We start from the raw sequence: 72,089 nt of genomic DNA on the forward strand, positions 1-72,089 counted from the left end.
GTGTTGAATTTTCATATTTCCTTATATTTTTTGTATTTAATGAATTATTATTTTTTTTCAGAAACAGTGTATATTTTAATATATTTAGTTTAGATGTATCTAAAAAAAATAAAAAAATTACATAAAATATTAACAAAATTCACTAAAAAAAATTTGAAGAACATAAAAATTCAATTTTACGAAAAGTAGTTCAATTTTCTGGAAGTAGTGAATAATTCTTTGTTGGGGACGAAAGACGCGAAAAGCTCAAATAAAGAGACGATGGTGAATTTACATCTTGCGAAGATTGACGAAACTTTGTAAGCAGTTTTTGCAATGGTAGCGCTCAATTTCAACTATATTTTTCCACAACTGAATCACTCCCTCACCTCATCCAGACCCGGGATCGGGAACTTTTTCAAGTTCCAGTTTCAGATTCAAAGATATGTTTGTGATTCAGATTCAGCCAAATCATATTCCCAATTAAGATTCAGATTCAGAGACTTCTCAGGTACTTCATGTTCTTTGGGAAATCTTTCATGTTTCCGACACTAGTCTAGAATTAATGTTTGCAAATTCCAGATACTACAAATTGAACTAGGAACTTGCTTGATATTATATTAGTTAGTATGATTGAATGTCCAAATACCTCATTTGGTGGATGTCGTAGTTGGAATGTCTGTATGGATACAACATTATGAAATGTGTCATTATAATTATATATCCCATCATCAACCAATGTTACACCTATAATCCACACAAAACTCATGACACAAGTAAAAGACTTCAAAATTAACATTCTCACAAATAGTTATAGCAGATATTGAACTCCAAATCATCGCAAACAATAGAGAACACGAAAAGAGGCCATGTAGAAGAAGGCTGGAGCCCCCAGTATCCCCCGCACACTAACATTATTACACACTCACAAATAAGGCCTGCATTTAATCTTTATTCTGCAAAAGAGAAACTGACACGACAGAGTCGGATAACAGAACAGCTGACTCAATCCACCTCCTATTAGTTAACCTCAAACCCATGAACAGCCCAAAACCTTCCTGCCAACAATGCTTCCGATGCCACAACCACTTCAATCCTAGCAGAAGCCTTCATCAGCACCTGCCATTACAAAAGCAATATATTATTGTATATTTGAAAATGAATCAAATTACCTCCAATGACAAAGAAAAAGAAAAGAAAACAAAAACCTATAAAGACGGAAAATTCAATCTCTGAATCATGGAGGACTCAATGCACTCTCAATCGTGGGAGCTGTCTCAATGCGCTCAGAATTCTAGACATTGGCAATTTCTGTCGTAGGGAAACCCCAAATTCATACCGTCCACATAGAAAGTAATCTTTAGACATTCATGCTTCTAAGGCCATTTTGAAGCAAAACCAATCAAATAGACCATCTTAGATTGCTCAGGTTTAAAAAAGTAAATGGTTTATGTTCTTCAAATATAACCAAGTTCAAAACAAATGATTCATCTTCTTCAAACCATTAGATAAACAAACCATTAGATAAGTTCTTTCAATTCAAGTAGTTCGGTTACATTTGAATGTGAAAATTTAGTTTTGGCAAGCTTTCTTAAAATAAAATATAAAAAAAAAAAAACAAAAAAAACACAAAAAACAATTAAAAGAAAATAAGTAACCATTTTTAATCAATAATTGTGATTGACAATGGAAATTGAAGTTCAAATTATGAATCATGCCAAACAGCTCAAGTCTAATCAATTTGTGACAAATCTTTGTCATGAGAGGTAGCCAATTCATCACACAAGTCCTGGTGCATGATTACACCCAATGTCTTAGGCGCCATTTGTTTTGCCATGAAATATCACGGTCAATACTATTCAAAGTACATATAAAGCCTCATTGCTTTCATACACGGACTGAACATCTTTGCTCTCTCTTGCTCTCTACATATATATATATATATATACACTTATACATATATTATGGTTGAACAATTGATTGAAATTAAGTTTTAGGGTTATTGTTTTTGTTGCATTCAATCATTATCTTATTTTATTCATTGAATGATGATATACAAACATAATTTGTATAAAAAATTTCTATACATAATGACATGTTACATTTATACCACTTAGTAAAAAACAAAATTTGCAGGGTGTCATTGCCACATCATTGGTGTTCAATTCTATATGAATATCATTTTTTTTTGTTCTTTTTATTTTTAAAGTTTCTCTATAATTGGTTCTCTATTAAGATTTTTTGTTGTAGAAAATATTTTAGTGTTAACCAAACATCAAAAAATAAAAATAAGCAAAATCATCTTACATGAAAAATATTTTACGGTGAAACAAATGGAGCCTTAATGTCGAAATATCGATCAAATTGAGATTAATTTGTTTAACAACTTTTGTGAATTGGAGAAAATATACAAATTCAAATTTAGATACTGAACAAATTTACGTGCATGTTAAATTCATCAAAGGTTAAAAAGTTAGGGTTGGTATAATTTATTATTTGGAGAAAAAAAATATTTTTTGCTTTGTACATTATTTGTTTATAAGCGGGTTACCCCTTGGGTATTTTATTTAATTTAGTATATCACAGCTATAAACCAACTAGTAATGCAGTGAGTAAAAGAACAATCATATACCTTAAAAAAATATTAAATAGAGACGTCTGGTATGTGCGCAATTTTATATCAATCCTCCCCCTTTCCCTTCTCACATCACCTTTCTAGTTTAGGGCTGCGATGCCAAATATCTATGCATTGGAGTTTGGTAAGGCTTTGAATACTCACCGAAAGTGATGTAATCTTCAGGCAATAGTTAATGTGCAACGATTGGAGAGATTCAAGGCCTCGTAGCCCTTCCTCTGGCAAAGACTCGAGCTTTGGACATTGTAAGATCTCCAATGACTTTAATGTGCCAAGGCTTGCAAGGTCTTCAGGCAACACTTTAAGCTCTTCACAATACTTAATCACTAGTGACTCGATGAGAGTAAGGTTTCTCAAAAACTCTTTTGGAAAACAATCCATCTCTTTATCATATCCAATAGTTAGGGAAGTGAGACTATTAAGATTTGATATTGAATTTAGTACCATGGTGCACTTGCCGCTGAACCACAATTCTTTAGGAGACGAAAGATGTGGCAAGCTCAATTTAGGACAATTACTAATGCATATCTTTTGAAGACGAGGGAACAACTCTCTTCCCTCCTCCCTTGACAAACCTTTAAAATTCAGACAATAGTAAACATCAAGTTCTACCAAAGAGGGGAATCCTCCACCGCTAGGATATTCGTTTTCAATATACTCCAGGACTTCATCCATTCCATGAATTTCAAGGATTTGTAGCAAAGGTAGTTGTCCAAATGGTGGAAGTTGTAAGCAGTTGTTGCACTTGTAGAGCTGGATATTAACTATATTTTTAAGATCTGAACCCCTCATCCAGAGCGGGAATCGAGTACCTTTGTACCCTCTTACGACCAACGCCTTTAGGTTTGGATGAGGTTGAAGGGCTTCAAGTACTAGTTCAGAATTTAACATTTCCTGTGATTCAGATTCATCATTTTCCTGCGATTTAGATTCAACATTTTCAGATGATTCAAATTCAACATTTTCTTGTGATTCAGATTCATCAATTTCCTGTGATTCAGATTCATCATTTTCAGATTCAGATTCAGCCAAACTATATTCCCAATTTAGTTCCATCCGACTAAGATTTTGCTTTCCACTAAATCAGCTTCTTTTGCATCCATCGGATTTCTCACTCTCTCAAGGTGCTCGATACAAAGTTCTCCTCCAAGGTTTAAGCATTTCAATTCAGCTAGGAGACTACAATCAGTGCTCTCACCCACAACAAATAAAGTTAATGTCTTCAGGTAAGTTAGCTGCCCAATTTTTGGGGGCATCTCAATTAATCGACACCAGTTCAGAAAAACATGTCGGAGACTTCTCAGGTACATCATGTTCTGGGGCAATCTCTCAAGTTTTTGACAGTTGTCTAAAATTAATGTTTGCAAACTCAAGAGACTACAAATAGAATCAGGAAGTTGCTTGATATGAGCATCGGAAAGGTTCAAATACCTCAGACGTTTTAAGTTTCCAATTGAAGATGGCAACTATGTCATTGGTCTCTGTTGAATGTATAGATGATGAGAAGAAGAAGAAGAAGAAGAAGAAGAAGAAGAAGAAGAACAACGAGAGAGAGAGAGCTGTTGTATATTCCTTAATTCAAAAGCATAGGGTTTCCCCTTTACACACAACTATTTACACTAATAAAAATAATACATAAAGACCAAACTACCCCTAACGCTTAACACTCCCCCTCAAGTTGGTGCAAATATGTCTCTCATGCCCAACTTGCAACAAATAGGGTGAAAGACTTTACTACTAAGACCCTTAGTAAAACCATCAGCCAGTTGATCTTCAGACTTCACAAAAGGCATACATATCACGTCCTTATTCAACTTCTCCTTAATGAAATGTCTGTCAATCTCAATATGCTTAGTCCGGTCATGTTAAACAGGATTGTGTGCAATATTAATAGCAGCCTTGTTGTTGCAATACAAAATCATGGGATCGCTCCAATCAAGCCCTATATCACTCAACAAAGATTGAAGTCACACTAGTTCACATGTTCCATGTGCCATAGCCTTGTATTCAGCTTCAGCTTCAGCACTAGATTTGGAAACTACCGCCTGCTTCTTATTACGCCATGTGACTAGATTTTCCCCCACAAAAGCACAGTAACCGGAGGTAAAGCGTCTGTCATCTATAGAGCCTATCCAATCTGCATCTGTGAACGCTTCCAACCTCAAGTGACCATGATTAGAGAACAAAATTTCTTTTCCAGGGGCAGATTTAAGGTACCTCAAAATGCGATAGACTGCATCCAAATGAGTTGCACGAGGATCATGCATAAACTGACTCACTATCCCAACTGCATAGACAATATCTGGACGAGTATGAGAGAGATATATCAGTCTTCCCACAAGTCTTTGGCAACTTTCCTTCTCCACAAGCTCACTAACCCCACTACAAAGACGATGATTAGTCTCAATCGGTGAATCAGCTGGTCTGCAACCTAACATGCCTGTTTCCTTAAGAAAATCTAGAATGCACTTCCTTTGAGATATGAAGATGCCTTTATCAGATCTGGTAACTTCAATCCTAAGAAATATCTCAATGGACCAAGATCTTTTATCTCAAACTCCTTGGCTAACTGCATCTTGAGATGGGTCACCTCCTCCTTATCATTACCTGTCACAACTATGTTATCAACATATACAATAAGCATTGTTGCCTTATGTACATTGCGTTTGATAAACAAGCTGTGATCTTCATTGCTTTGCTCATATCCAAATCCTAACATTGCCTTTAGGAATCTACCAAACCAGGCTCTAGGAGATTGTTTCAAACCGTACAAAGCCTTCTTCAATCTACGAACCTTTCCAACTGTAGACTAAGATGAGAAACCTGGAGTTATATCCATATATACCTCCTCCTCCAAATCCCCATGAAGAAAAGCATTCTTCACATCTAGTTGCTGTAGATGCCATCCCAAATTAGCAGCACACGACAGAATAGCTCAAATAGAATTCATCTCTGCTACTAGGGCAAAAATTTCTTGATAGTTTATTCCATATGTCTGGGTAAATCCCTTGGCCACTAGTCTCGCTTTATATCGTCCAATCGTCCCATCTGCATTGTACTTAATGGTGAACACCCACTTACATCCGACTGGTTTTTTCCCATTAGAAAGAGACAACAACTCCCATGTGTTATTTTTGCTCAAAGCTTGCATCTTTTCTACCATAACTACCTTCCACTTAGGATCATTGATGGCTTCTTTCCAACCCTGCGGAATACACACAGAAGAAAGAGACGAAACAAAAGCACGATATGGAGAAGATAACGAATCATATGACACGAATTTAGAAATGGGGTGTTGAGTACAAGCTCTAACCCCCTTTCTGAGAGCAATATGAAGACTCAAATCATCAGTAATAGGACTATCAACAACAGGTGAAGAAATAGGTTGAGGATCATTACCTGTAGAGTCAGTGGAAACTGGGTATGAAATTGGCATAGGAGATGATGATTGACTTGGTGGCACAAGAGAAGCCTGCTCTTTCTGATGCTGTGAATGAGTCTTAAGATCAGCTCTGTCCAAACGACCACCGATATCCGACTCCTCATCAACAGAACTGCTAGCCTCCCCCTCACCACAGATAACAGCCCGCTGATTAGGAAGGAAAAAAGACAACTCATGCTAATATGATGCTGTCTCATCCGCAATCTCATCGATACCACTCTCTCCCTGAGGAGATAGCGGATGACTAGAAAAAAAGGACTCAGATTTACGGAAAGTGACATCCATACTTACATATAGCTTATGAGTGTGAGGGTCATAGCATTTGTAGCTCTTCTGAGTAGTAGAATAACCAAGAAAGACACACCGGACAGCCTTAGGATCAAGCTTCCCACGAGTACAAGGTTGAAGATGAACAAAAAAGACGCTACCAAAAACTCAAGGCGGAAGGGAAGAAGTGGGATAAGTCACAGGAAGAAACTAAAGAGGAATCTGGAATTGGAAGACACTAGAGGACATACGGTTAATAAGGTAAGCCGCGGTCAAAACAACATCCCCCCAAAAAGACTTAGGAACGTTCATGGTAAACAAGAGAGAGCGAGCAACCTCAAGGAGGTGGCCATTCTTACGTTTAACAACTCTATTCTGTTCAGGAGTGCCAACACACTAGTCTGATAAAGAATGCCATGCTGCTCGAGGTATGCCCTGAAAACTCCATCAATATATTCAGTCTCATTATCACTCCTAAGAATTTTGATAGTAGCATTGAAGAGATTGGATACCATTTTATGAAAACTTTTGAAGCACAAGAAAACCTCATTTTTAGTACGAAGTAAATAAATCCAAGTCACACGGGAATAACAATCAATAAATGTGACAAACCATCGATAACCAAAGGTAGAAACCACAGGGGAAGGACCCCACACATCGGTATGAATAAGCATAAAAGGAAAAGTACTTTTATTAATTGAAGGATAACAAGTACGTTTATGCTTAGCGAGCTCACAAGCATCACAAACAAAGTTATTCCTAGGACAATCTCGAACTAATGAAGGAAAAAGTTTCTCTAAAATGCTAAAGGAAGGATGTCCTAAATGGCGATGCCACTGATGAAGAAAACGAAGGGAGGAGCCAGAAGTGCATTGAAGAGCCTGAGAGGACAAAGTTGATGCAAGAATGGCATCCAGAAAGTACAGTCCACTTTGTGCTCTACCACTGTCAATTATTTTCCCAGTAGCCAGTTCCTGAAAGACACAATGAGTCGGAAAAAAGGTTACAGAGCAGTGGTAAGGCTACTAACAGAAAGTAAGTTAGTTGAAAAATTAGGAACATGAAGAACAGAGGAAAGCGAAAGTAAAGAGGTGCAATGAACAGAACCCTTGCCGGAGATAGAAGATAAAGTGCCATCAGCCACTCTAACCTTATCTCGCCCAGAACCAAGTGAATAAGATTGGAAAAAACTAGAAGTACCCGTCATGTGATTGGTAGCACCAAAATCAATGATCCAAGGATCCGACGAAGAGTTACTAAGTGCACTAGCAGAAATACTTGTGTGGGCAAAGTTGGAAGAGGCAGAAGAGGAAGGAGCTAAGGCAGATAAAGAATCAAGTCGAGCCATCAAACGTCTAAGAGTGTGAAACTCATCCTGGGAAATAGAACCAACATCATCTGAGGCACTAGCAGTAGTCTCAGAAACATGTGCTTGAGGACGAACACCATGACCACAGCCACGACCACGTCCTCGAGTAGGTCGGCCATGCAACTTTTAACAGTGTTTTTTATCATGTTTATCTTTCCCACAATAATCACACTTCAACCAAACCCGATCAACCACTGGACCCTTATCACCACCTTGAGGTTGACAAGGCGGAGTATCACGTGACTTGGGGCCGACAACCATCGCTGACCGATCCTGAATAGGGGCATGCACCATAGCACTACGACGACTCTCCTTCTGCTGAACTAGTGCATAAGCCTCACGCAATGTAGGAAACGGAGAGCGACCCAACATCTGAATCCATATCTGATCATACTCCAAATTCAGGCCAGTAAGAAAGTCATACACCCGCTTCTTCTCCACAGCTTGCTGAAACATAGTGGCATCCGTGGAGCAAACTAGCTGGAAACTCTGGTAGAAATCTAGCTCCTGTCATAAACCACTCAACTTAGTATAGTAGACTGCCAGAGAGCGATCCTTTTGATCCAAACCCCTAATCTTCTTTCGCAATTCATAGGCCTGTGCATCATTCCCTTATTGAGAATACATTTGAGAGGCAACTATCTAGATTTTGTGAGCAGTATCCATCAAGAGAAAAGTCTGACTAATGGTAGGCTCCATAGAATTGATGAGCCAGGTCATAACTAAAGCATTCTCAGAAATCCATTGAGCAGATAAAGTACTATCCTCAGTAGGTTGCTGGGTACTACCCGTAATATAGCTAGTCAACCGCCAAGCGGCAATGGCAAGACTGCAGGAGCGGGACCAAATCAAGTAATTGGTACCATTAAGCTTGACTGGACTAATCTGGAGAGACGGACTATCACCAAGAGTCATATCACGACTCAGTCCACTCTCCTCCTTGCCTTACCCTCGCTGGCAGCCATGAGATGTGAGAAAGATGGTGCAGAAACACAAGCAGGATATCACACAAATCTAGAAAACACTGAACTAGCACAGTAACTCACCTTTTAAGGCTAAAACAGGGCAAGATTATCCCAGAACAAAGCAACCAGATCACCTATAAGCACAAAAATTGAAGCAGACCATCCAAAATGCAGGAAAAAGCCAAGGTAGGGCCAAAATACCTCAAACCAGGGACTGTAAACCCTTTAAAGGTTCTAGTCGGTTCCCATAGAAGTGAGAGAAAAGGACAAAACCAATCAAAAAGGATTCCAATAAGAACTTTTGAAAAATCACCCAATTTTGACAAAAAATCAAAAAAATTGGAAAAAGTAATCAAGAATGACCAAAACATCAAAAGGAGATTACAGGGTGGATAACCATTAAATTTCAAGCATATTGATATTTTTTTTTTTTTTTTTTTTTTTTTGCAATAGACGTACCTACCTACAAGAACAAGGAGAGAAGAATGAGAGGGATGATCTTCAAGGAGGAAGATATTGGTTTGATACCATGTTGAATGTATAGATGAAGAAGAAGAAGAAGAAGAAGAAGAAGAGGAAGAAGAAGGAGAGAGAGAGAGAGAGAGCTGCTGTATATTCCTTAATTCAAAAGCATAGGGTTTCCCCCTTACACACAGCTATTTATACTAATAAGAATAATATATAAAGACCAAACTACCCCTAACACTTAATAGTTTCCTCCTTGCATCAAAAGTTCGAAGTGAACCAAACTTCCTGAAATCCCACAAAATCTTATCATCTTTTTCAAAGAAAGTTGGTTGATATTTCAGTCGTGATGTCTGTAAGGATAGAACTTTCTGAAATGTGTTATTAAAACTATCTGCAGGCCCGACAACCAATCTTACATGGTGAACTGTTTTGTTGGATATATTAATTGAACTGTTAAACTCCATCATTGGACATTCATCCTTCATAACTGATTGGGCAAGATCATGCACAAGATCATGCATCTTGCTCCATATCTCGCCTTCATCTTTCTCCACGTCTCAGAAAAAAGAAATCCAACATAATTCACTCCAAATCTGATCACCAATATCTTCCGGCTCTTGTCCTCCTTTGCATGAAATATAGAAATTAGCCATCCAAAGATGGATTAAATCTTCCTTTTCAATGCTAGAACCCTTTGCGAAAATGGCACAATAAGCAAAACACTGTCTTGATTCTAATGCAAGATTAAAGTAACTTAATCTTAAGACAGGTAAGATGGAATTTTTGTCCTGGGGTAAGTTCCAAATTTCACTTTCCAAAACATAAAGCCACTCATTTTCCTCACTTTTGAAGCGCATTAACCCTCTGAGGGACTTTGCAGCTAAAGGCACACCGCCACACTTCTTCACTATCTCCTTCCCGATGGACACAAGGTTTGGAAATTCTTCATTTCCACGTGCAAATGCTCGTTGCTTGAACAACAACCAACAATCTCTGTCGGATAAAAATAACAAGTGATATGGTAGGATAGTTCCCATGATTGATGCAACCTTTTCAAGATGAGTAGTGATGATAACAGAAGTGCCTTTTGATCCACATGCTAGTGAATACTTGAGTGCATCCCACTTCTCTGAATCTTCATCCCGCACATCATCTAATACAATCAGGTATCCTTTTCCTTTCAGCATGTCATGACACCTTCTCTGCAGTGAGTCTAGGTCTACAGCCTTGCATCTTTTTCCATTTGCAGATTCTATTGTTGCTTTGATCATCCTTTTCACATCGAAATCTTGAGAAACATAAACCCAAATTTTAGGATCGAAGTGGTGTTTGACCCTCTCATCATTGAAGGCCATTTGCGCAAGGGCTGCCTTTCCAAGCCCTCCTATACCGAGTATAGGATACACAAACATCGTCACTAATGCATACATCCTTGACTAGAAAGTTGACAATCTTCTATTTATCTTTCGTCTCTTTCATAGAGTTGTGGTTGAGTATAGAGGAGCTGGTTTCACGGCTTACATCATATTCAACTTGCTTCTCGTTCAAGTGAGATTTACTACGATTAGCAGCAATCGTATCAAACATGTCTGTAATTTCTTTTATTTTATTCCCTACATTGTAACAAAACAGAATATTGGGCGAGGCATAAGTAGTTGGCAAATAACAGAGTACCTTCCTCTTGAGAGAAGTAGAGGGGGATCCTTGGCCTTCAGATTCGCATCAGAGTGCTTCAGTTGCACACTCATCCAAGATGTCGTCTGCCTCATAGGCTGCATCGTTGAGTTCTTTCAACCAAGTCTGTATGGCTTTGTCTTGCAGTTGTTTTTGCTCTGCATCTTCGAGGACAGCATGGATGGTGGAGAGAGTGCTTGAAAGCTTTTTCTTCTCCTTGTCAACACCCCAAAGCAAGGCCACTTTATTTTGGAGCAAGGAGTTCAGATTTTCAGTCACAGGGGGAAGAAGAAACGGGACAGCCATGGTGACTTGCTAGCTAGCTATCTGTATTCAAAGGTAAGCTCTCAAAATTGCAAATGCTTTTTTGCCAAACTGAATGAGAAATGATATAAAAAATAAAGGTTTCCATAATCCCTACACTAGAATTAACTGTGCAAGAAGACAACTGACATAACACTTTGTTAAACTGCCGTAGACTTTAGAAAAATAACTTAATTCATTTCATATCATTTCATTACCTGCCTAGTTAGGACCTTACCATACTCATATATCATATACTACATCATATTACAAGTCTTCCTTATTGATAACCAATTCACAATGACCCAGTCCATTTGGATTGAAAAGGTGCTATTTGGCTGGTGAGGTTGGTTACGGGTCTCGTTTTGATAATTTGAAACGTTCATTTTGTAAAATATTTCGTGTATATTATCTACACAAAAAATTAGATCGATTTGATAATCATAACTTATTCAATTTATTGTGTTTATCATTAAAAAAAAATAAATGATCTATTTTTTAAAACACACTTATCGGGCTTTTGTTTAGAAGATAAATGCAATAAATTGAATATATATGCTATAATTATCGGATCAACTTAATTTTTTTTATAAATAATATACATGAAATGTGTGACACCCCAAATTTTGGGAACATCGATAATATAATACAACAATACACCGGAGTTTAACTAGCGGATGCACAACATTATACAAATAATTAAGCACGAAATATAAATAATTACACAAAAAGGAAATAATAATAATAGTTACAGATAAAATTCTTCAAGTCATTAAATACAGATTAGTTTCTTGATACAAAAGATTATCCAAAATACAGGAAATAAAAAATCTAATCTCTAGGGCAGGCATGGTTCCTCAAAACTTTTAGGGATTTTGTTCTTGTTATAAAACTCGCCTTCACCTGGCATAAAACGCCATGAGTTTGGAATGCCCAGTAAACATGCACACCTCGTCCATTTTTCCATTCTAAATACACAAGTAAAATAATGGCATGATCATAACATACAACAAAAATAATAATTAAGCTAAGCTTATAATTAAATTTTGGTTCTCAAGAATAACAGTCAATTAAGTTAGTTCTAGGCAACTCTCCGCGAAATGCCATTCCTACCCAACCACTGACACTGGCCATGGGCAATTCTGACTCCCCCTTGGTTAATATATTACCAATACGTCGCTTACCGCATAACCACCAGTGCGTCACTTAACACACAATTGCCAATGATGCCCATGCACCTAGGTTACATACCCAAGTGATGACGTCACGGTCTATCCTAAGGGAACGGGCTTCCAGGGATACTCTCCCTGTGTGAGACCCTCACTGTCACCCTTATGCTTTCTAATTCCGTTAAAACAACCGGAATATCTCCCGTGCCATGTTAGGGTTCGAGAACACACTTGTGCAAGACTTTATAAAAATAGAACACATTCCACTATATTTTACTTTTGCATCCATCATTCATTATCCCATAAAATTTACTATAATGATCGCAACCCATTACCACCCCATTTGATTTCCCATTTATTAAGTGCATTATGTTCTCGGTTATAGTAAAGCATGGTCAAGATAATTACGAATCCAAACTAAACATAAAGTAATTTATGCATGGTAAAATAAATTCATAATTTATCGTAGTTTACATATCAAAACTTAAACATTCAAGGAACATAGTATATAAGGGTTACAAGCCAATTAAGAGCACATTAACACAAATTTTCAGAATTTCATATTTGATCTAGTTGGAAAATAGTTATGGAAAAAATACTTTTATTGGTCTTAAGTACTTGGCCTCATGTGAGTTAGTAGATAAATGACTCTAGTTTCAAACTCAATTTACAAAAGTAGGATAGATATTTGAGATTTTAAGATAATTCAGAATTATCAAGATTTATCCAGATTCGTTGAGTGTTACACAAATCGATTTTTCTCTCAAACGTCTAACTTGAGTTGAAACAAATCTTAGTTGGAATATAACACCAAGATTAAGATTTTGACATAAAAGTGGACTCAAGACTATTTTTCTGGAATTTTCTAAAACTAAAAAATTGTGTAGGTTATAAAAATATATCCTTAGGTCCTACAAAAATTATCACATACTCTAGACATACCAAATATTACCCCATAAAAACAGATTTTGAGTTTATAGAGTTTTGATAGGAAAATAAATTCAAGAAAGGGAAAAGAATTACTGCTGGAAATTTAAGAAAGAAAGAGGAACACACCATTTCTTGATTAATATACATTTATACAAGAGTGTAGGCCTAGACTACAACATATATATACAAATAGCATATATTAAGAGGGGAAAAGCAAGTAGTAAAAGAACTTGAGAGAAGAGGTGATGTAGGTTTACCTTTGTTGTACAAGATTCAACACAATTATTCTTTTTCTTCTTCTCTCCTCTCCCTCTTTTTTTTTTCCCAAGATCACTCTCTCTCACTTCTCTAGTGCATGGCTGAAAAATGTGTAAAATGAGGGGGAGAAGTATGCATATATCTAGAGAAAGGATTGGAAGGTTTCTTAGGGACTAAGTTCCATAAGTACAATTTGTCAAAGTTGTCCATCAAAGCCTTTCATCCATCACATGGCCAAGTACTTGGGCTCCAAGAAATATATATATATATATATATAGGAGAAATTTGTATTTATAAACATAAAATAATAGGCACAAGTACATTAATTAATAAAATATTACAGTTAAGGTTTGGCATGAAATAAAATAGAAGTATATAGGGATCAAGTCTAAATTTAGGAAACCTTGATATTTATTATTAATATACTAATATTAGAAAATAGTTAAAATAATGACTTCGGATCCCGTTAAATTAAAGTGCCAAAGGCGAGAAACTGAGCGAAAACGGTATTATCGGGAATTAAGATTTTAAAGTAATTAATCTATAATTACAGGGTCGAATAATTAATACTAGGGTTTTAAGGGTGATTATTAATCTACCGGGATTGGTTAGGGTTTACTCGCATTAATCTGCGATGCTTCCTGATTCTAGGGTTTAAAACGCAATTAAGTGAAAATTCAAGGGCGTTATTAAAAGAAACTCAAGATTAGGGATTTAAAGGTAATTAAAAAAATTAGTCTCTACAAAATGACCGATAAAATAAAGGGATATTTAGTCTGACATCTCTCTCCAACTTTTAGTAATGGGAGAGGTCCACAATATTTTTTTTTTGTAACCTAAGGTTCCTCACCCACACCCATATATCACACCACTCTCTCATTCTCTCCTCTATCTTCGTTTTCTCTCCAAATCTGGGGCCGTCAACGAAGCAGCACCATAGGGGCGGCGGCGCGTGGTGGATGTCCTCATCATTGCCTCCACTCCGCCCTCTCTTTTCTCTCCATCGTCTTTTGTGTAGGTAGAGGGCCATGAAAAAGGAATACTCAGTTAAAGTTAGAGGAAAGGTTGTTGAGGCGAGACATGTGTCGGTGAACGGTAGCGAATGGCAAAGAGCGAATCGAAAACACCACCACCACTACTTACTCCAATTGATTTCAGTTTCTTCAAGGTAAAAATATGAGCTCTGTTCACTGATTCAATGGTGTGTTTGTTGATTTAAGATTTGAAAATGTATAACAATTTGAAGAATTTATGTTGATGTATTGGCATTAGCATTTCTTTGTTCGAGTAGGTAGAAGGAGCTTCTAAGATTGAAGAAACTTTACCTTAACAACCACAAGGTAACTTGAACCCTAACCCAGCAAAAGCACCCCCCTCTTTTCTATACTTTTTTTTTTTTGGTAAATATGTTCAATTTTCTCTGGTTTGGTCAAAACATAGAGACAGAGAAAATTGTGAGTAAATCAGAGAAATTTCAAACTAGAGAAAATTGGTCAAAACACAGAGAAATTTGTGAGCAAAATTTCAACCCAGAGAAAATTGACCAACACACAAAAATTTATGAGCAAACTACAGAAATTTCAATCCAAAGAAATTTCAAAACACAGAGAAAATCAGCAAATCAAAAAAAATTCAAAACACAGATAAAGTTGTCTGAAATTTCTCTGTGTTTTGAAGTTTCTTTGGATCAAAATTTCTCTAGAAAAATGTTGAGAGACCTCAATTACTATGAAAATATTACATGTTTATCCTATAAAATCTTAATATCAGGGCCCTTAAAAAATTTTTCCCTAAAATAAATCGTTTAAATTATCAAAATGAGACACATAGTGAGCTTTATAAGTCCAGACGATACTCTCCAATCCAAGACCTGTATTGAGGGGAGATCCAATTGACGAAGTACAAACAGCGACCACATGGATGAGTGGTAGGGTAGTGGCTAATTGAGGGTTTCGAGGAAACTGCATGGGCTCCTTCATCTGCATTTTCCACTACATGCCCTTAGTTGACCTAAATAAAATGTTAAATTCGAAGATATAAAAATGAGATATATGAAAGAAAGAAGGGTAAATTATAGTAATCTTCTCTCTCTCTCTTCTTCTTCTTCTTTTTTTTTTTTTCCCTGAAATTACGCTGACCTCACCTATAACTAACGATACTAATGAGAGGATTAGTTTCATAATTTTAAGTTAAAGATATTTTTGTTGATAACCATTAAATATGGGATTATTATTTTGGTAATATCTCATATGGTATTTGGTTATGACTCATTTTTTTTATTATGACATTTGTAGTAATTAACATCACAAATGTTATAACATGTATATGGTATAAATAAAATGGTATGTGTTCTTGAATAACTAATTATTATGACAAAAGTGATGATGAAATAAATAAAAAAATTAATTATATAACCATGAGATAAGTTATTTGTAAATGGGTTTTAGTCCAAAGTCTAAAGAATCCAACCATTCGTAACTTGACATATTGGGTTTCACTCCATAGGTTAAAGAATCCAACGATGCTTGACCATAATTCAAAGATTAAATGATTGGCCCAACTATTGATGTATTCTGTTAGGTTGTGTTTAGATCCAAAAATAATTTGGTGAAATGCAAATGAAATATAGTTAGTTATATTTCACTTACATTTTTCTTTTATCAATTTCTATCCAAATATATGATCCAAACACAAGTATAATGCTTAAGTTCAAATCGTCAACCGATCATAAAGTAAAACCTGGCACGGTGGGCATCACTCCACGCAAATGGTTAAAGAATCCAATTAGGAGCATATTTAATAAATAAGAATTATTATTATTGTTAAAAATTATTCCCATTCCATTCATTAAATGTATATCAAATCAAGGCAAAATTTTTTTCATTAAATTGAGAATTTATCAAATCCTGAATTCATCAAATACTTCATCAAACTAGAATATAATGAAAATTAAAAAATAATGCATGGAGATGATTTTTTTGTTTCCCATCAAATTTGATGGAAAGAGAAATCTGAGATAAGAGAGAATTTTTTTAAAAAAATTTTGATTAAAGGATTGAACAGTTCTTATCAAATCAATTTTTTTACTCGAATTTATAATTAAATTAGATGAAAATAATTAATAAAGGATTTTAAATGCTCTTATAAGTGGAAGTGACATTAAATTAAAAGAACTAGTAGAAAAATGTCACGGGCATTGCTTTAACTTTTCTTCCTTTAGTTAATTGATATGAACAGATAGTTGGAATCGTTAGAGCATCTTTAATTGTTAGAGCATCTCTCTCTCTCTCTCTCTCTCTAGGTTTAGCCTAATGCCTAAAACTGTCACTTTTCTATATATTCCTTGGTAACAACTACTCTTCTTGTGTACCAATTTTCAATTTATGCGATTGGTTTACGCATTGAATCTGTGTTCAATCTTCTCATTCTACTTATAGAAGTTCACTTCCAATGGGTCAATGCACATGGATTAATTGGTCTTCTGACCTTTCACACTTTTCTATATTGTTACTTACGACTACTTAAGTTGAGTGTTCTTTCACAATTTATTGTATGCTTACAGCAATCACTGTCTAATAAGAGAGGGAAAGAAAAATTCTGTTTGTTATTTGATTTCTAAAGGCTTGGGTCAATTAATTGGCGATGTTTATTGATGTTGATTTTCCATGGTGCATTGGAAGCTATCTGAATATTTTTAATGAGATGTCAAACTTTCATGATTGATTTTATAGCAAAAAATGCTAGATTTATTAGAGTATATTTTTATTATTTAATGAAAACTTATGTATCTCTGCAGACTACTGGAAAATGAAAGGATGCGGGATGAATTGGAGAAAGCTGTAAATATCATATGGAACTATCGGCTACCATCACCAAGAGTAAGTAAAGCCATTTACTTATTTTTTATTATCCTCATCCCACCTTTTAACATTTATTTTATTTTCAACTACCAAACAGTGTGTTGCAATAGATGCTGTTGTTGAGCTTGATTTGGTCTATGCTCTACAAGTGTCCGTCTTCCCAGAGCTTATCTTCACTAAAGCTGGAAAGATCTTATACCGTGAGAAAGGTAAATTTTCTAGTAAATGAATTATATTCTTGACACAGCCTCAACCTTGAATCATAATAATTGTATTATAATTGATTTTTCCTGGTATTCAGCGATTCAAACAGCAGATGAGTTGTCAAAAATAATGGCATTCTTTTATTACGGAGCAGCCAAACCGCGTAGCTTGAATACCATTGGAAAGAGTGAAGAACCATGTAATAACCTGACCCTCGTATCTATTTCTGGTATATTTTCAGTTCCTTATTCTGAGCATTTAAATGCTTACTGTGAAATTTTATGTGAAATTGAGTTTCATTAAGTGAATCCTATGATTATGGATGTATATCTGTACAATAAGAAAAATATCTGTCACAATTACGGTGTTTGGATCAGAAATTAAGAGCCTTAGAGGCTTGATAATCTGAAATTGATTTTACATTTGAGATCAGCATAATTTTTAAGTCATAATATGATTTTCTGTGAAATTTCAATTTGGAATGATTAAACTGATTAATTTTCGTCCTTATTCACCTTTAATATATATATGTCCATATTCTCTAATCCTTTGACTTAGAGAGCCATTATATCCCCTGAGAAGAAAATTAGAGAAGAGAAGGGTTTGAAAGGGAGAAAAGAAGTTCAACAGGGAAGGAAATTTGGGAAATTGAGAAGTTATCTGGAGATTAAGGTTCAAGGTGAGTTTAACCCACCTAGTTCTATTCCTTTTCTTGCTTTAGAGTAGGAATCCCTTGGTGTTGTGTGACTTAGAGTTGTAATGGAAGTTGTGTGTGTGTGTGTTGAAGAATTAACATGATAATTTTACCATTTATTTATTTTGCTTCAACTTAAGTTATCTAGTGGGAAGATACATCCTATTCCCTTGATTACCAAGCTTGGATTTGTATGTATGAGTGTGTGAGTGTACAAATGGAATATTATGTAATTGAAGTTGTTATAAGCTTTAGGAATTAAAGATTCGAATCATAGTTAGATTGTTGTGTGTTTGTGAATCTTGTACATGCTTTTTGAACCATATTCTAACAATTAAAGAACCTATTTTGAGCCTTGAAAAAGTGTACCAAAAATTGGGTTTTGCTGAATTTTCGAATTGCAATCTGCCCAGAATCGCCGCACGTGCGGGGATCACTGCCGCACGTGCGGGAAGCCTTGCCGCACATGCGGCCCAAGCTGGAAAAAAATGTTCTGCTCCGTTTCGCGTGCTTAACCCTCTGGTATTTTTGAAACTTATGTTTGATGTTCCTAGGATGCCTGTAAATTCGTTTGAAGTAAAATGAAGCAGGAAATAGTGAAAGAAAGAAAAAGAACTAATGTATAACTTGTGTACATGTGTAGGTCATAACCCGGGAGGGTCAAGCGCTCCGCTATAGCACTGTGAGTAGTAGTACGGAGATCGTGCATTCACTTACCGTTAATGATTCTTATTCTTAACACTTTGTTCCTTGCAAGTAATTATATTAACATTTATGCTGATTGGAAATCGGTGCGAATGTATGGGAACGTTGAAAGACTTGTGTACATCGGTATGACTCTGAAACTAATCTGCATTCCGGTTATGGTTAATGGTTGTCGATAATGTGCCATAATCTGTAAATTATCTATGACTTCGCATGAGGAGTTCATACGAATTATTAACGTTGAATTAGTTTAAAGATAAATTTAACTGGGTTCATTATGATAAAAAGTGACTTGTATTATACAAAAACAGGAGTGATGTGTTTTAAGAGAATTGTTGTACTGTGTTCTGTATTCGGGAGTTAATACTGTGGAATTGGTTAACAGGAAGAAATGGTAAATGTAAACCTCGCTTACTGGGAACATGATATTCTGAATGGCCTATCAAAGGCTACTATAGTTCATTTGGCTCAACACATGTTTTATGGCATAAATATCTACCCAGAGTGGATCATCAGAATGAATAATTGGATAAGATCACGGGTTGTTTTATACGTTAATAACTGTTAAGAATTATGATAAACATCGGATTGACTTACGAATGACTCAACCTGAAGATAGAATTAAATATCAATGACATTGTCATGTAACTCACATTATGAGGTAAACTGTTCCGTCTCTGTTTAGTGTACCGTAATGACATGATATGACAAGAAGTACTCTATTTTCTGATATATTACGTTTTGAATCAACGAATGATTGGTCATATATGTAAAAGTATTCATGGCATCCTTAGCACAAGGCCCTTACCCGGGGGTAATAATACCGTGGCCTTATGGCCCTTGCCCGGGGGTAATAATACCGTGGTTCAAGTATGTTACAAGTTCCTAATACCGGAGGTTCTTTTATGGAACTAACAAGTATGCTCTATATTGATTTATTAGCGTTATAGGATGTACCATGTATAATCAAACATGAATTTTGATTTCTATTTGTGATTCAAGCATAATTAAAAATATGTATGAATATGTTTCTGTTTGTCCGTTCCGTTTACGCTATGTTATGATATGATATGGATTGACCGGTCTTTAAGACCTAATGATTTCTGGTATGGAACGAAGTGCTGTACGGAACTAAGTGCTGCAATGCGAGCCACCTCTAGAATCCGTAGGAGTCACCTCTTGAGTCCATGCATATGTGAACTGGGCTTAAAGCTGATGTGAAAGTTATGAGGCCTATGGCCGTTCTGTGAAAGTTATGAGGCCTATGGCCGTTCTGTGAAAGTTATGAAGCTTACAGCCATTCTGTATGATCTGTTAGTATGAAACAAAGTGCTGCACCTCTAGAATCCGTGCGAGCCACCTCTTGAGGTTATACATGCATGAAAGGGCTTAATGCCGTCTGTTTAAAGGCTTAATGCCATTCTGTTTAAGGGCTTAATGTCAATCTGTTTAAGGGCTTAATGTCATTCTGTTTAAGGGCTTAATGCCACTCTGTTTAATCTGGGTGTAGTACCACTCTGTTTAACATGGGCTTAATGCCACCCTAAGTAAAGACTGGGCCCAAGGCTGTTCTCGAAAAAAATTACAGTGTCAGATAATTACATGCCTTTTGCATTTATGTACGCATGGATATGCATTATAATTCAAGTTGATTATTCAATTAATTAAGTGTTGTTATTCACTGAGCTGGTTTCACTCTGTATTTTGTCTGATTCTGTAGGTAATCAATCTGGAGGTCAAACTTAACCCTTGATGTTCGTCTCCCTTTTGTCAGCCTCAGGGAGTCCAGGCACTTAAGTGAAGCCCGTGCATTTTTGTTGAGCGTGTTAAGCTCCCGGTCTTGTGCTTTAATTGTTGGCCTAAGGTTGAAATGTATATAACACTCTCTCCTCCAATGCTTTTGTTATACGCCCAATTATAGCGCTGGGTCTGTATATGTATATGTATATAACTATATGTATATGTATATAACTAGCTCTTAAGTGTATGTCACTGTATGTTTATTCGCATCATGCAATGTTTGTGATCCTGGCATAGTAGATATAGCTCAATGGATGTTATTTTATGTTATTGAAGGATATTAGATGCTTCCGTTTAGACTCCATATGCTATGTATACCAGGTTCAGTGTCTGTTTCTGAAGTGATCATGCCCAAACTTTTAGGGGCGGGTTTGGGGCGTGACAAACCAATCCCTACCATTTCAATCAACAACAAACAATGTCAGAATAAAAGTTGTACATAACTATATATATATGTATGCTATGGTTTAGAGAATGAGAGTCTCTGGGTTAGCGATGCTGTGTTTACCATGTTGTTCCCATACAGATCAATGGATACCATGAAAATTTAGCTCATATGTACATTCTAGGGGAGATATTTATAACTACATTTAGCAATTGTTTGTTAATTTCAGTGTGAAAACTGAAAATTTTGTTGTTTATGTGCAAGATGAATATAGAGTTTCTGCTTTCGTTTGTTTTTTTTTTTTTTCAAATAGTTTGTACTGTTATTTAATTCTTGATTTTGGTACCAATATAAATACTAGCTTGTTGCATTCTTTACGTAACCAATTGGTGTATGTAGAGGGCCAACATGAAAGGAAATTTCTCAGGGCCTATGTGTATTCCTTGATTTTAGACATTTTCAATATGTTGTGCAGAGTTTCTAGTTCATGTCAATTTAGACATTTATAGTTTTGAAAATCCAAGAGGGGGTTCGTATTTTAGCTAGATAGTGTTAATATCATCGTTCTTCATTATAACAGCCTTGAAATAGGTCCCTACCAACTTGGCATTGGTACATTGGCAGTCGCCCCCCTAATGAACACTCCATCAAGCGACCTGTGCAAATGTGTTCCACGTGGAGTTCTAGACACTGAATTAATTTGTAGAGTTTATGCAAGCTATAATCCACACAAAACTCATGACATAAGTAAAAGACTTTAAAATTAACATTCTCACAAATAATTATAAGCAAAAATTGAACTTCAAATCATTGCAAATTATAAAAAGCACAAAAAGAGGTCATATAGCAAGCTAGAGCCCTCAGTATCTACCACCACTAACATTATTACACAGACAAATAAGGTATGTATTTAGCCTTTATTCAAAGTCGGATAACAAAACAATTGACTCAATCCACCTCCTATTAGATAACCTCAGACCCATAAACAGCCCAAAACCTTCTCACCAACAATGCATCCGATGCCACAGAAACTTCAATACTAGCAGCAGCCATCATGACCCAAGCGCATGGCAGCACCTGCTATTACAAAAGCAATAATATTACCTCCAATAACACACAAAAACCAAAGAAAACAAAAACCTATAAAGATGAAATGTACAATCTCTGAATCATCAATGACTCAATGAGCTCTCAAGTTCCACCGAACGGTACCTGTAAGACTATCATAGGTAACCACAAATCCATACCGTCAGCATAGAAAGTAAACTTTCGACATTTATGCTTCTAAGTCTATTTTGAAGCAAAACCAATCCGAATAGACCATCTTAGATAGCTCAGGTTAAAAATAAATAGATGATTTATGTTCTTCAAACATAATCAAGTTCAAAAAAACAAATGATTTGCCTTCTTCAAATAATTTGTTACATTAATTTGTCCTGCTTGTATATGAACTAGCTGAAGGTTAGATATGATGACCACCATTTCGTAACGATTGTTCACAAACTATGTATGTATGCATCATTGATGAAACATAGGTAAGACGATGAGAGCTATAAAAAAGCTAAAGAAGCAGTTGACGATATTGATGGAAAGGAGCTTGGAAGAAGAACATTTAGCTTAGATTTTGCTAATGTAAGACCAGGTTTAGAACTGAATAAACCAACCATTAGATAAGTTCTTTCAATTCAAGTAGTTCGGATACACTTGAATGTGGAGATTTTCTTTGGGCAAACTTTCTTTTAAAAAACACAAAAAACAATTAAAAGAAAATATGAAACTATTTTTAACTAATAATTGTGATTGACAATGGAAATCGATGTTCAAATTATGAATCATGTGAAACATGTCAAGCCTAATCAATTTTATGACAAATGTTTGTCATGAGAGGTACTATTCATCACACAAGTCCTGGTGCATTATTACACCCAATGTCTTAGGATAGTTTTATTTCGCTATAAAATATCACGGTCAATTCTATTCGACATATATATCAAGCCTCATTGTTTTCATACGCACTGAATGTCTTTGTTTCCTTTCTCTTTCTACATATGTATAAGTATATGTATACCTATACATATATTATGGTTGAGCAATTGATCAAAATTAAGTTTTGGGATTATTATTTTGTTATATTCAATCCTTGTCTTATTTTATTCTTGAATAAAGATAAAAGATAGTTTTAGTCCCTAAAGTATGCATTATTTTTCATTTTAGTCCCTTAAGTTTTAATTTTGTCATCATGGTCCTTAAAGTTATCAATTTGAGTCAATTTGGTCCTAAGTCTATCATCCGTCTGCATTGATAACAAGAATATGAATAAAAGATAGTTTTGGTCCCTAAAATATTCGTTTATTGTCATTTTAGTCCCTCAAGTTTTAAATTTTGTCATTTTGATCCTCAAAGTTGTCAATTTGAGTCAATTTAGTCATAACTTAAATTAACAACTTTGATGATCAAAATGACAAAATTTAAAATTTAAGGAACTAAAATGACAACAAATGCATACTTTAGGGACCAAAGTTATCTTTTACCCAAAGATAAAATACTTTTCCCGTTATCAGTGTAAACAGACGTTAAAGATAGGACTAAATTTACATAAATTGACAACTTTGAGGACCAAAATAACAAAATTGAAGGTTGAGGGATTAAAATAACAAAAAAGGCATACTTTAAGGATTAAAGCTATTTTTTATTCCTTGAATAATGATATACAAACATAATTTGTATACAAAAAATCTATACGTAATGGTATGTTACATGTATATCCACTCATTAAAAATCAAAATTTTCATTATTATAATTCATAATTGTAAGAGTATTGTTGTCGCATAATTTATGTTTAATTCTATACGAAAATTATATATATGAATAATACTTTTCTTTATTCTTCTTTTTTTTTTATTTATAAATTTACTCTATAATTGGTTCTTTATTGATATTTTTGTTGTAGAAAATATTTTAATGATAACCAAACATTCAAAAATAAAAATAAAAATAAAAATTTCTTTTTGGACAAAATCACCTAGCATGAAAAATATTTTATAGCGGAACAAACGGAATCTTATTGTTGAAATCTCAATCAAATTGAGATTAATTTGTTTAACAACTTTTACGAAATGGAGAAAATATACAAATTCAAATTTAGATACTAAACCGTTGGCTTTTTTGCCTTTCGAAAGTTAGAAATGTAATTCGAGCGTGCCAGTAAGGATCAATAAGTCCTTATAGAGATTAGTAAATGCCAACCAATTAGTCAGATGATTGCGCCTCGAAATTCTTTTAGCCTCAATGAAAAGGATTTTTACTAGTGGCTTGATTTTTAGGAGAAAATTAAGAAGACTAATTAAAGTAAAAGAAATAGGGAAAAACAGTGTCAGAAATCAAACTTCATTAAGTAAACAAGAGTTTACAATTGTACCTTCACATTTTCACAGCTTCGAAGGGGATTACAGCAACAGACTAATTTAGAATTACTCCTAAGAATTTGAAGTGTAGTACAAGAAAGTAAAGACTAGAACTTAAAGGACTGGAAAATATAAAATAAATAAGCTGGTTTTTTGATCTGGTTCTGGATCCATGCATTATCAGCACTCTCTTCTATTTATAGGCTTTGAAGATAATTGTTGAAGTGACTGATAACCACCAAAATAGGTGATAATTGTTAAAGTGATCTCCAGGATCACCGGGTATGGCTTTGAACAGTTTGCTTCCACTATACCACTTTCACGATTGGGCTTCCTTCTGGAATTTGAATTTAAATTGTAAGCAACCGTTTGGCCACGTCACCTTTGGTATCTTCACTGTTCTCATGCCTCGCAGATCCATCGCCATTGATACAACTTACCACGTGTCCGTTGATGGCTGGAGATCTTCATTGATTCCCCAAACTACCCCTTGTGAACTACATGTCAAGCTGTGATTGGTGGTATATAAAATATACCGCCAACATAAACAAATTAAGGTGAATGTTAATTTATTATTTGGTGATTTTTTTTTTAAAATTATTTGATTATAAGTGGGTTACCCCTTGGCTATTTATTTAATATAGTAATACAGTGAGCAAAAAAGAATCACATACCTTAATAACAGAGACTTGTGGTATGTGCGCAATCTTATACCAATCCTCTCCCTTTCCCTTCTCACATCGCCTTGCCAGTTCATCGCAAAACTGAATGTTTAGGCGTTGGAGTTTGGTAAGGCTTTGAATGCTTGCCGGAAGTGATGCAATCTTAAAGCAGAACAAAATGAACAGTGATTGGAGAGATTCAAGGCCTCGTAGCCCTTCCTCTGGCAAAGACTCGAGCTTTCGACATCCTATGATCTTCAATGACTTCAATGTGACAAGGCTTGCAAGGTCTTCAGGCAACACTTCAAGCTCTGGAAAATCGCAAATGCTTAGTGACTCAAGAAGAGTAAGGTTCCTCAAAAACTCTTTTGGAAAACAATCCGTCTCTTTATCATCACGAATACTTAGGGAAATGAGACTATTAAGATTTGATATTGAATTTAGAACCATGGTGCACTTGCCTTCCAACAACAATTCTTTCAGAGACGAAAGATGTGGGAAGCTCAATTTAGGACAATCACTAATTTTTGTCTTACGAAGACGAGGGAACAACTCTCTTCCCTCCTCCCTTGACAAACCTTCCAATTTCGAACAATTGTAAACATAGAGTTCTTCCAAAGATGGGAATCCTCCACCGCCAGGATATTCGTTTTCAATATACCCCAATACTTCTTCCATTCCATGAATTCGAAGGCTTTGGAGCAAAGGTAGTTGTCCAAGCGGTGGAAGTTGTAAGCAGTTCTTGCACCCGTAAAGCTCGATGTTAACTACATTTTGAAGATCTGAACCCCTCATCCAGAGCGGGAATTGAGTACCTTTGTACCCTCTTACGACCAACTCCTTTAGGTTTGGATGAGGTTGAAGGGCTTCAAGTACTAGTTCAGATTTAACATTTTCCTGTGCTTCAGATTCAACATTTCCCTGTGATTCGCGTTCAGCCAAACCATGTTTCCAATTTAGTTGCAACTGACTAAGATTTTGCTTTCCCACTAAATTGGCTTCTTTTGCATCCATCGGATTATTCACTCTCTCAAGGTGCTTGATACGAAGTTCTCCTCCAAGGTTTAAGCATTTCAATTCAGCTAAGAGACTACAATCAGTGCTCTTACCCACAACAAATGTATTTAATGTCTTCAGGTTAGTTAGCTGCCCAATTTTTTGGGGCATCTCAATTAACGGACAATCTAACAGATAAAGATGTCGGAGACTTCTCAGGTACATCATGTTCTGGGGCAATCTCTCAAGTTTCCGACAATAGTTTAGAATTAATGTTTGCAAATTCAAGAGACTACAAATTGAATCAGGAAGTTGATTGATAAGAGTATAGCAAAGGTTCAGATACCTCAGATGTTTTAAATTGCCAATTGAAGATGGCAACTCCTTCATTCCTCTGGCTGCTGCATCAAAAGCTCGCAGTGAACCAAACTTTCTGAAATCACATAAAAACTCTTCATCTTTTAATGGGGAAGGTTGTGGATATTGCAGTCGTAATGTCCGTAAGGATACAACTTTGTGAAATGTGTAATTAAAATTATCCCCACGCCCGAGAACCAATGTTACATGACGAACTTTTTCATTGGATATATTACTTGAATTGTTAAACTCAATCATTTCACATTCATCCTTCATAATTGATTGGGCAAGATCATGCACAAGATCATGCATCTTGAAACATATACCGCTTGAATAGTTCTTCACCTCTTGGAAAAAAGATATCAAACATAATTCATTCCAAATCTGATCACCAATATCTTCCGGTTCCCATCCTTCTTTGCATGAAATATAGCCATTAGCCATCCAAAGATGAATTAGATCTCTCTTTTGAATTTCAGAACCCTTTGGGAAAATGGCACAATAAGCAAAACATTGTCTTGATTCCAATGGAAGATAAAAGTAACTTAATCTTAAGGCAGGCAAGATGGAATTTTTGTCCTGGGGTAAGTTCCAAATTTCACTTTCCTTAACATGAAGCCACTCTTTTTCCTGACTTTTGAAGCGCATTAGCCCTCCGAGGGCCTTTGCAGCTAAAGGCACACCGCCACACTTCTTCACTATCTCCTTCCCGATGGCCACAAGGTTTGGATGTTCTTCATTTCCACGTCCAAATGCTCGTTGCCTGAACAACAACCAACAATTTTCTTGGGATAAAAATGACAAGCGAGGCGCTGAAATAGTTCCCATGATTGATGCTACCTTATCAACACGAGTAGTGACGATAACGGAAGCACCTTTTGATCCACATGCTAGTAAATACTTAAGCCCATCCCACTTCTCTTGATCTTCATCCCACACATCATCGAATACAATCAGGTACCTTCTCCCATTCAGCTTGTCTTGAAGGGTTCTCTGCAGAGAACCAAGATCCAAGTCTTGAGAAACTTCTCCAGATGCAGATTTTATTGTTTCTTTTATCACCCTTTTCAAATTAAAATCCTGAGAAACATAAACCCAAATTTTAGGTTCAAAGTGGCCTTTCACCCTGTCATCGTTAAAGACCATTTGCGCGAGAGTTGTCTTTCCGAGCCCTCCTATACCAAGTATAGGATACACAGAAACAGCATCGATATCACGTACATTCTCAACCAAAACTGTCACAATCTCTTCTTTTTCTTCACCTCTTCCATAGAGTTCTGGCTGAGTTATCAAGGAGCTGGTTTCACGGCTTTCATCATATAAAACTCGAGTCCCCACATCTCCCACGTTCAAGTGAAATTTACGCTTAGCAGCAATTTCATCAAATTTCTCAGTTACCTCTTTTATTCTATTCCCTATTTTGTGACGAAACAGAATATTCTGAAGAGGATAACAAGTTAACAAAGAGGTTCTTACCTTCTTGAGAGAACCATAACCTTGGCCTTTTGATTCGCATTGGAGGGCTTCGGTTGCGCACTCATCCAAGATGTCATCTGCCTCGTAGGCTGCATCATTGAGCTCTTTCAACCAATTCTGTATATGTTTGTCTTGCAGTTGCTTTTGCTCTGCATCTTCAAGGACATCCTGGATGGTGGAGAGAGTGCTTGAAAGCTTTTTCATCTCCTTGTTTACTCCAGAAAGCAATCCCACCTCATTTTGGATCAAGGTGTTAAGATTTTGAAGCACAAATGGAAGAAATGGCACAGCCATGGTGACTTGCTAGCTATCTGGATTCAAATCAAGGTAAGCTCTCAAAATAGCAATTTGCTTTGCCAATTAGACCCAAGTTGAGATGTATCGTATCAGAAGAAAGGTTTCGTGATAATTGTATGCTAGACAGAGGGGCCAAGACTTTGGAGAGCCACTCATTACCTACTGGTGAATTATTGGTTGTAAGCTGAGCAAGAAAAATCGAAAGTATTAAGAAAGGCCCATTTTGGGAACTTTGGTTTTTTTTTTTTTTAGTTTTTTTTTTTTTAAATTTTTTTTAGTCACATTAATTCTCTATTTTTTATATATATATATATTTAGTTCATTTTTTTGGGTCAAGTTGTTTTCCAGTTCTGGTTTAATATTTTTAGTTAATTTTTTAATATTTAATTAAATTTTTTCATTTTTTAGATTCACTTAAAAATTATAAAATTTGTTAATTATCTTTTATAATTTCTCAAATATTTATTTTTCAAATACATTTAGATTAGATACATCTAATAATAATTTTTTTCTGACTAAAATATGGAAAGAAAAAAAAAAGGTTCAAAATTCATTAAAGACAACAAAAGGATAAAAAAAAAAAAAAAAGGTTCAAAATTCATTAAAGACAACAAAAGGATCAATTAACATAATCACTTAGCCTTTGGGTCTTTGTCCTATTTTTTGATTGGATTGTTTTGTTTTGGATTAAATGTCTTTATTCCAAGATTTACCACACAATTTATTCTGTGGTCTATAGAGAAGAAGAAGAAGAGGAGAAGAAAGGTAACAGATGAGAAATATCCAAATTAGCTTTGTTAATTTTTAGGATAGATTATACTTTTAACTTTTATATTTTTATTTAAATTTCACTTAATCTTTTATTTTTTAAGCATAATTCCACGGTTCATCAAAGTTTGAGGAAACTGCATTGGCTTCGTTTTCATTTTCCTAATTAAGGTTGTGTTTGAAGTATGGATCTGAATAAAAATTTGTTTGGTAAAAAAAAATATAAGTAAAATATAAATAAAATATAACTACATTTTATATATATATATATATATATATTTTCCTTCCAAATTATTCCCCCGAATTTATACTCTAAATATAGCCTAAGTATTTGACTTTGATGCAAGGTAAAAGCATCCACAATGAACGTACTAGTGAGTGCGTTAGTGTCAATGGCCAAAATTTAGAGGAGACACAGTAACTTTTGGGTTCGCTATAGAAGTGTTAAGGAGTGTGTTAGTGAGTTGTGTTAGTGTCAGTTATTAACTTCTTTGTTAAATGTGGCTAGCGTTTTAGCCAGCGAGAGGGAGAGAGAAGGGGACGTGAAAAGTGCTATCGGGTCGTCCGGCTGGATGTCCCATCGCTCGTCCCTCAAGACGTCCAACTGGTTGTTCCCCTGGACGTTTGGACCCTTCAAGAATCGGATGTCTGGACCCTTCAAGAAAAAAAATAAAATAAAAAAATTACATTGATCGATTGACCGGCCGAACGTCCGGCCCATTTCCTTGCTGCATTCATCTTCAACAAATTCATTGCACTTGACACACACAATATATATATTTATTTATTTATAATATATTTACTTATTTTATTTATTTTTTTCACCCAATTTTTGCAAAGATAATATATTTATTTATTTTATTTATTATTTATATATATAAATATATACACTTAACACGTCCATTATACTACCACTCACTCTTTAAAATTAACAAACTCTTAACACACCTTAACACATACTTTTGGGCCTCACTTTTATCACTTTTTGTCATATAACACACTTTAACAAACAATTTTAATCATCCCGTTGTGGATGCTCTAAGCTCTCAAAATTGCAAATGCTTTGCCAAACTGACCCAGGTTGAGATGTATCAGAAAAACGAGGTTACATAACTTCGTTTGGGAAGAAGGGTTGGGTTGAGTTTGGGGTTATTTTAGCCCCAAAAAGATAAAATAAGTCCTTCTCAAACGAAACTTTTTAGCTCCAAGGTAAAATAGCTAAAAAGTCAAAAAATCAACCCATTTTCCAAACGAACCCTATGGCATAAGCTAAAATGAGGATTTTTGGCTAAAATAATCACAAAAAGACAAAATAGACTTTTTAGCTTAATAAAACAAAATGTTATATCAAAACCGTAATCATTTCATTTTTTCTCTCACAAAAGTCAAGAAAGTCAAAAAGCCTATCTCAAACAAAGCTTTTTAGTCCCAAGCTAAAATAGCCAAAAAAATTAAAAAGTTAAAAAATCAACCCACATCTTGGATGAACCCTAAATAAATGATTTTATTTTTATTATTCTTTTGATGAAGACTTGGAAAAAATTAGCAAAGACTCAAATAAAATGACTTTTCACTTGCCAAAGACCAATTTTTATTTTATATACATTTTTAAAATTCCCTATTGAAGGTAATGCAGACAGTTGGCTATAAAATGTGTAAATTACATTGATTTTTTTAAGTTTATGACAATTACATACATATCTTCTCAGGTTTTTAAAATGATAATTACTTTCTTTCTAACTAGGGTCCACCAGTGTTATGTATGAGTTGTATTTATAATTATTTATATATATGTGAATTTTGATTTTTTAATATCTTTTTTTTTTTTTTTTACACAAAAAAAGGAATATAACAAATGCAGCATATCTTCTATCAATTATTTTATGTTTGCTTTTATTCAAAATTTTAAAAATAATGTACGGGGAAAATTTATAACTAAATTAAGGAAAAAATTATTCCTAACGATATTTTTTTACTTCTATATACTTCTTAAAAAAATAAACCTAAAAAAGATAGTCAATATAAATATTGTACATTAAGTAAAAAAATGTGGTTAGCAATTATGCTTACATAAATTTACTGTAGTTTTAATTTCAAATTTTTTTTAAAAAAAAACTATTTTAAAAACATTTTATTTAGCTAGAACTAAATAAAATTTTCTTAGCAAAAAATATTCTATTATACTTGCTTGTTTATTTGCTTGCTTACTTTGGGAGTTTTGATCTTTGATTTTTACTCCACATTCATCGTATTATTTTATTTGTTTCTCTTCTTCTTACTTGATTTTCGCATGATACTTCTTTCATAGTGTATTCTTCTTGCTTGCTTTAGGAGATTTGATCTTTGATTTTTGCACCACATTTATTGTATTTTTTTTTGTTTCTCTTCTTCTTGCTTGATTGTCGCATGATACTTCTTTCATAGTGTATATCCGAGTGTATTAGTAAAAACATCATGCACTTAAAATGCACAAAATTACAATATATGGAAAAAAAAAAAAAAAGAAAGAAAAGGGAACTCCTTGCCCAAAACTAAAACTACTTTAAGAAAAAATAAAAAATAAAAACAAAATGAAATTGTTTGAAATAGAAAATTATTTATTTATTTATTAATTTTTAAAAATAAACTTTTAAAGAAAATAAAGAAAACTATATGAAAAAAAGTACATAAACCAAACATAAAATATAATACAAAAATAAATGAATTATAGAATTTTCAAAAAGTGGGACTGACAAATAAATTTTGTAAAATCTTATCTATTCATATGCTTTTTGTATATATTTTTTGTACTTCCAATCCTGATAATGATATTGAAATAGTTTGCACTTTTTTCATTATGTCCATCTAATAGTTTTAGCAAACACAGATGTAATAAATTTCATAACACAAATCTAAAAAAAAAAAAAAAAAGCAATGTTCAATAATAATGTAGAAGCACACCTGGCGTTTTAATTGGAGGTATAACCAAATAAATCGTCATAGAAGGGGAATACAACCTTTATTTTTCATCACAATAATTACATAACTCAATATATAATTTTAATGTCTCTCACTCTTCCACACATCCAATTCTCTATCAATGTTAGAATGAATGCATGAACCAAAAAAATAAAACATTTGAGAAGGTAAAGAGATGTGGTTTGAAACCTTTCAATTGTTAAATTCTATTAATTAATAGTTATTTGTCTACAATGGTTGAGTTTCTAATATTTGTTAGCCATTAAAGTTGACTTCAGGATCTCAAACCCATTTGACATGGACAAAGCTACACTTTTACCCTTGAAAGGGTCGCTGGGCCGAAAACCCGAAAGGGCGACCCAGGCAAAAGTTAGAGCAAGAAAAAGAAGAAAAAGAACAAAAAAAAGAAAAAGAAAAAAAGCAAAGAATGAAAAAAAGAAAAGAAGAAAAATGAAGAAAATGAAAAGAAAAGAAAAGAAGAAAAATGAAGAAAATGAAAAGAATTGAAAAAAAAGAAGAACAAAGCTCGCAAGGTTGAAAACTCATAAAGGGCGGCCTTGGCAAAAGTTAGAGCGCAAAAGGAGAGGTTAATACCCGAGTGTACCTTAACCCCGAACTACGTAAGGCTTGATTCCCATCTTTGGGATACGTAGGCAACTTCATTCTGAAGTCCAGCTGTAAAACACTTCAAATTCGACTGAGTCCATGTGATGGTTCTGGTAATCTTTGTCTTCTCTGGATTCAAGAATTTGGTTGTAATTGTCACTGTGAGGACTGGTGGCCACGTGCTGCGGTGCTATTCAAACAAGGGGCAACTTTCCGTTACCGTACAAAACGCTGCGGTGTCATTCAAACAAGGGGCAACTTTCCGTTGCCATGTAACTTTCCTCAAGCAAGGGGCAATTTTCCTTCATGTCTGAGGTCGCGCATCTCAAGAGTAGGTTCCATGCTCGTTGAGCAGTGGCCATTTGCAAAAATAGTTCTTGGACCCAAAAAAGGAAAATTTTCAGTGCTCACAACCTGACTTGCATGATTTCAAATCAGAAAATCGAACAAGCGTGTTAATCTAACTCTCATGTTGGTTAAAATTGTTTTAACAGAATGTCAAAAACAAAAAATGGTCAACATAATGAACTAGGGGCACAGTTAAGTTAGGTGTTCTGTCTTTTCCCCATTGTCAATATACTTGCCAGAAAGGGCACTCTACTTGCTAGAAAAGGGCACAACTGAAGCTAACAACAAAAGGCCGAAAATGTCTCTCATCCTCCAAGCAGCGAGGTATCAAGCCAAGTGCGAAGCACGAATTGGAATAGAGCAGGATATTCCATTCCCTTATCTGGACAGATCTGATCATGTCCAAACTCCCCAGCAGAGCATCATCAACCGATGTCAATTGCAGATCTGCTGCACATCTAGCCGCATCACAACCCCTCTGTGGGGGAAGTTCACTGTTGTGAGCAGAAGAAGGAGAATCTAGCAGAATGCCAGGGGAAAGAGCCCGCAACTTCTTGTTTGCCCATCAACCACCCAGGAGAGGGATAAAAAATGAGAGATTGAAGAATAGAGAGATGTGCGCTGAGAGAAAAAGTGAGGAAAAGGGCTTTTTCAGAAAAACAGAGCCTGAGGGCCGAGTGATGCGAGAATCACAAATAAGAAAGGGTGGGAAACAATACCCGGAGAAACTGGCTCCTCTTGCACTGAGAGGTCTCTTTCCATTGGAACACGTCTGTGTGTCGTGTCAGTCGTTTTGTTTGTCTCGATTCTCGTCTTGAGTCGTTTCGGGTGCCTATAGATGTGTTTAGGTTGTTTTACCTTGTTTTTCTGTTGTTGTGTTGTGTTTAGGTTGTTCTACCTTTGTTTCCCGTTATTGAGTCATTTTGGCTATGGTCAGTTATAGGCTCAATACCCGGTTGAGAACCATTTTCCCATTTCACTTTCAAAAAAATCGGTTTGTGCTCAAAGTGCCGTGCCATTCTCCACATTTGTGCAAAACAAAATTTGTTCTTTCATAAAACCGCAGGGTTCAACCCAGGTCATGCGGGAACCGTAAAACCAAGACCTATTTGAAGCTATATAGGTTCCAGACTTCGAAGCAAAAGAAAAAAGCGAAAATGTCGGGTATCTGAGTTGGTTTCAATTTCTACAAGTTCCGTCGTCGCATCCTGTATGTTCAGAGTGAGCTGTGTGTTCAAAATTAAAAGACTACTGCGTTATGAGCCGTGTGTTCAGATCGAGCAGAGTTGTGTTATGAGCTGTGTGTTCAAAATTAAAAGACTACTGTGTTATGAGCCGTGTGTTCAGATCGAGCAGAGTTGTGTTATGAGCTGTGTGTTCAAAATTAAAAGACTAATGTGTTATGAGCCGTGTGTTCAGATCGAGCAGTGTTGTGTTGTGAGTTGCGTGTTCAAAATTGAAAATTTATGAGCTACGTGTTCAGAATTGAAATGTGTGAGCTGTGTGTTCAAAATGAAGTGAATGAGCTGTGTGTTCAGATATGAAAATTTATGAGCTGTGTGCAAATGAAAATGTATGAGCTGCATGTTCAGAATTAAATTGTGTGAGCTGCGTGTTCAAAATGAAGTGAATGAGCTGTGTGTTCAGAATTAAGAATGAGCTGCGTGTAAATGAAAATGTATGAGCTGCGTGTTCAGAATTGAAATGTGTGAGCCGCGTGTTCAAAATGAAGTGAATGAGCTGTGTGTTCAGACATGAAAATTTATGAGCTGCGTGTTCAGAATTAAGAATGAGCTGCGTGCAAGTGAAAATGTATGAGCTGCGTGTTCAAAATTGAAATGTGTGAGCTGCGTGTTCAAAATGAAGTGAATGAGCTGTGTGTTCAGACATGAAAATTTATGAGCTGCGTGTTCAGAATTGAAATGTGTGAGCTGCGTGTTCAAAATGAAGTGAATGAGTTGTGTGTTCAGACATGAAAATTTATGAGCTGCGTATTCAGAATTAAGAATGAGCTGCGTGCTCAGAATTGAAATTTGTGAGTGTAGACGTCCCCGAACGCCCCGGGAGGATGAGTCCTGTTCTGTTCCTTTTGGGCTCACTACAGTTCGGACTCTCAAATTGTCACGGTTCTTAGTCTGAACCAAAGAGTCCAAATCCGGCAAATCATTTTGAGAAAACAGATTTTTAGAAAAGAAGTGCCAAACATGGACTGCTTTGCCAGATACAGAGTCGCTACCTAAATATTTTTTTTAATGGGGGAATTTAGGAAACCCTGACTCGTTTGCGTAAGGCCACGTGTTCGTCATTACCAAAGTTGCCTCGGCTCGGGAACTTGTGTACGATTGGGGAAGGTCAGCTATGAGCACCCCCTCTAGCCCGATCTGAAGATCGGCCTCTACCAACCATGATATCCAATTTTGAAAACGTTATGTGTTCTTATTTCGGTTAATTATCTAGAATTACTATGTGATGCGCACAGCAAAACAAGTATAGACTAGATCGTCTAATTTGGAACAAAGCATCGCATATCCGTTTGTTTGGAAAATGTTTTGAAATTTGCTACTCGCGAGTAGGCTAAAACACGGATTTTGATGAGTTGTTCCAACTCAAGCAATCCAGCCTTTACCCACAGGCATTCAGACAGTTCATATCACATAAGCATCTAGCCACATGGTAAGCATACTGTCATGTTAAAATTCACACTCGTGCGAGATGCTAAAGCACAAAATACTTACAGTGTACTCCAAGCCAAAACAAAGAACTCGTTAGCAATCAATGTATGATCCAAGTCCATGTTAAGTGCCTAATACAACGCATACAGAATGCAATTAGGATAGACTCGGCTAATCCTAGGATGGCATGTGAAATGCAACCATTTGATGCACATATTCAAGTTAGAGTTGAAATACTATGCAGTTAGTATGATACGCCGAGTCCGATGCATGCAATGCTGATGAATGATGCACGCATGCATAGCATAAGGGTGCTAAATTAAATATGCCCTAGCACTAACCATCAAAGCAGGTAAGTAAAAAGGAGAAAGAAGTGGGGGTTGGAAGACATGCACACACGCACCCACACTTATTACAAATTTTCCCTCGCTCGGAGGGACCGAAAGAATAATACAGATTGAACTAACCTACAAGCTAATTAGATATTACAGACCAATTAAACTAGTTAAGAAAATTAACTAATCTAATAAAAAAGTAAACAGCCTCGGGAAGAGGGCTCAATGCAATGCGTACTCGGCTCTGCTCGGAAGTCCATTGCCATGCACAAGTTGCCTCTGTCCGCACTGTTTTCCTTCTCTGATCATTGCAAAATTCCCAAGGTGCACTCTATGAACCCTGTAGGATACCACCGGTCAAGGGAAATGGTCACCGGCCAAAGGAAATGATCACCGGCCATTGGTTAAGCTATCGGCCACAAATTGTTGGTCGGTCGGCACTAAAGATGGCCGGCCGGCCAAATCTTCCTGCAGAATCCTGTTTTGACAGCAGCAGAGGGCAAAACAAGGCATGGCAATGCATTCCAAGCAAATGTGTGCACGAACACATCCCTTATCATGTTTATGACTCAAAGGGACATGGTTCTCGGTTCTCGGGCCACCAATCGCGCATTTCGATGCGTGATGGCCCAAGAAACCAAGTTATGCACTTTGATTTCAAATGAAATGCACATAAACAAGCAAGGAGCTCAACCTCCATCATACTCAATTCAAGAGGCTAAGCATGCATGTCAATGCAATGCAATCTAGACATATGAGCTAGTATGCAACATGAACAATGCGAACAAGCATTCAAGGCATGTGACAATCATGCTAACCAATAAGTATGCCCAATACAATGGGGATGTTCAAGCATGGGAGCAAGCATGTGATTTCATTCAATCATGCCACAACACATGGAGCAAACATGTTAAACAACCTAAACATGTGACAACACACAAGTATGCAACAACACACAAGGTGAGCATGCAACAACATGCGAACTATGGACTTAAACTAATTTGGGCAGCTCTATACTAAGCCCAAAACAGTGGCCAACATGCTCAAGAATGAAGGCAAAATGACATGCAAACATGCGTGCACACAAGGACCAACACTTAGGCATATAGAAACAACTCTCAAGCACACTTAAGAGGATGCAAACATGGACAAATGGCATGCGTTATAAGCTCTGAAAATCATGTTAGAGAAGGTGCCAAACCAATCTACAATGCAAGCTAGGCATGCCACCAAGCCCAAGGACTTAAACCATGGCCATATGACATATGAAGCAAATGACCAAAATGAACTAAAACAGTCCTAAATCATGCAAAAGTAAGCCCCAAAAACCACTTAGATGGCATCTAAATGATCTAATTCTAGAGGCATACACAATGGCACAAACATGGAGCAAGAAACACCAACCTTTTAAAGCATGAAAGGGGCATCAAATGCAAACATACGAGCATATCATGAGGACTAAAGTGACATGACAAGTGGTTCCAAACCACTGAAATGATGCAAGGATGGCATGCTAGAGGGGTCAATGCTTAAGGCATACAAGAGAGGTTACATGGTAGCTATACAAAGCAAAGCATGGACAACCCAAATGACCAAAAACAGACCTTTAGCATGCTAAAACAAGCATAAAAGCTTTACAAAGCTAAGCCAAAAGCATGCTAGAAACAAGGCTCAAAGCACAAGACATGTTAAGGCAATTCATGGCATTACAAGACATGTATGCAAGGCAAGCATGGTGTGTCTAAACCAAGTAAAAACAGAGGTAATATATGGCAAAATGCTACACAATAACACTTAAGACATGGCCAACATGCACTTAAAAATAATGCTCACACATGAGGCTATAATGACACACATTGAAGGCAACAAGGAGAGGGGATGGCCCTCTCCTTCTTAGGACCTTAAAGCACCATCCCCACCACTGAAATCACTCAAGATTTCAGTGGTGAGGAGGCCCAAACAAGGTGATCCCGGAGCTCACCAAAATAGCACAAAATGGGGGCCAAACAAGGCCTAAGAGGGGTCAAACAACCCTAAAGCTCAAAGCAACCTTAAACAACTATTTTAAGTAGGTAAAAATAGAACTTTTATATGTTATATGCAAAGCCTAAAAACAGTTCCAAGATAGTCAAAAAAGCTATGCAAAAATGGGGAATAAAGGGCAATAATACTCACCATTGAAGAACACTCCCAAGATCACAAGACCAGACCTCTTCTTGGATCAACACCAGCTCAAAAAGTCCAAGATCAACCCTCCAATGCCTCAGCAACTAAGGAAAGGTGTAAGACTAGGTGTTTGTGTGCAATAGTAAGACTAAACACACACACAAGGCAAAAAGAGAGAGAGATATAGAGATGGAATAGATACAAACTCAAACCCTAATCTCAGAGCTCTTCTGAAAATTTTGTAACCCTAATGGGGGGAGAAGAGCCTCCTTCTTATAGAGCTCACTCTTGCAAAGTTTCTCAAGTAAGCTAGTCAAGAGGGAGATCCCTCCATACACGTGTATGGAGGGGAGCAAAGTGTATGCCAGCTAGCACAGCTGACATAAAAATATTTGCAAAAGCAGATGAACAGTGGTCGGCGAACCAAAAATGCAATTTGACCAAAATAGATGGCTGGTCGACCATCTAGAGTGCCGGTCGGCCAAACATTTGGCCGATGGCAACAAAACACAGCCGGTGGCCTCAAGCCATGGCCGGTGGAGTGTGGGGATGGCCAACAAGCCATTCCCTGCCCTCCAAAGCAAAAACACAAGTGTTTGGTGCAAACCCAAACACAAAACAGTCGAGTCGAGAGATCTTGAGGCAAGGCGCGTAGCCGAGACCTCCGAGAACTCAAGACGAACACAAACAAGGATGATCACCGAGTGTTCAAACGGTGGCGTCCAAGTCTTGAGGACGGTCAAAAATGGGGTGTCTACAGTTGCCCCTCTTTGACAGAACTCAAAAGTCATAAGAATGAAGGAAGTGAGTGTCAAAGCCCAGAGACGACCCATTTTTGACAAGGCTGAAGACTTAGACAAAACATACGAGTTGCAGATAAAGGTATGCGCCCGAAGGTAGGGGCAAAATGCAACTGACAATGCAAGAAGCCGTGCATAACTTATGATCATGCAAAGAAAGCTGTAATGAAGCATAACATGCAACAGTTTTAAGCTAGCATACAACAATCTAACTACACTACAATACAGAAAGGATGTAAGAGAACTATGCAATTCTCGATACGTCTCACTCGAAGAATACAATACCTGTGCGGTTCGTCTGGTTGCACCAGCTTCAAATGAACCGTACATACAATATCGTGCCTGAAAGAGAGCGAAAACTCAACAGGTACAATATTGTTAGCAACATGCATAACATGCAAAATGAATGCAAAATGATATGCGATATATACAAAACTATGTATAATAATGCAAATGAAAATGCAATGTAATTGAATCATAATCGAACCACAAGCGGTACAAAACCACACAAATGTCAAAAGGATGATGGAGATGCAAAGTCTGTCTACCATAGAAAAGGTGCCGCAACCCTCAAACCAACATACCAGCGTGGAATAGGCGCGTACACATGCAGAACTATGAGTGATGTAGGCGGACACAAGAACAAGTAATTGGGTGGAATGACATAAGTGGGGAAGTGACCCGCTGAGGAAAGACCATGACCTTAATACTGGATGCGAAAATTACACTACAATGTAATATATACAATGGATATGGCATGCAGCCAAACCAAATCTTGCCTAGGAAAGGCATGGACACATACAAACCGCGTCTAACACAGATACGGTGCCGTCACCCTCAAACCAATATACCAGCGTGGAATAGGTGCGTACACATAATATCATAACTGTGCTTCGATGTGAAAGATATGGGCACATACCAGACCAAGCTCAACATGGAAAGGCGCAAGCCATAGATGGAGGTGATGCAACGAATGCATGCAGGCTACAATGCAATATTTACAATATGCAATGGGATGTATGTATGTACAATGCATTATATACAATGAATGCTATGTACAATGCGATCTTCCGGGGAGAATGCAATGGATGCAGTGAATAAGGCCTGCGGCCAAACCGTATTTTGCCTAGGAAAGGCATGGACACATATAAGCCGCGTCTAACACAGAAACGGTGCCATCACCCTCAAACCAACATACCAGCGTGGAATAGGTGCGTACACGTAATATCATAACTGTGCTTTGACGTGAAAGATATGGGCACATACCAGACCAAGCTCAATCATGGAAAGGTGCAAGCCATAGATAGAGGTGATGTAACGAATGCATGCAAGTTACAATGCAATATTTACAATATGCAATAGGATGTATGTATGTACAATGCATTACATATGCATTATTTACAATAAAAATGCATGACATATGCACTATATACAGTGGATGCATGACAAATGCATGAAAATGCATGCTATTTACAGTGCATGACATATGCACTATTTACAGTGAAATGCATGACATATGCATGTTTGTTTTTTGAATGCATGACAATGCATGATGAAGGGAAAATGCATGATAATGCATGTTTTTTTTTTGTGTTTTTGTTGTTTTCTTTTTTTTGAAATGCAAATGCATGATGATGCATGTTGTTTTTGTTGTTTTCTTTTGAAACGCGCGACAACACGCGGCTTTTGAGACGCCTGACAATGCAAATGATCTTGGAATGCGCGACAACATGCGGCTTTTGAAATGCATGTGAACTCGAATATGCGATGACGCGCGTCGCTTAAAATGCATGATAATGCATGTGGACTCAAATGTGCGACGACACGTGTTGCTTGAGATGCATGATAATGCATGTGAGCAGTGCACATCAATGCTAGTTGTGCTTGTTACGACGTGTGTATGCATGAAAAAACCAAAGGTCTTGCATCTTTGGAGGGTTTAAGGTCTCCTAGACCGAGCGTGTTTAAGGTCTCGCCAGACCGTGCGGGGTGCATACAATGCAAGCATAATGACGTATAACCCAACGCGCGTTCACGTCAAAGCGTTGTAAAGCAACGCATGTGGGGCAACTTTCAAATCTTGAAAGGGACAAAAGGATACAAAAAGGATACACCTTGCACATATTCAAGTGCTGTGCACAAAAGACACAGTCTGAGGTCAAAACGGAGGCCGGTTGAGCTTCGGAAATGCACTGTCTTGCACTGTCTTGAGCAATGAAGGCCACAAACCACATATCTGACCCAAACAAGGTTGTAGGAGGCTCACCGGCCATCAGAGGAGGTCACCGGCTGCCCACCAGCTATCGAAAGGTTCCATCGGCCAAATATTTGGCCGACCGGCCAAAAGTGCCTGAATTGGGACAGTTTGGTCTTTTGGCCTCGGGTCTTTTAAAATAGGGCTTCAAACCCTATTTTGGCACTTACTTCTTGTGTGAAAATCCTTCCCCTCTCTCTTTAGAGCATTTTTCTCTCTTCCATTCACCGTTTTCTTCGATTTTCGTGCCCGTTTCGTCATTTGATTCGCGAATACCTTCGCGTTTCGGACGTTTTGAACCGAACGAAACTCTGTTTCGGTGTCTCTTTCTTGATTTTCACCACTCAGGGCTTGTTTCTCTCGAGTTTTTCTTGATTTCTGTGCCTTTTTCACATTCCGACTTTCCCGGCCATTTTCCGTCTTCTCGGGGTTGACTTTCCGTTGACTTTTCGTATTCTAGCTCGATTTTATCTCTTCTTGCCATTTTCACACCACTCTTGACATGACAGACAATCTACCACAGGGCGTGACTCCCCCAGATCAGGAGATGGATCCCGAGGCCGAGCTCTTGCCCTTGAGCGTCCGCCCATTCGACCCGGCGACCTATCGGTCGGTGATTCACATACTTCCTCCTGACGGACTTCGCCAGTTCAGGAGTTTCGATAGGACGGTGCCTCCAGAGCTTCTCCTGCGCGAGTCGGAGTCACATCTATCATACGATGCTTCTGAGGTATATTCTTCTCCATTTCATTTTCTGCAATGTAGAACTCTTAACTACCATAGTTGATTCGGTTCTTTAACTGCTTAGCTCGGATACACCGATACACTGTACGTTATAGTTGACTGTGAACACACTTGCACTTGACGTCTGTTTGAATCTGAACACGTGCACACACGCTGTATTGTCACTGAACCACTCAAACACACTGGCACATCGCATGTTGTAGTTCACTGTAAGCACACCGGCACCCGATGTTTGTTTGAACTTGAAACGTGCACACACGCTGTATCTGTACTGAACCACTCGGAAACACTGACACATCATATGCCGCAGTTCACTTCGAGCACACCGACACCCGATATTTGTTTGAACTTAAAACGTGCACGCACGCTGTATTGTCACCAATTCTGAATGCTCTTCAAAACTGTACATTTTATATTGCTGCGCAACTGTTTTGCTTGAACACAGGGAGATTCCCATGCCTTCCGGGGGTATGGGAATGTCGCCCCCCGCGATTGGTACATGGAGTTGCCTGATGCGGTCCGCCACATCGTAGACCAGGCCGGCTTCGGCGCCTTCTGCAGAGGACTCTCCCGACTTACTGCGAGCAGGCCTCTTCTCGCCGTTCTGGTGGAGAGGTGGTGGGACATCCCCGACTCATTCTACTTCTCGGTCGCGAGAGACATGACGATGACTCCCTATGACTTCTCGATGCTCACCAGCATCGGGGTAGGGGGTGATCCGATCCCTTTCGACACCGACATGGATGAGTGGGAGGCCGCTCAAATTTACTTGCTGGGCGAGATGCCGCCTCTCACACGCCCCAGCTTCGTCAGATATTCATGGTTCGAGGTCCAGTTTAGGGTTCAGCTAGCCTTGGCTGAGGAGGCACTGATGACCCAGGAGGAGGTGGAGCAGTACGCCTGCGGCTTCCTGATGTTTCTGCTGGGGACGACCATTTTCACCGATCGGGCGAACACCGTGCCTCTTTGTTTGTTGAGTGCGCTAGTGAACGTCATGCGGATCCTGCGCTACGACTGGGGTGACGCCGCCTTGGCCACTCTGTATGGATACATGAGCTCAGCCTCCCGTTGCAACGGGCAATTGCTCAGAGGCTACTGGCGGGCTTGGGAGGTACGTCTTCTTCTTCTGTTTTTCATTTCTACTCTACACTTTCTGTACTCTGTACACTGCACACATTGTGGTCTGCTTCATGCTGACTGTACACTGCACACACGGCACACATATACTCTGTTTTACACTGACTGTAACACACTGTACACTTTGCACAATACACTGCACATTACAAGGTTCTGCAATTTTTGCTTTATTCTGTATTCCACTTTATCTGATAAGCATACTGATACTTACTCTGCAGTTGTGGGTCTACGCCTACTTTTTGAGGCTCGCACCAGTGCCTGACGAGGAGACCCCTATTGTCATTCCATTCTCCCGACGCTTCGACGTGAGATGCGTGCGGAGACCGCGGGAGACATTCATCTTTTACACTGTATTTTCAATAACAGTAGATAACAAACTGCATGCCATTTACAGATCACCTGGCAGCCTTGGGCTCCATTGCCAGCTGCGATATGGGAGCGATTTGCCGGTGCGGAGGAGACTGCTCACTTTAGGATTTTGCTGGAGGGGCCGGTCTGTTAGGCCTGGTGTCTGGGTGAGCGTTTCCTACGCCAGACCCTGGGTTTACCAGAGCAGATAGTCCCTGTTCATTCTCCTGAGCACATGAGGGATACCGAGAGGTTCACCCCTGAGCAGATGGCCGACTACACGATCGGCTAGGATGCGATATGCTTCAGAGGCATAGGCGACTACTCAGAGTACGTTTAGACGTATATCATGCGGCCTTTGAGCAGCGGCCGCCAAGCCGAGAGAGAGAGAGGCCTGCGGCTGGAGTAGGGGCAGGAACGGGAGCACCGAGGGTGGCTCGGGCCCGTGGCAGGAGCGGAGCTCGGAGAGGACGGGGGGCTAGTTGTGCAGCACTGCCCACGACGATGACGTGCATAGGGCGGGGTGGGGCGACTTACCAGATCCCCATTGCTCCCCCTCCGGCTGATCATGAGTTAGTCGGCTTCTATGGCTTGCCTCCGGTATGTACTACTGCATTTTGCATTCTGCACAGTCATTTCATTTCAATTCATTTGATATTCTGCAGAATACTGAGACTTCTAACACTTTTGCAGGCTTTCTCCGAGTACACTCGCCAGTCCCTGGAGTTGACCGCTTCGGTGATGGGGATGCTTCAGCAGAGCCTCGACCTTCTGGCCATTTACAGTATTCCGGTATGTTCTTCTGACCACGGTCTCAAACCATACATAAACTGTTTCACACAATCTGATGCACAACACAACACTTGATACACGGCCCTCACGGCATCTGATATACTGTACTCATACACTACATTCTGCACTGACACACTGTTCACAGCATTCACACACTATATTCATACACTGCATTCTGCACTGATACACTACTCACGGTATTCATACACTGTATTCATATACTGCATTCTGTAGCATACTGATGCGTTTGCCATTTGTACTTTTCAGCATCCCTTCCAAATTCCTACTGTAGGAGGTGCTCCAGTTGGACCATCCGTTCCTATTCAATGGGGAGATGGAGAGGGCAGAGTATACCCCTGTACCAAGGTGGGGCGCACTCATGTTGGAAGTAGCTCACGGGCACCAGTCCCCGATGACGATGAGTCTGAGGCGGAGACGGAGGCGGAGGTAGAGGCGGAGTCATCTGAGGAGGAGATCGGAGATGGCACTGACTCAGGCTTAGATGACGGCGCTGATGACGATGCTCCTGGACCTTCGTCCAGGAAGAGGACGAGGACAGACCCTTAGGCCTGAGGTCGCTTGACATTGATCCAGATTTTTGCTGCTTTTCTTCTTCTTCTTTTTTTTTTTTTTCCTTTTTTGCTAGTAGCTAGAGTACCTTGTACTGTCGCAGGTAGGTTTTATTTTTTCCAAAACTTTGTACTTGAAAAAGATGATGAAATGAAACAAAGCTTTTTATTTGAAAAAGTGTTACATTTGTACATTTCATGCTTCGCATTACATTACATCACATCATATAACAATGTAAATGGAATTGATCTCCTGTCTGAAAGTCAAATATTTGTATTGTAATAACGAACCAGCCAACGGCAAAACAACTCATACAACCCACTGCTTAGTCTGAACACTCGGCCCATACTCTGCTGGGAATTAATCTACATACAGGCCATTCTGTTTATTCTGCACACGGCAAACCCTGAACAAACAGTCTAATTTGACAAGACGGAATACAATGGTAGAATCAGCTGAAGTTGAAGCACACTCAGATGCCCCAAATTTTCCCTTTCTTCTTTTGCTTCGCATAAATGTGGAGAATGGCACAGCACTCTGAGCACAACATGATTAAAATTTTTTGAGATTGAAAAAGGGTTTTTCAAATCGGGGTATTGAGCCTACAACTGAACACAGTAAAAAAGACTCAAATAGAAAGTACACAACCTAATCACAACGAGACACGCTTGGAAAAGACTCAAAACAAAAGTTGAGGTAAACAAAACAAAAGACACGACTGTAGACACCCCATTTTTGACCGACCTTAAGACTCAGACGTCACCGATTGAGCGCTTGGTGATGTTGCGTAACGTGCTCGTTCAGAAGCTTCAGAGTTGCGGCCGTGAGCCTTGCCTCCGGACTTCCGAACCCTCTCCTGTGCCTTGTCTCGGTTTGCGAACCAGACTCGATTTTTCTCTATTTCTTTTCTTGAGGGGAGGGAGAGGTCCCGTAGACCATCTCTCAGTGGCCGTAGGCTACATTTGGTGGCCGTAGGCCATTTTTCCCATTTCGGAGTCCGGTTTCCGGTTTTCGGAGCCGTCAGGCCGTGTACCTCGGTTCGGGACCGCTTAATCATCTCCTATTGCTCTAATTTTTGGCATACATCCTTTTTAATCCCTTTTGAGGCACACTGGGGTCTGAGAAACCCACTTCGTGGCCGAATGCCACTTTCGGTGCTTAACAGCCCATTTTCGGGACCTCGAACTGCGCGTTTTGGTCCCCGAGCGTTCGTTTTGCAACGGTTTTCGTTCATTTTTGGCAGGTACCTCTGTTTTATCACCGGGGAGGTCACTGAAGGGTGGGAGGCCAGCAATTGTTGCAGTAGCCAGTTATACATCCTCCGACGCCCTCCGACGCCCGTTTTTCGCACTTCCGGGCTAATGTTGAACACCTTGGGCCCTTTTTCTTGAACTTTGAATCACATATTTGTGATGTACACACATGAGAGGACCCTAAAAGTTCATGGCCGGCCATTAATTCAACTTGACCCTTTTGACCCCCTCCTTCCGGGCTAATGTTGAACCCCTTGGACCCTTTTTCTTGAACTTTGAACCACATATTTGTGATGTACACACATGAGAGGACCCTAAAAGTTCATGGCCGGCCAGTAATTCAAATTGACCCTTTTGAACCCCTCTTTCCGAGCTAATGTTGAACCCCTTGGACCCACTTTCTTGGACTTTTAACCACATGGTTGTGTTGTACACACATAGGAGTACCTCACCAGTTGCTGGCCGGCCAGAAAATATGATTGAACCTTTTGACCCCTAGCCGGCCGGCTAGGGGGTGTGGCCGGCCGGCCACCTGGAGCAAAAGTAATAGGCCGGCCGTGTTCCTTACACTGTGCAATTTACAGCTGTGGGGCAATATCCCCCAGAAAAGATCTTTACCCGGGGGATATTTTGTGGGGGAATTTTGCTCTCCTTTTCCCCCACCTTTACACCCCCTTTTGAACCCTTATAACCAGCTGGTGGCTTCACTTACGAGGGTTAGAAAAATTGTTCTTCAAGTCTCCATACACAACTCCATCTCCATAGCTCTCATTTCTTTAAAAAAACCTAAGTCCCTAACCATCATTCCTTCTACACCACCAAGCTCTACCACCACCACCTCATTTCCAGCAACAAGGAAGGTTTCTCAAAGGCCAAAGAAGCTGCAAATTCATCCAAGAAGCAACAAAAGTTTGAGTCTTCAAGGGTAAGTAATACTTTTACCCTTTTGACCCTTTTTCTTGATTTATTTGTAAGCCCCACTTGATTTTTGTTTCAAGCTCCGGCCCTAACTGAAAAGGGCCCTCTTTTGAGCTCAACTTCACTTTTCATTAAGGGCTCAACCCTGTTTGAGCCCTCCATGACACACTTGCTTCATTGATCCTCTTATATGTCACAATCTTGCATGCTATTTTTGGCCCATGAGAAATTTGTTTTCGAGCATGTTGTAAACTGATATTAGGCTTATTTTGAGTCCCTCTTCAACATTGAAGAAGGGCTCAACATTGTTTGGTGTCTCCATGTGTCACTTGTAGTTATATCCCTTATTTGGCCCCATTTTTGCATAAATTGGCAGCCCCCTTTGCTTCTGTTTTTGGACCTTGGTCCGAACTGAAAGTGGCCTTATTTTGGCCTATAATTCGTGTTTCATTAACACTTTTTTTATGTTTGGTGATTATTTTATATACTTCATGTTATAGCACCTTTTGAGCCTCATTTTGCATCACATTTTTAGCATGTTTGTATACTGATTTTGAGGCTGCCATATACTGTAAATATTCATATTTTTGGTCCCTATTCAGTGTTGTAGAAGGAAATTTTTCATTTTGGGTTTTTCTTATACCACTTGCTTCATTACCCCTCTTTTGGCCCCTATTCTTGCATGCTATTTTTCCCCTACCTATGCTTGCTGTTTGGCCATGTTTATAGCTGTGAAAGTGCCTTTTTTGGGACTGTCTAGCTTCTGTCTTTGCATTGCATGTCCATATTGTGCATGTTTGGCATAGCTATAGGCCATTTTGGGTGCCTAATGTTGCATTTCGGGACAATTCCGTGCATTTCATGTCATTTCGCCTCATTTCGGGACTGTTTTCCCCCATATTTTACTGCTGAAATTCCATTAGAATGATTGCTATCATTTCCATGTCATTTCATCATATTTTGTCATCGCCTCGGTTTGCGTGCCCGTGTGCACGCATTTCGAGGCACTCCATTTTTATCCACCGGCATCCTATGTGAGTGTGGCTGAGGCTCACTCATGTTGGTATAAGCCCATTTGTCATTTCCATGTCATTTCATCATATTTTGTCATCGCCTCGATTTGCGTGCCCGTGTGCACGCATTTCGAGGCACTCCATTTTTACCCGCCGGCATCCTATGTGAGTGTGGCTGAGGCTCACTCATGTTGGTATAAGCCCATTTGTCATTTCCATGTCATTTCATCACATTCCGTCATCGCCTCGGTTTGCGTGCCCGTGTGCACGCACTTCGAGGCATCTCATTTTCATGTCATTCGCATTGTTTCTGCCATCGCCTCGGTTTGCGTGCCCGTGTGCACGCACTTCGAGACATCTCATTTTCATGTCATTCGCATTGTTTCTGCCATCGCCTCGGTTTGCGTGCCCATGTGTACGCATTTCGAGACATCTCATTTTCATAGCATTTTATCATTACCTCGGTCTGCGTGCCCGTGTGCACGCATTTCGAGGCATCTCATTTTTATTACATAACATTTTGCCATTGCCTCGGTTCGCGTGCCCGTGTGCACGCATTTCGAGGCACCTCACTTTCATAGCATTTTATCATTACCTCGGTTTGCGTGCCCGTGTGCACGCATTTCGAGACATCTCATTTTCATAGCATTGTGTATGTTAGGATTGCATCTTAGTTGCATTTCATGCATATCATGCATATTGCATCGTGTCCGGAATAGGAGTTAGCCCGGGCACGGGAAACGAGGTACATTTCGTACTCCGAGTGACGGAATGTGTCTCAATTCCCCCAGTCACCGACACTCCGGATTATCCATGATGGAGTTAGGTTTTAGCTGTAGTTTCATGTGCATTCATCCTATATTGAGTTGTGCATTTCGACTCCTCAGCCATCATGCCTCGGTATGCGTAATTGGTGGCACGAGGATCGAGACATGCATATATCTGTGCAAATACATTGCTATGCCCCTTTCCTGCTCTTTGTTGCAGCAAAACGAAGAATCAGCAACCTTTTGGGGCTTGGCACGCATTTCAAGAACAGGTGTAAACAGAGGCTAATTGGGGCATTCCGGTGGATTTCCGCGCAAGACAACCCGGACATGCATCATTCATCAGAAGCAAGGCAGTCCCTGGCTTGCACGCCAGTTTTATTTGCTTTCTTAGTTAATTCATTAATTAATTAGAATTTTGTAATATTTTGGACTGTAATATTTGGACTGTATATTTATTCGGACCCTCCGAGTGAGGGCACAACTGTAATAAGTGTGTGTGAGTGTGATGTATGTCTTCCAACCCCACGTCTTTCTCCCTTTTATTTATCCGCTTTTGATGGTTAGATTAGGGCATGTTTAAATTAGCATACAGTACGACAGCATGTTTGCATCATTCATCTGTATCGCATGCACCGGGCTCGGCGCACCATACTAACTGCATTGTACTTTCAATTCTAAATTGAATACATGATAGTTGTAGCATTTCATATACCATCTTAGAGTAGCCGAGCCTGCTATAGTTGCATTTTGCATGTGTTGCATTAGGCATTTCTGTATACTTAGGATCATGCATGATTTCTAATGTAGTTTCTATTTTGGCTTGGAGTACTCGGTGAGTTTTATGCTTTAGCATCCTTGCATGCGTGTGAGTGTTGCCATGAATAGCATGCTTACCATGAGGCTATGTGCTTATGTGATATAACTGCCTGAATGCCTGTGGGTGAAGGTTGGGTTATCTGAATTGGAATAAATCATCAATTGTTTCAAGCCTACCTGCGGGTAGCAAACCATTTTCAAAAACAAGCATGAAATGTTTTGTTCCAATTTGGGCGACCCGGTCTATACTTATATGTTGTGAGCATCACATAGTAACCTAGGCTAATAACCGGTTTAAGGACATAAAAAGTTTTCAAAAATTGATATCATGGTTAGTAGAGGCCGGTCTATGACCGGGCGAGCGGGGGTGCTCACGAAGTGACCATCCCCAATCGTACCCAAGTTCCCGAGCCGAGGCAACTTTGGTGATGACGGACACGTGGCCTTTTGGCACCGAGTCAGGGTTTCCTAAATTTCCCAAAATAAAATATTTAGGTGGCGACTCTGTATCTGGCAAAGCAGTCCATGTTTGGCACTACTTTTTCAAAAATCTGTTTCTCAAAACGATTTGCCGGATTAGGACTCTTTGGTTCAGATTAGGAACCGTGACATTCAAGAGTCCGAGCTGTAGTGACCCCAAATGAACAGAACGGGAGCTAACCCTCCCGGGGCGTTCGGGGGACGTCTACAACGACATACCGACCTGTTTACAAAAATGAGAAACCTCAAATCACGAAGAGTCAGTTCCTTCGGGCATTGTTCCCACCCTTTCTGATTTGTGATTCTCACATCACTCGGCCCTCAAGCTCGGTTTTTTCTCTCAAAAACGCTTTTGCTCACTTTTCTCTCAACTTACACTTCTCTATTCTTTATTCTCTCATTTTCCATCCCTCCCCAGGGTGGTTAGTAGATGAATAGGAAGTTGTGGGTTCACACCCAACACTATTAGCTCGCGGCTATTTCCTCCCGGGACGTCTAGTCGATGTTTCGGATGGAGTATCTTGATCCATTCCAATTTGTGCTTTGCACTTGGCTTGATACCTCGTTGCTTAAAGGTTGTTGAGAGCTTTCAGCCCTTTACTGATAGCTTCAGTTGTGTCTTCTTCTGGTGAATAGAGTGCCCTTCTGGCAAGTATTTGACAATCGGGGGAAAGACAGGGAGCCTGACTCAACTGTGCTCCTAATTCATCATTTTGACCATTTTTTGCTTTGGTTTTCTACTAAAACAGGTTTGACCAATATGAGAGTTAGATTAACATACTAGTTCAATTTTTGATTTGAAAGCCATGCGAGTTAGGCTATGAGCACTGAAAATTTTCCTTTCTTGGGTCCAAGAAAATGGTCCAGTTTTGGAAAAGATAGAATAATTTTTGAAAAAATAGTCAGCCTCAGTAAAAATTCTCAAAAACCATTTTTGCGAACGGCCACTGCTCAACGAGCACAGAATTTACTCTCGAGATGCACAACCTCGGATCAGAGGCAATGGAAAATTGCCCCTTGTTCCAAATGGCATAGCACGGTAATGGAAAGTTGCCCCTGGTTTGGATGGCGACTCATGGCAACGGAAAGTTGCCCCTTGTCTGGATAACGCCGCAGCATACTGTAGTCAGTCCTCATTAGTGATGATCGCAACCGAACTCTCGGATACAGAGAAGACGAAGATGGTTAAAACCAATATATGGACACAGTCACTTTGAAAGTGTTGGTGGCTGGACTTCAGGATGAAGTTGCCTACGTATCCCAAACATGGGAATCAAGCCTACGTAGTTCATGTGTCACAACCGAACTATCAGATTCAGAGAAGGCAAGGATGATCAAAACCATTACATGGACTCAGTCACTATAAATGCGTTGGGGGCTGGACTTCAAGATGAAGTTGCCCACGTATCCCAAACATGGGAATCAAGCCTTACGTAGTTCGAGTTAAGGTACACTCGGGTATTTTAACCTTCACTTTTTTTAGGCTCTAACTTTTTCCAAGGCGCCCGTTGCGGGTTTTCGACCTTGCGAGCTTTGTTCTTCTTTCCTTTTTTTAATTCTTTTCTTCTCTTATTTTTTTTTTTCTATTTTTCTCTTTTCATTTCTTTTGCATTTTTTTTTGTATTTTCTCTTGCTCTAACTTTTGCCTGGGTTGCCCTTCTGGGTTTCCGGCCCAGTGAGCCTCTCAAATGGTAAAAGTGTAATAAGTCCATGCCAAATGGTTTTGAGATCTTGAAATCATCTGAATCCAGGAAAATGACTGTTGTATTGATTTGCTGAAGGACCCATCTTCGGCTCTTCGAGCACATCGGACATTTTTGCCCCTAGTTGGATGGGTGCTTCTGTTCTAGCTTCACAAGCTTTTTCTGATGAGATCTAATCTTCTTGATCTGACTTTGGTGCCTCTTGTTCGAGGGCTGCTTCCAATCTGGTTACACAGGCCTCTCTTGATGGTCGATCATTGAACACTCCGAATTGTGGTTCAAGGTTTTAAAGCAAGGGCTCAAGTCTTGAGGCTGAGAGTGATCCTAAGCTGCACAATCTCAAGAGCGATTCCACACAGGTCTTCGCAGGACCGCGCAAAACATTTTGTTTTTGAAAGTTTTTAAAGAAGCGACAAATCGCTCGCGCCGAAGATAGCGTGGAACCAGTCTGGATCAAGCCAGGGTCCTTCTCAGTACTTACGCTGACAAGCATGATTTCAACCATTAAGGGCTTAGCACGCCTCTCTTTCTCTCAATTTGATCAAAGTTTTACAAATCCCGAGGAATTCCTTCCCCTTTGTTTTCACCGCAGTGTTCAAAAAGGTTTTGAAAAACTTAGGTCAATGTAATGATTTTGAGGGCACAAGAGAGCAGGTGGAATGTACTACTATTCCATTCAAATCCTCTGGCACAACTAGCTCAAAATAGCAATAAGCACGGAAACATGATAGCCGCAGCTGTTTCATTTAGATTCCCTGGTTGCAATTGGCTCCACGACAGAGACAGACTTAAAAGAAAGCAAAAGGGTAATTACAAAACAAAAGGGTGTTCAAGGCAACAACCCCGAAATCACTCGACATTCTATACAATGGGACTGACTCGACGTGACAAGACAGACCCTTAAGCAAAAATACTGACTCAAAACAAAGAGACAGACTCAAAACAAGACCACCGAACTGACTCAACACCTAAGTCAGAAACCACAAAAAAAGGGCATTTGCAGATGCTCAAAAGTGCGTGCCAGACGCCACATCCAAAATGCACCGAGCGCCGCCCGTAGGTGCTCCAACCCCTGATCACAAACTTGCAGTATCCTCGAAGTCCAATAGCTCAGTAGTGACAGACTTTGCTGAGGTAGGTGGGAGGATGACCTCATTGTCGATCAAATCTTGCACTTCATGACAAAGGCGGAAACAACCATCGGTGCTGTGGCCGGACTGTTGGTGGTACGCGCAGTACAAGGTAGCATCATGTGAGAGAGGGAGATTCTTCGGGAGAGGCCGAGGCTCGAGGGGTTTAAGATGCCCCTTTTTAGCCAAAATTTGAAATGCCCTAGACAAAGGCATGTAGAGGGCGTGAAAGACTCTGCGCCCTTGAGGCAGGTACTTCGAAGTCTGAGGGTTCTTGCTAGACGCACTAACGAAAGGGTCGGCAGGCACTGCCTTGGCTTTCTGATCCTTTCTTGGTGCAGGGTTAGGAATGAAAGGAACTGTCTTGGCATGACGGGGCCTATCTCGATTTTTCGCCTGGCTTGAACTGCCTTCGATTGGAGTGGGGAAAGCATCATCCACAGCTTTAGTCATGACTGCGAACACTTGCTGCTTATTCATTCCCCCGACTTTCAAAACCTCGATTGCCCACAGCAGTTATCCAACGGGATTAGCATTTGTTCCCACTTTGTTCTTACCTCTAGCCTCAGCCTGATCGAGGGTTTGGGTTATTACATCAGAGCGAAACCCGGTTGTTGTTGACATGTCGTTGCTGTAGCTGGAGGCAACCTCTGGTTGGCTGAGCTCGATCACAATCTGCCCCAGTAGTGGGGGCTCCTGTGGTACAAAATTCTCGGCATATGATGTGGCTGGTGGTAAAGCCGACATTCCATAGGCCAGATCGGCCACGGATCTCTGGAGGTCGCCGATTATTCCCATTAACTCAAACGTGGTGGGCTCACGAGCCTGATACAACTGGGGGGGGGTCCAGATCAGGTGTGCAGCAGGCGACCTGGGCGGATGCGGTACATCAACATCGGTCTCATCCTGCAAGATGATCCCTTGGTCTAACGTGACTGTCATAACCATAATTTCCTCTGAACTTTGGGTCGTCATAAGTTCGTTGAACCAAACGGAGACGATGCAGTCGGTGATCGATGGATCCGATATCTGTCTTGCCTCAGCGAGGAAGAACACCAAATCTCTGAACCCAAATCTCTGAACTGAAAGGGAAAGCAAACAGTATTTCAACCCAATTGAACAGACATAAGCGTAGCCGAATAACTGTACTCTACTACTGATCACTGTTCCACAAAATCACTACCCCGAAACACTGAATCTGATATTCACGGATATAACCGATTCTCAAATTCTGATATTGATGCCCTTAGGCCTGATGCCCCAGACTTGCAAACTGGTATGTACGTTCCTGTAGAGATACACTCTAAAAGCACATAGCAAGTAAGAGAGAGCCAAAACACCCCTATGTTGGGGTAAGGTTTCCCTGTCTTATTTTGTCAGAAGCTAGGGTTTCACTATGCACACAGCGGTTTCAAACAACCTAACATCGGGTAAGCAACCTGTCTTAGCTTGGAATGGTCACTACGGATTTCAATATGCACTAGGTCGAATGGTCAAAAGGGTGCCCCGGTAAAAACTGGGGTTTGTGTTCCCATACTGTCAGAGCCTATAACCGGTCAGCCTTATGGTCATGCCTTAACAAGACAAGCCTCCAACAAACCATTCAGGAATGGCAGATGGCAAACACGGTGTCCTAGGCGCACCAATACACATGCAATGCAAAGAAACACATAAGTGAAAGCAAAAACAGGATATCACGAGTTCGAGTCAAGCTCTCTAACTCCCCAGCAGAGTCGCCAGAAACTGTAGACGTCCCCGAACGCCCCGGGAGGATGAGTCCCGTTCTGTTCCTTTTGGGCTCACTACAGTTCGGACTCTCAAATTGTCACGGTTCTTAGTCTGAACCAAAGAGTCCAAATCCGGCAAATCATTTTGAAAAAATAGATTTTTAGAAAAGAAGTGCCAAACATGGACTGCTTTGCCAGATACAGAGTCGCCACCTAAATATTTTTTTTAATGGGGGAATTTAGGAAACCCTGACTCGTTTGCCTAAGGCCAGGTGTCTGTCATTACCAAAGTTGCCTCGGCTCGGGAACTTGGGTACGATTGGGGAAGGTCAGCTATGAGCACCACCTCTCGTCCGATCCGAAGATCGGCCTCTACTAACCATGATATCAAATTTTGAAAACGTTATGTGTTCTTATTCTGGTTAATTAGCTAGAATTACTATGTGATGCGCACAGCAAAAAAGTATAGACTAGATTGCCTAATTTGGAACAAAACATCGCATATCCGTTTGTTTGGAAAATATTTTGAAATTTGCTACTCGCGAGTAGGCTAAAATACGGATTTTGATGAGTTGTTCCAACTCAAGCAATCCAGCCTTCACCCACAGGCATTCAGGCAGTTCATATCACATAAGCATCTAGCCACATAGTAAGCATGCTGTCATGTTAACATTCACACTCGTGCGAGATGCTAACACACAAAATACTTACAGTGTACTCCAAGCCAAAACAAAGAACTCGTTAGCAATCAATGTATGATCCATGTCCATGTTAAGTGCCTAATGCAACGCATACAGAATGCAATTAGGATAGGCTCGGCTAATCCTAGGATGGCATGTGAAATGCAACCATTTGATGCACATATTCAAGTTAGAGTTGAAATACTATGCAGTTAGTATGATGAGCCAAGTTCGATGCATGCAATGCTGATGAATGATGCACTCACGCATAGCATAAGGGTGCTAAATTAAATATGCCCTAGCACTAACCATCAAAGCAGGTAAGTAAAAGGGAGAAAGAAGTGGTGGTTGGAAGACATGCACACACGCACCCACACTTATTACAAATTTTCCCTCGCTCGGAGGGACCGAAAGAATAATACAGATTTAATTGACCTACAAGCTAATTAAATATTACAGACCAATTAAACTAGTTAAGCAAATTAACTAATCTAATAAAACAGTAAACAGCCTCGGGAAGAGGGCCCAATGCAATGCGTACTCGGTTTCGCTCGGAAGTCCACTGCCATCCACAAGTTGCCTCTGTCCGCACTGTTTTCCTTCTCTAATCATTGCAAAATTCCCAAGGTGCACTCTATGAACCCTGTGGGATACCACCGGCCAAGGGAAATGGTCACCGGCCAAAGGAAATGATCACCGGCCATTGGTTAAGATATCGGCCACAAATTGTTGGTCGGTCGGCACTAAAGATGGCCGGCTGGCCAAATCTTCTTGCAGAATCCTGTTTTGACAGCAGTAGAGGGCAAAACAAGGCATGACAATGCATTCCAAGTAAATGTGTGCACCAACACAGCCCTTATCATGTTTATGACTCAAAGGGACATGGTTCTCGGTTCTCGGGCCACCAATCGCGCATTTCGATGCGTGATGGCCCAAGAAACCAAGTTATGCACTTTGATTTCAAATGAAATGCACATAAACAAGCAAGGAGCTCAACCTCTATCATACTCAATTCAAGAGGCTAAGCATGCATGTCAATGCAATGCAATCTAGACATATGAGCTAGTATGCAACATGAACAATGCGAACAAGCATTCAAGGCATGTGACAATCATGCTAACCAATAAGTATGCCCAATACAATGGGGACGTTCAAGCATGCGAGCAAGCATGTGACTTCATTCAATCATGCCACAACACATGGAGCAAACATGTTAAACAACCTAAACATGTGACAACACACAAGTATGCAACAACACACAAGGTGAGCATGCAACAACATGCGAACTATGGACTTAAACTAATTTGGATAGCTCTATACTAAGCCCAAAACAGTGGCCAACATGCTCAAGAATGAAGGCAAAATGACATGCAAACATGCGTGCACACAAGGACCAACACTTAGGCATATAGAAACAACTCTCAAGCACACTTAAGAGGATGCAAACATGGACAAATGGCATGCATTATAAGCTCCGAAAATCATGTTAGAGAAGGTGCCAAACCAATCTACAATGCAAGCTAGGCATACCACCAAGCCCAAGGACTTAAACCATGGCCATATGACATATGAAGCAAATGACCAAAATGAACAAAAACAATCCTAAATCATGCAAAAGTAAGCCCCAAAAATCACTTAGATGGCATCTGAATGATCTAATCCTAGAGGCATATACAATGGCACAAACATGGAGCAAAAAACACCAACCTTTTAAAGCATGAAAGGGGCATCAAATGCAAGCATACGAGCATATCATGAGGACTGAAGTGACATGACAAGTGGTTCCAAACCACTGAAATGATGCAAGGATGGCATGCTAGAGGGGTCAATGCTTAAGGCATACAAGAGAGGTTACATGGTAGCTATACAAAGCAAAGCATGGACAACCCAAATGACCAAAAAAATACCTTTAGCATGCTAAAACAAGCATAAAAGCTTCACAAAGCTAAGCCAAAAGCATGCTAGAAACAAGGCTCAAAGCACAAGGCATGTTAAGGCAATTCATGGCATTACAAGACATGTATGCAAGGCAAGCATGGTGTGTCTAAACCAAGTAAAAATAAAGGTAATATATGGAAAAATACTACACAATAACACTTAAGACATGGCCAACATGCACTTAAAAATGATGCTCACACATGAGGCTATAACGACACACATTGAAGGCAACAAGGAGAGGGGATGGCCCTCTCCTTCTTAGGACCTTAAAGCACCATCCCCACCACTGAAATCCTTCAAGATTTCAGTGGTGAGGAGGCCCAAAAAAGGTGATCCCGGAGCTCACCAAAATAGCACAAAATAGGGGCCAAACAAGGCCTAAGAGGGGTCAAACAACCCCAAAGCTCAAAGCAACCTTAAAAAGCTATTTTAAGTAGGTAAAAACAGAACTTTTATATGTTATATGCAAAGCCTAAAAATAGTTGCAAGATAGTCAAAAAAGCTATGCAAAAATGGAAAATAAAGGGCAAGAACACTCACCATTGAAGAACACTCCCAAGATCACAAGACCAGACCTCTTGTTGGATCAAAACCAGCTCAAAAAGTCCAAGATCAACCCTCCAATGCCTCAGTAACTAAGGAAAGGTGTAAGACTAGGTGTTTGTGTGCAATAGTAAGACTAAACACACACACAAGGCAAAAAGAGAGAGAGATATAGAGATGGAATAGATACAAACTCAAACCCTAATCTTAGAGCTCTTCTGAAAATTTTGTAACCCTAATGGTGGGAGAAGAGCCTCCTTCTTATAGAGCTCACTCTTGCAAAGCTTCTTAAGTAAGCTAGTCAAGAGGGAGATCCCTTCATACACGTGTATGGAGGGGAGCAAAGTGTATGCCAGCTAGCACAACTGGCATAAAAATATCTACAAAAGCAGATGAACTGTGGTCGGCCAGCCAAAAATGAAATTTGACCAAAAAAGATGGCCGGTCGACCATCTAGAGTGCCGGTCGGCCAAACATTTGGCCGATGGCAACAAAACACAGCCGGTGGCCTCAAGCCATGGCCGGTGGAGTGTGGGGATGGCCAACAAGCCATTCCCTGCCCTCCAAAGCAAAAACACAAGTGTTTGGTGCAAACCCAAACACAAAACAGTCGAGTGGAGAGATCTTGAGGCAAGGCGCGTAGCCGAGACCTTCGAGAACTCAAGACGAACACAAACAAGGATGATCACCGAGTGTTCAAATGGTGACGTTCAAGTCTTGAGGACGGTCAAAAATGGGGTGTCTACAGTGAGCTACGTGTTCAAAATGAAGTGAATGAGTTGTGTGTTCAGAGATGAAAATTTATGAGCTGCGTGTTTAGAATTAAGAACGAGCTGCGTGCCCAAAGAACGAGCTGTGTGCCCGGAAAACGAGCTGTGTGCCCAAAAAGTGAGTCGTGTGCCCGAAAATGAGCTGTGTGCCCAGAAAATGAGCTATGTGCCTGAAAACGAGCTGTGTGCCCGAAATAAGCCGTGTGCCCGAAAAATGAGCTGCGTGCCCAAAGAATGAGCTACGTGCCCAAAGAACGAGCTGTGTGCCCAAAAAGTGAGCTGTGTGCCTGAAAAATGAGCTATGTGCCCGAGAACGAGCTGTGTGCCCGAAGAATGAGCTGCGTGCCCGAAATAAGCCGTGTGCCCGAAAAAATGAGCTGCGTGTCCAAAGAAAGAGCTGTGTGCCCAAAAAGTGAGCTGTGTGCCCGAAAAACGAGCTGCGTGCCCGAAAACGAGCTACGTGCCTGAAAATGAGCTGCGTGCCCGAAATAAGCCGTGTGCTCGAAAAAATGAGCTGCATGCCCAAAGAATGAGTTGCGTGCCCAAAGAAAGAGCTGTGTGCCCCAAAAAGTGAGTTGTGTGCCTGAAAACGAGCTGTGTGCCCGAAGAAGGAGCCGTGTGCCCGAAAATGAGCCGTGTGTCCGAAGAATGAGCTGTGTGCCCGAAAAATAAGCTGTGCGCCCGAAATGAGCTGCGTGCCCGAAATGAGCTGCGTGCCCAAATGTGCTATGTGCCCCAAATGTGCTGTGTGCCCAAATGTGCTATGTGCCCCAAATGTGCTGTGTGCCCAAGTGAGCTGTGTGCCAAATTAACAAAATGTTATGTTGTGAGCTGTGTGCCAAGTCAGCATTGTGTTATGAATAAGCTACGTGCCAAGTCAGTATTGTGCTACGTGTGAGCTGTATGCTAGAATGAGCAGAAATACTGTGTATGTGAATGTGTCCAGAACGAGCAGATAGAATACATAGCAAAAACATAAAGTGTGCAAGAAATGCAAAATGCATCGCCATGCACATCTTCCTCGCATTGTTATGCACATTTTAAGTGCTTTGTTATGCACCTTACTTGCATTGTTCATGCATTTTATCACGCTATTTTGCGCATCGCACTATTTTGTGCACTTTACTTACATTGTTCATGCATTTTATCGTGCTATCTTGAGTACCTTACATGCACTTGTTAGTGCATTGCATTGTTCGCGCTATTTTGCGCATCGCACTGTTTTGCGCACCTCCCTTGCACTTGTTAGTGCATCTTCATTCGCATTGTCTTGTACACCTTTCGCTGGTCTGGGAGACCTTAAATCCTCTGGTCTAGGAGACCTTAAATCCTGCATCTTTATCACACTATCTTGTGCACTCACCTGGTCTAGGAGACCTTAAATCCTCTAAAGGTGCAATTCCTTCGGTGTTTGTCGTGCCCGAACGACTTCCGGTGGTCTGGTATAGCCACCTGCCTGTGTTTGTGGTGAGTTCCTAGGAGACTAACTGAGACGGTAGAAACTAGAGTTCGAATGGCTCTTGCCTAGAACGCAAAGGTTCGGGATTTCCGAGACTAAAGTCTGGTTTAAATACCCAGGGGTCTATCCTTGGCTTTAAATCTGTATGGCAGCCCCATAGATTGAGATAGCATGTGTATGCGCCACAATTCTGGATACCGAATCAACCTAGTCTGTCACCCTGTTGGAGAATAAAGAAAGTTGCGACCATAGTCAGGGAGAAAAGTAGTACCTGTGGTTCAACTGAAAAGAAGGGGAAGATTCCCACATCAACATGACGTAGGACATTGTTGAGGTAGGTCATTGCCAAATGCCTCTGTAAGGTACCTTCGCTTCCTAACTATTACAACGTCTAGTATGTCCATTACATTGCATATAGAATACATTTCATTATAGTTTGCATGCATTTACTGCATTATCCATCTATGGCTTGCGCCTTTCCATGTTGGGCTTGGTCTGGTATGTGTCCATACTTTTCACGTCAAAGCATGGTTATGAGATTTTGTGTACGCACCTATTCCACTAATGGGAGTGTGGTTTGAGGGTGATGGCACCATTTCCGTGTTAGATGTGGTTTGTTTGTGTCCATGCCTTTCCTAGGCAAGATACAGTTTGGCCGCGCTCCTTATCCATTGCATTCATTGCATTGTAGTATAGGGTGTTGCATCCAGTATTTAGGATCATGACCTTTTCTCAGCAGATCATTCATCACTTATATCATGCCACCCAATTACTTGTATTTTGTGTTCCGTCTACACACACATAGTTCTGCATGTGTACGCACCTATTCCACTGATGGGATTGTGGTTTGAGGGTGTCGGTACCTTTTCTATGGTAGACAGAGTTTTATTGTTGCATCTCCATCTTTTTCGTGATATTTGTGAGGTTTTGTACTGCTTGTGGTTTGATCGTCTCAAATACATTGCATATTATTTGCATTGTTTCAATACATTATATATTATTACATTGTTTTGTAATATTGCATATCATTTTGCGTCTTTTATCCACATTGTTATACGGCACACTCAGGTTGCATTGTCATGCATCCACACTCCACTTGCGTGGTCACGCACTTTTCACTTGCATTGCTATGCATGTGTCTAACAGTATTGTACCTATTAAGTTTCTTTCTTTTACAGGCACGATATTGTATGTACGGTTCATTTGAGGCTGGCGCGACCAGACGAACCGGACAGGTATTGTGTTCTCCGTGTGAGATGTAGCGAGAATTGAATAATTCTCTTACATCCTTTCTGCATGAAATGTAGTTAGATTTGTATATGCTTGCTCAAAACTGTTGCATGATATGCTTCATTACAGCTTTCTTTGCATGATCATAAGTTATGTTCGACTTCTTGCATTGTCAGTTGCATTTTGCCCCTGCCTGCGGGCACATCTCTTTGTTTATCTCGCCTGTTTGTCTAAGTCTTCGGCCATGTCAAAAATGGGTCGTCTCTGGGCTTTGACATTCACTCCCGTCACTTATGACTTCCGAGTTCTGTCAAAGAGGGGCAACTGTAGACACCCCATTTTTGACCGACCTTAAGACTCAGACGTCACTAATTGAGCGCTCAGTGATGATGTATATTGTGCTCGTTCTGAGGTTGCGGAGTCTCGGCTGAGAGCCTTGCCTCTAGACTTCGGGACTCTTTTGTGCTTTGCCTCGGTTTGCGAACCAGGTCCTGTTTTCTCCGTTTTCTCTTCCTGAAGGGAGGGAGAGGTCTCGTAGACCATCTCCTAATGGCCGTAGTCTACATTTTGTGGTGGTAGGCCATTTTGCCCGTTTGGAGATCAATTTTCGATTTTCGGAGCCATCAGCCGCGTGCCTCGGTTCGGGATCGCTTAACTACCTCTGTTTGCTCTGATTTTTGGCACACACCTTGTTTCCTCTCCCTAGAGGGACACTGTGGCCCGGGAGACCATCTTCGTGGTCGCACGCCACTTCCGGTGCTTGATAGTCAGTTTTCGAGGCCCTCGGCTACGCGTTTTGGTCCCCGAACCCTCGTTTTGCATCTATCAGGGTTCATTTTTGGCATGGACCCTATTTTCATTGTTAGAAAGGTGGTAGTATGGTGGGAGACCACCTTTTTCCCTTGGAAACCAGCTTTCTCCTCGGAGACCACTTTTCTCTCTCCTCCGGCCAGTTTTCTTGTCGGGAAACTGGTCTCCCTCACTTTTAGGCCATAATTTCTGGTCTCCCATACCACCATTGTGTTGCATTCATCTGGGAGACCACCTATTTGGTATGGCCGACCACCTTTGGTGATTGACCCTTTTGAACCTTCTTTGAAAGCTGGTTTTCCTTACGTTTGAGCCACATTTTCTGGTCTCCCATACCACCACTGTGTTGCACTCATTTGGGAGGCCACCAATCTGGTATGGCCGACCACCTTTTCAACTTGACCCTTTTGACCCCTGGTCGGCCGACCAGGGGGAGTGGTCGGCAGACCACCTTGGCTGGTCGGCCAGCTTTCTACTTTTTGGTCTTTTTGAGTGCATTACAGCTGTGCCAGCTGGGAGGCATTTGCCCCATCCTACGAGATTTGACCCTTTTGCTTGTCTTCTTAAGGAAGATTTGGCCCCTTTTGCTTAGCTTCTAAGGGAAGCTTGACCTTTTGTCAAGCTTGACCCCTTTGGTCTAGCTTCCTCAAGAAGCTTGACCCTTTTGGTTTAACTTCTTTTAGAAGCTTGCACCCTTTACTTGAGGCTTCTCCAAGAAGCCTTGGCCCTTTGTCTTCTATAAGAGAGGCTTTCCTCTCCATTTGCAAAGGTTAGAAATTTTTGGCTGAGGCTTATACACTTCTCCCTCCACAGCTCTCTTCTTTAAGCTCCAAACCCCATTATTCTTGCACCCATTACACTACACCTCCTAGCACAACACCTCCACCATCCATCCAAGCACCTTGGAACTGATTTTTGGAGGTTGAAGGCTCATTACCTTGGTCCAGAAGTTGCCGAGGGTCGGCTCTACAAGGGTAAGCCTCTATTTCCTCTTTTTTTTTTTTTGCATTATTTTGCTTCATATTTTAGCCCTATTTGCAAGCATTTTTGGATTTCGACATAAACTGAAAAAAGTTTTCTTTTGAGCTTATAAACATGTTTTCTTAAGGTCATTTTTCTGTTGGGGGTCATCTACTCCCTTCCATGCTTCATTTCCTCATGTTTTGAGCTATGCATTTGAGCATTTGCATTGGCCTTGGTTTGGCCTTTTAGCCATTGAAATCCAGTGGATTTTTAGTGGCTAACATGGGTCTTTGAGCTTCAAAATCATAGAGGGGTGACCCTCTCACCCCTTGTTCTCTTTACTAGCTTTGTTGGCCTTCCAAAGGGCCCCTTATTTGCATGTTTTGAAGTCATGTTTCAGGGCCTTTTTGGTGGGTTTTAGGACCCTCATAACCTCTGTCCAAAGGTAGTTTTGCCATTTTGTGTGTCCATCATACATGTGTAGAGTAACCTCTTGCATGGCCTTTCAAAGGAGCACTTCATTCTTGCATGTGTTGACTAAGTTTCAGTGGTTATTTGGGCATATTTTGGCATGGCAAACTTTTTTTTTTTGGTTGGTTTGGTGAGCCCTCATGTGCTTCATATACATGTAGTGTAAATCATGGTTCACTAGCTTACTTCGCATGCTTTGTTGACCCTTCATGTTAGCACTTTTTGGCCGTGCCTTAAATTGATATTGTGCATATTTTGGACTGCCCTAGCTCTGTTTTTGGGTCTCATGATTGAATGATGTTGTTTCTGCATGCTTGTAGTTCAATACCCATGCTTAACTTTGAGTTTTGAGGTCCATTCCATGCATATATTGAGGTGTGTTCATGTTTTGGGCCCATTATACATCATATTTCAGAGTTTGTTTGAATGTCATATTGCCATGTTTTGTACTCTTTAAATGTGTTCGAGAGTCGGGCTTGTATGCCTCATTTACCGATCATTGAATGAGCTATATTTCTTTGCATTCCGAACCATCATTTTAGGCCATTTCCCCACTATTTCAGACCTGCCTAGGGTCTGTTTGGGGTTGGTTTTTCCATTTGTGCATTGCTTTGGGTACCTCTAGTGTAAATGCACTTCACTAGTTTCGGTACTCGGGTCATCTAGCATGCATTGGGTGACATATTTTCATGTTTTGGGACCATCTTTTATGCCATTTTAGAGCTGTATCATGTGCCATTCTATGCCATATTTCATCATTTACCATGCTTAGTTAGAGTTGCATGTTGTGCCTTAGGATCGGTCCATTGCATTCGTGCATGCTTGCATGTATTTCGATTGTCTCATTTTCATCATATGGCCACTGATTTGAGTGTGGCTAAGGTCCACTCATATTGGTTTAAGTCCACCTTGCATTGTGTATGCCATTTGGTTCATGTTGTTGCATGTTTGACCATCGCATTGTGTATGCTTTGATTATGCCTTTGTGTATGTCCATCTTCGTGTGTGCATTGCGTATGTTAGGTTGTTAGTCGCATTGTGTATGCCATATAGTTTATAGCATTGTGTATGCTAGTAGCATGTTTGCATCTCATCCTTGCATGTTTGCATGGTTAGGTCGCATTGCATTAGGATTGCATGCTAGTTGCATTTGTGCATGTCATGCATATTGTATTGTGTTTGGAGCAGGAGTTAGTCCAAACACGGGAAACGAGGGACGTTTCATACTCCAAGTAATGAAATGTGCCTCGATCCCCAGTCGTCGGCATTCTTGATTACCCATGATAGAATTGTTGGCTTCATGTGTTCATACTTGCATTCATTCTATTGAGTCGTGCAATTCGACTACTCGGCCATCATGCATCGAGATGAGTGATTGGTGGCACGAGGATCGAGGTCTACACTCCCTTGAGCTTGTGCAAGGACGGGGAGAGTGGTCTTGCACACATATGTTGAAAATACCGTGCTTTCTCTCCCATTTGCCTTTGTTGCAGAAAAACCAGAATCTGGGGGCAGAAAGTGGTCGGTCGACTAGGTTTTCTGGCAGGCCGACCACCTTTTTTGGTTTCCACCACAAAGGGTGGTCGACAGGTGTTTCCCAAGCCAATAATTGGTCAGTGGCCTTCCCAAGGTGGAGTTTCAGCCTTCTGGAGCTTTGTGCAAGTTTTTGAAATCAATTGCAAACAAAGGCGAGGCGAGGCATCGCGATGGAATTTACTGACAAGGCGACTTGAGCATGCATACACCCTTCGCCATCTGAAACAGAGCTGAGGCAGTCCATTGTATTTAGTTAGCATGCTAGTTTATTGCTTACTTAGTTAATTTGTTGATTAATTAATGTTGTGTAATAATTAGCTGTAATTTGTTATTTAGCTTAGATTAGCTAGATGGTTTGTACTATTCATTCGGACCCTCCGAGCGAGGGCACAATAGTAATAAGTGTGCGTGTGTGTGATGTATGTCTTCCAACCCCACGTCTTTCTCCCTTTTATTTACCAGCTTATGATGGTTAGTTTAGGGCATGTTTCAATTAGCATACTTATGATAGCATGTTTGCATTCATTCATCTATCTTGCATGCATCGGGCTCGGCGCATCATACTAACTGCATTGTATTTCAATTCCGAGTTGAATACTTGTTAGTTGTAGTATTTCACATGCCATCCTTAAGATAACCGAGCCTATTTCTAGTTGCATTTTGCATGTGTTGCATTAGCCATCTTAACATGAACTAGGATCATGCATTGATTACTAACTAGTTTCTGTTTTGGCTCGGAGTACTCGGTAAGTGTTTATGCTTTAGCATCCTTGCATGCGTGTGAGTGACTGCCATGATAGCATGCTTACCATGAAGCTATGTGCTTATGTGATATATCTGCCTGAATGCCTGTGGGTGAAGGTTGGGTTATCTGAATTGAAATAATGCATTGACTGTGAGTTTTAAGCCCACTTAAGAGTGGCAAATCATTTTGTTTTCTAAGCCCACCTGAGGGTGGTAAATTCGCATTTTAGCCTACTTGCGAGTAGCAAACCGTTTCAAAAGCAAGCATGAGGTGTTTTGTTCCAATTCAGGCGATCCAATCTATACTTGTATGCTGTGTGCATCACGTAGTAAACCTAGGCTAATAACCGGAATAAAAATGCATAATGTTTTCAAAACTCGATATCATGGTTAGTAGAGGCCGATCTTTGATCGGGCGAGCGGGGGTGCTCACGAAGTGACCTTCCCCAATCGTACCCAAGTTCCCGAGCCGAGGCAACTTTGGTGATGACGGACACGTGGCCTTCGGCACGAGTCAGGATTTCCTAAATTCTCCCAAAAATAAAATATTTAGGTTGCGACTCTGTATCTGGAAAAGCAGTCCATGTTTGGCACTTCTTTCAAAAAAATCTGTTTTCAAAAATAATTTGTCGGATTTGGACTATTTGATAATTCATCGGTCTTGTATTGCACTCTGCGAGATTAGATACAGGACCGTGAAATTTGAGTCCTAAACTGTAGTGAGCCCCAAATGAACAGAATGGGATTTCCCTCCCGGGACGTTCGGGGATGTCTACAGGCATGTACATGCTTCAGTTGAAAAAACAAATGGGTTCTTCTACATAAGGACGTTGAACAATGAACATACGTGTGGTGTGGCGGTTCGTACGAGTAAACATGCTAGGATGACTTCCAGTTTAGTTTCTGGGCTGATACTTGAAGAGGTAAGTGCAAAACCTTTAACTCGTCCTGTGGATGCTGTCAAAGAAATGAAAGACAAGTGTGGGGTCTCAATCAGTTATAACTGTGGTTGGTTGGGTGTTGAAAAAGCAAAATGTAGTACATATGGGGATTCTTGTTTGTCATTTGATCAATTACGGTGGTATTTTGATGAGGTATTGAAGAACAATCCAGGTAGTCGTTTTAAGTTAGATTTTGAAGATAACAAGCGTTTCAAAATAGTGTTTGTGGCTTTTCATGTATGCATTGCTAGTTTCAAATATTGTCGGTCATTTCTTTTTCTTGATGGAACATTTTTGAAAGGACGATACAAAAGAGTTGTGCTTGCTGCAACGGGGAAAGATGGGAATGAAGGTAATTGTAAATATATCTAATTTTATCTAAGTATGTGAATTTTCTATACATGTAGGAATTGAGTGAATATGATTTTTCTCTGACACTTTGAATTTTCTCTAGTTTTGGCCACTGTTTGGATTTTCTATGGCTGTGGCCACTGTGAGAATTTTCACTGGATTTTGGTCATTGTGTGAATTTTCTCTGGATGTTGTCATTGTGTGAATTGTATCTGTAGGTGGTCACTAAGTGAATTTTCTATGGATATTATGATTGTGTGAATTTTCTCTGTAGTTGGTCACTAAGTCAATTTTCTCTGGATGTTGCCAATGTGTGAATTTTCTTTAGAGTTGGGCACTAAGTGAATTTTCTCTGGATGTTGGCAGTGTCAAACTTCTCTGGTTGTTTATTGTTCTATTTTTCTCTGCATGTGTATATCTAATATGCTTGTTCCTATTTATTTTGTAGGTTTTTTTCCTATAGCTTTTACTGTTGTTGATGCTGAGAATAAAGACAATTGGTGTTGGTTTCTTGAACATTTATGTGGAGTATTGAGATCAGAAATGGTGATAAGTTTTATATCAGATCGACATTGTGGTATTGTGGAGGGAATTGCTGGGTTTTTCCCTAACTGTTTTCATGGATTTTGTCTTGAACATCTAAAGAGAAATTTGAGGGATAAGTTATCATGTGGAAACACAAATTTGGTTAGGGAGACGATTGTGTCCAAGTTTTCAAAATGTGCATATGCTCCAACAAAGACATTATTTCATTTCAAGTTAAATGAATTAAAAAGTGAGGGAGGAGACATTGTGAGTGTTTTCTTGAGAAGTTTACCATATGAAAATTGGAGTGATGCATATTTTGCGGGGAAACATTATGGTGAGATGTATTCAAATGTTGCTGAGTCATTCAATTCATGGATAGGAGAAGCTCGGCACTTGCCAATAACAAATTTGGTGGACATGATACGGTTGCAAACCATGAATATGAGGTTTGATAGGAGGCTGTTCTATAGGAGGCTGTTCTCTAGTAAATGGAATAAAGTTCTGTGTCCTCGTATGGATAGTGTGTTGAAGAAGTCTTTTTTGGATGGGAGGACATGGAATGTAAATTTATCATCTGATAATGTCTTTGAAGTGTATTGTTTTCCTTCGGTTATGGTTGATCTTGGGTTAAGAACTTGTTAATGTCGAAAATGGGAAATAAATGGGTATCCATGTCAACATGCTGTTGTTGCAATTTTTATGAGTGGAAAGAATTTGAATTCATTTGTTGAACCATTTTTTCATGCTGATATGTATCGTCAAGCATACTCGTTTTCGATTGGCCCAGTTCCAACTGTTGAAAAACCTGTGTGCAGCATTGAAGATGCTATGATTTTACCTCCATTGAGCAAGAGACCAGCTGGGAGGTCGAAGAAGAACATAATTGCTTCTACTGGAGAGTTTAAAAGGGTGATTAAGTGTAGTCGTTGTGAGAGTATTGGTCACCATAATAAGAGGACATGCAAGGAACCTTTGTTAAATAGTTGAGGATTATACATTTTATTGATTGAATAATACATTTGATGATTACTTTGTGTATTTTGTTTTGTGAAGTGTATTTTTTAGACAGTGTATATAATAATATCAATCAAATTCATCTAGAGAAATTTTCCAATATCAGTTAAAGTGTGCATTGTGTTTGTTGATATATACTATAGGCAGTGGGTTTGTAATACCTATCAAATTCATCCAGAGAAATTTTCCTATGGCAGAGAAAATTCTGTGCATTGTGTTTTGAAGTTTCAAATTCATCCACATAAATTTGACAATGGTAGAGAAAAGTACTGTGGATTGTGTTTTTTGAATTTGATAATTGTTTTGTACTAACACAGTGCATTAGAGATTGAATGATCATATAGGCACCTTCTTTGGCGAGATATGAGTTAAATTTCTCTGTGAATTTCTGGTAACTTCATATCAGTCATTTCAAGAAATGTGCACACCAGATAGAGCATACAAAAAATTATTGTACAACCAATAAACAAAATTAAGCTCTTTTGAAATTTCTCTGAGTTGAGAATTTCTCTGGACTCGCTTCAACTCAAAATTTTTTGTCAAAGCCAAAGAAATTTTCCTCACCAACTCGGAGAAATTCCTCCTCTCCAAATCACTCAACCTAGAGAAATTCATAACTCAGAAATTTCATTTTCTGTCACTATTCAAATCCGTCAATTTCATCCAGAGAAATTTTCCACTATCAGAAAAAACTATCTGGGCATTGTGTTTTGAAATTTGAAATTCATCCAGTGAAATCTTCCAGTTGCAGATAAAATTACTGTGCGCTTTGTGTTTTGTTGAGTTTGATGATTGTTTTGTACCAACACAAAGTATTACAGATTACATGATCATATAGGCATCCCCTTGGGACGATACAAGTTAAATTTCTCTGTGAATTTCTGGTAATTCATACCAGAGAAATTTCTGTAGACAATTTTCTCTGTGTGGATTGTATTGACAATCACAATAAAAATATATATATATTTAACCATCAATAGGTATGAAATTTACATTAGTCGAAATAAAAAAAAATGAAATTTACATTAGTTAAGAAAGGATATATTCATATATGTCAAGGATCATCATTCCTTCAATGTATCAACAAAAAACTGAATGGTTAATACTGTATGGATATATACATATATGTGAGACAATTTTCTCTGTGTGGATATGTACATTGTTTTTCTTTCACTAGTTTGACTATTACATTTGTGGTTCTTCTTGAGGTATTTCAATTGGTTCAGTCCATGACCGGCCAACTTCGGTCACAAATCTCTCTATGAGTTCTGCCCTCATCAACCTTATCTCTTCTGTGGACAATTTGGAGCTGATAGGTTCATGCTTGCTATATTGTTTCATTATATAGCAAACAAAAAGGCCACAATCCAGACTGCATACAAATTATAGGTATGGTTAGTTTAAAGAAACATGCAAATCAGATTATCTTATTTATAGATGTATGAAACTTACGAATCACTTTCTTGTTGTGGAGCATTGTTGACATACTCAAAGTCGTAACTTGTGTTTTGTGAGTGTATTAATTTGAAAGAGGGTTGTGATTGAGTGTCTCTTTCAAGGAAAGCTTTCAAAAAATTCTCCACGTAATCTTGCTGCAAAAAAAAAAAAAAATTTAAATAACAGAGAAATTTACAGACAAATCAATGAGATTCCATGAAAATTATCATCACATAAAGATTATGATGGAACAGAGAAATTTGCACTCGTTACCAATTGTTTTGCATCTTTGACATATTTGTCTTTTGCATCATCCCTCCTTGGCCTCAGTGAGTTGTAGAACCTTCGTAAATTGTCTTGTTTGTCCAGGATAAGCAAGGTCTAGTGATTTTCATGTGTGGACTTCTTATTACCTCCAGTATTTATTGGGAAATGGAGGAACCTGTAGTTCCTCCATGCTGTTTCATATGCTTGTCAAATAAGGACACTCGAAAAGATTGATTTTCTGTCATCTTGATGAAATTCTGTGTTCAGAGAAAATCAAAAAATGGTTTTGTTATGACTAGTGACACAACTGGCTTCAAGAAGTATCTTAAGAAGAGAAAGCAGTAAGTAAATTTCAGAGAAAATCAAATAAAATAGTAGTAACATACTAAGCTTATGGATGTGAAAAAAAATGAGGTTGGTTGTTGTCTTTTTCTCATTTGGTCAGCCAAAAGGATCTCTTCATAGCCATCAATGACCTGAAAAATATGATTTATAATTGTAATATTGGTTTATAAAGGCTGATGGAACATTGCAGAGAAATTTTGATGAAAGGGAAAGACTTACATTGTTGGCAATTTCTTTTTGCTTTATTAGGTTTCCAATGTCTTCAAAGGTAATGAGATTCAACTCACTTGTCCAAATTAAAGCCCTACAAGATGACAAAGAAGGAATTTAATTGTTGTTAATGCAATATAAGTTTGTAATTTGTTGTTTGTTATCTTCTATTTTGTTTGTTGTACTTACTCAAGTCCAGACACATTTGATATGTGCTGCAAGATGTCTTTTACATGATCTTTTATCAATCTTGAAATCGGAAGAGTTTGTGGAAAGACCCAAGATTCTCTGATGTTTATAGGTTGAGGCAAGACGTACGCATCAGCATCAAGCACTTCTTTGTCCTTCGTGCTTTGCTCAGCTTGCTTTGTAGCTTGTTTTGAAGCTTTAGTCACTTTCGCAACTTTGGGATATTGGAATTCTGGATTGTGCTGCTTTTCTTTCCTTTCTTTTGCCTTTAAATTTTTTATCATTGACGTCGGATCTTTTTTGACTGTAGACAGTGAAAATATTAGTAAAAGTGAAATTTCTCTGAAGTAACAGATGATATTTCAATATGTAAATTTATTTTATTCAATATTTTCCAGTTACCATAGACTTTTGTCTTTTGTTTCGGTTGTTTTTTGTGTGCCATTTGTTCTTGTTGGGTTGTTGGTTGTTGTTCCACTTGCATTCCAACTATACAAAGTGAAAATCAAACAAGCCCCAAAAATGGAATAAGAAAATATACAGAGAAAATGAAATGAGCAGTAGAAATATAACTAATGTGTTTAGAGAAATATAACTTCCAGAGAAAATTACCAAAGACAGAGAAAATTATAATAAATAGAAATTTCTCTGAGTTATGTTGACACAAGGACATAACTTTTTGTGGCTCAAGATTTTCACTGACCTTGTGGTTGAAGTTGTGTTAGTGTTCAGTATGGTTGTGTTGCTAGTTGGACGAATAGTTCTTGAACTTGTTCATGCAATTTAGCATTTTCAGTTTTAAGCTCCGAATTTGAACACCTCAACTGTTGAATTGTTTTTGTATCGTCTGTTTTTTCAACCTCCAACATCCTTAGTTTCATTTGGATTGTGCTTTCTTTTTCTTGAAGTTCTGAGTTAAGTGATGTCAGGATTCTTATTGCAATATCGTTTTCAGCAAGTAATTCAATCTAATTTCTCTCTTCTTCTTTTTTAGATTGAGAAAGTGCCTTCAGTCTTTCACGTAGATCAGCAATTTGGGCATCCTTTGATTCCTCA

At 39.3% G+C, this 72,089-nt stretch overlaps 2 protein-coding genes across 4 annotated transcripts; one reads left to right on the plus strand and one right to left on the minus strand.

Annotated features, from left to right (window-relative positions):
- The first annotated feature begins 202 nt into the window (after positions 1-202).
- On the plus strand, positions 203-21,398 carry LOC114309364 (thioredoxin-like fold domain-containing protein MRL7L, chloroplastic). 3 transcript variants are annotated; one of them, XR_014348656.1, is made up of 9 exons: positions 203-299; positions 378-490; positions 10,947-11,138; positions 17,256-17,337; positions 17,417-17,528; positions 17,621-17,722; positions 18,631-18,739; positions 18,861-19,048; positions 20,643-21,398. XR_014348656.1 is itself a non-coding variant. In XM_082901906.1 (7 exons), coding segments are annotated over exons 1-5 (438 nt in total). In that variant the 5' UTR covers positions 14,367-14,487; the 3' UTR covers positions 18,633-18,739; positions 18,861-19,048; positions 20,643-21,398. The 3 variants fall into 3 exon arrangements, 2 of the variants coding, with proteins under 2 accessions (XP_082758031.1, XP_082758032.1); XM_082901906.1 differs by lacking the exons at positions 203-299; positions 378-490; positions 10,947-11,138 and adding an exon at positions 14,367-14,627; XM_082901905.1 differs by lacking the exons at positions 203-299; positions 378-490; positions 10,947-11,138; positions 18,631-18,739 and adding an exon at positions 14,365-14,627.
- Positions 21,399-24,478: 3,080 nt separating this feature from the next.
- Positions 24,479-28,558, minus strand: LOC114309358 (putative disease resistance protein RGA3). The gene is made up of 2 exons (XM_028255068.2): positions 25,186-28,558; positions 24,479-25,020 (listed from the first exon to the last, which is right to left on the minus strand). The coding sequence occupies exons 1-2, from the start codon at positions 28,294-28,296 to the stop codon at positions 25,009-25,011; spliced, it is 3,123 nt and encodes a 1,040-aa protein (XP_028110869.2). The 5' UTR covers positions 28,297-28,558; the 3' UTR covers positions 24,479-25,008.
- Between the last annotated feature and the right edge of the window lie 43,531 nt (positions 28,559-72,089).

This window comes from Camellia sinensis, chromosome 13 (assembly GCF_055761805.1).
Source record: "Camellia sinensis isolate YWXY chromosome 13, ASM5576180v1, whole genome shotgun sequence".
NCBI lineage: Eukaryota > Viridiplantae > Streptophyta > Magnoliopsida > Ericales > Theaceae > Camellia > Camellia sinensis.

What these genes read in the sequence shown, in the direction of transcription:
- LOC114309364 (XM_082901905.1), top strand. Translation starts at nt 14,488, where the DNA reads ATGAAAAAGGAATACTCAGTTAAAGTTAGAGGAAAGGTTGTTGAGGCG. An exon ending in GATCTTATACCGTGAGAAAG is followed by an intron (nt 17,529 to 17,620) that starts GTAAATTTTCTA and finishes CCTGGTATTCAG; the next exon opens with CGATTCAAACAGCAGATGAG. An exon ending in TGGAAAGAGTGAAGAACCAT is followed by an intron (nt 17,723 to 18,860) that starts GTAATAACCTGA and finishes GTACATGTGTAG; the next exon opens with GTCATAACCCGGGAGGGTCA.
- LOC114309358 (XM_028255068.2), bottom strand. Translation starts at nt 28,296, where the DNA reads ATGGCTGTGCCATTTCTTCCATTTGTGCTTCAAAATCTTAACACCTTG.